This window comes from Lichenostomus cassidix, chromosome 1, assembly GCF_008360975.1.
Source record: "Lichenostomus cassidix isolate B80296 chromosome 1, HeHo_3.0, whole genome shotgun sequence".
Taxonomy (NCBI): domain Eukaryota; kingdom Metazoa; phylum Chordata; class Aves; order Passeriformes; family Meliphagidae; genus Lichenostomus; species Lichenostomus cassidix.
This window is the reverse complement of record NC_139479.1, coordinates 13018874-13090962: the sequence shown is the minus strand read 5'-3', so window position 1 is coordinate 13090962 and position 72089 is coordinate 13018874. Positions and strand designations below refer to the sequence as shown.

Sequence of the window (72089 nt, the reverse complement as noted above, 5' to 3'; positions counted from 1 at the left end):
GACTCACTTTCTTTAGCAAGAGCTCAGCTGCAGACCATGGGTTCCAATAGACCAGTACAATCCTGATCTATATTTTTCCACAGTGAGAAAAAATATGAGCTCACTGTTTCAGAGCCTGAAAGTTTTTGTGCAGCGATATGAAATTTTAAGTAGATCCATTATATATCCCTATGGATTTAGAAAGAATGCACTTCCTTGCCTCTGGAATAATTCTTGGATGAAAAAAAAAGTCTCTCCCTCTAATCTGTCTTTCTGGCAACAAGGCCAGCCCTTTATCATTGCCCTAATGTTGTCAATTACTTTCAGTTAATGCCAGATCCCTCTCATTAACATCAAGAAAACATAAGCTCCTCTTTTTCCCTGAATTCCCCTTACGGAGGCAAGTTTTGCCTGTAGTGGAATGTGTGCCCAAATGCAGTCAGTGGGAATTGCTATGTGAGGCTGTAAACATGCTGCCTGCCTAATGCTCATGCTGCTTAAGACCTGAGAGGATGAATAAAAGAAGTTTCATCACTATATGCCTCTTTTCTAACTCAAAGTAGGGATTAGGAATTGTGAACTTTTTTCCATTGTAAACTAACAGGCATAATAATCCTATCACCACTTGTATTTTTGCACTGGTAAGTGACTTCATTGAGCAGTCTGTGTCTACCTTAGACAATACACATAAAAAATAATTTTTAAAAAAAGCATTCAGCCAGTGCAGCATGTGTCTGTTCAGGGACCTGCCTGTGCCTCCACCCAGCTGTAGCAGTCCTTGCAGATCCACCCTGGCAGCCCATCACTTCACCCAAACCCCCTCCCTCACCTCACACCACCTCCAGCATCTCCCAGCTGCAAATCCTTCCCACTACTCATCAGCACCAGATTTGGCAGAAGCTTTTTTACATAAATCTGTAACAGAGGAACCCAAGGTGTTGGGGGGGGGGACGACACAGCATATTTATTGCCTTTGCAGGGCAGAGGGGAAACTCAGATTATTAAAGCTCAGTTTTCACCATTGGTGGAAAAAATAGGACTAAAAGAAATGGTTTTACAAAGCGTTTAAGCTTCCCACCCACAGCATGTACTCAGCATGTGTATTCAGGTCAGCATACTATTTCCTATGAGTCACGTTCAGCTGTGCCTTAGCTGCATATTTTAGTCAGAGTGATCTTAGCTGAAGCCTGTGCTGTGAGGAGGTTGGCAGTGTCCAAATTTGTTCTGGTATCCTGGAATTTGCTCCTTTGAGTGTTGTGACTCATTATAATCCTACAGAATTAAACTGTTTGTGTGTACCATTCCCACTGAGCTAATGAAACAGTTAAAAACCCCATCCGTGGCACAGAATGGCAACACAATTGTTATAGAATTAATAATACAATATGGAGGTGGGTTATACAGCTCAAATGCAGCTACACCAGCATTAACTAGCTGAGCATGTTGCTGAGGGAAAAAGCCAAGGCTTCCTTTCATAATGCAGCTGCCTGCTTCAAGTTCCTTATTATCCTTCTCTCAGCCTACAACTGTCATTTTTGGCTATATAGATGTGGGGAAATAGTCACAGAGCTGCTCACAGGAGACCACTCTGCCCACAGAGGGGTGGCTGCTGACCCATGCTTGCTCTGCTGTCACTGGCATCTCCCAGCCTCTGGTGGGTCACTGCAAGCCATGGCTTTTGTGCCATATGTGACCCCCCAGCCTCCCCAAGCTGAGTCACTGACAACCATGGCTGTTACATCTCCAAGAGAAACAGAAGCTCCAACTCCAAATCCACCCAGGGAAATATCCATGTTGCCATTTTCTCTAACCTAGCTTGTCCTGGTCCCATGAGCACTATGGAGTACACTTTGCTGGAAGTTAGATGCTTACATGACTTTTATGGCTCTTTAAGGCTTGCCCAGCCCTTTGAAAGCCCAAGCCCAAGGACTTCAGTGCTCGTGGTGTTGCAGCACAAAGCTGCATTGTTAAGAGATGCTTTTTGTCTCACAGCTCACAAGAACAACCTCTAATGCCTGTTAGGGTGACAGGTGCCACAGCCCCAAGGGATAAGGAAGCTCCAAAACTTCTTCCACAATAAGTGAAGGAGGAGAACAGCCAGGAACACCAGAGTGGAGCAGAGGGGAAGACCAAGCAGCTTACAAGATGGTTTTGTCACTGCAGGACTGAGTCCCTCACATAGCCTTGGCTGCAAACATGGAGAGGAGCAGCAGAATCACTCCCCACACCCAGCAGCCATTTCACCAGAGGCAGAACAATGTGCTGACTTTGTGTCAAATGGGTAGAGGCTCATCACTTGGGATTACAATTAACACTGGAAAGACATCCAAGAAGTTGTAAAAGTTTAAAGGGATGCCTGTCATGTAATATTCTCTTCAACTTAAATTATATCAAAAATCTGGAGCATATGCTTAATAAGTAAGAGCAGCATTAATCCCCTAGCTGTCAGCAACAGTGCTCTGAAATGGTGACTTACATCTAATTACATCTCTTTTTAAAGCCTGGTTGCAATCAGTTAGCTTCTGCCCTGGCTCACAAGGAGAGGAACCATGGCTGTGATGTGAAATTACCTATCACCAGTACAGGGGTATTTACACTTGTGCTAAAATAGTTAAAGCTGGATGGAGTCAATACCTCCAAACTCGAGGACAGCAGTGCAAAATGAGAGTTTGCAACCAACACCCACCAGCTCTTTATGCCTGAGAAAGGGCACAGGAGATCTTCTACCTTGAGAGCAGAGCTCAGATCCATTTGCTTTTGATCCTCACTCCAGCATCCCTGCTGCCACCACTAACTGGCCAGGCCATGCTACACCACTGCAATGAAAGCCAAGACTTCAGAGACTTGTTCTGGGGTTTTTCAGGGGACATATAATGCCTCCTAATGAGCAAGGTTAAGATAGGAGGAGCTACTAGAGAGCATAAGCTCATACATTTTTAGGGTTTTCTTACTCATGTTATATTTCCTAAGACATAAGAGTGAAGCAATCTAACCATCTTAGAAAAGGCTTTCTAATTTTTCTTGCCTTTTTCTCCTAGATTGAAGAAACTTATTTTTCTGGCTTAATGTCTGTTTCCATACCAAGGTTTATATCCAATGTGGGGTATAAGTGCATGAGTTTTATTAGCTCTACTTCCTCAAATGCAGGTCAGTAGCAAAAGACCATATCCCCCATGCTATTTGCTGGAGTTGATATTGCAGTAAAATAAGAGAATTTTAATCCAGGAAATGCTTCCTAGACCAAGCTGGTATAACATTTTGGGCATCTAATTTCAGACTAGTTTGTACTAACCCTCCAAATTAGGATTGGAAGTAATGAGCTACTGATGAATGAAAAGAATAGTGCACAATCAAATAGCAATTATAAGTTACAATCAGCCTTTGCACTAAGATGTGTCAACTCAGCTTTGTGTTCATTCCTAGTGTTGTAAAACCACATCTCATGGCTGACTTGGCCCACTCTGCTCCTCTGCACACTTCAACACCCCCAGCAAAATGCATTTTTTCCAATAGGGTCTGCTGATGCCCACAGTAAGTTTCACAGTGCATGAAGTAAAGCTGGTGAGAGCAGCCTCTCTCCCCAAGTCACACCAGACTACATTAAAGTTTACACTCATATTGAAAAATCTGTCTTATGATTTCCATCAAAAATGTTTTTTATTAAACCGCCTCTAGACACAACTGATTGGTACTTTTAATAATGTATTCAGGTTTTCTCCCATCAATCATCAACCAAATTGTTCTTTCTTTTTTTTCTCGTCCATTATTATTGAAAGATTAGCTCCACCATGCAGCACTAATTAGGAAGGAGGATTGATTGAAAAGGCAGCATTTCATTGAACAATTGTTATTCCATTTTTTTGCCAGGTTAAGGCAGCCTTCTGCCATTATTTTTACATAACCTAGCCCTTAGAGATAGAAGCAACATCCTGCAGAGAGCAGAAATGACTTGCTTAGGAATACATCTATAAACCTGACAAGAATCAGCATCCAGAGACTGCTCCAGCTCCTGTCCTCAGTCTCTAAAGTTTTCAGCTGAAGTATAGTGAAAATGAGTTTCTGCAGTGCTGGATCCTAACCAGAGAGAAGAGTGGGTACTGCGGGTTTTCAGTCAGGAATCTTCAACAAAAAGCAACAACAAAAAATCCTCCCTTGCTTTTATTTGATAAAAGAGTCTGTAGGAACTGTCTGTATGAGAAGGGTAAGAAACTTGTTATTTTCTCTGGCATTGGGAGTGCAAATAAAAGCTTCCAGCAGGCAGTTTTGCTAATAGGAATTGATTTAATGTTAGAAATAGTCTCTGCTCCATCCTGGGAATGTAACCTGAAGAGGGGTCGCCCACTGCTGCTGAACTCATATCTAATCCAAGTGAATGCAGAAAAGATAATCTGCAGACACCCAGCACCTTCCCTCTGCCTCAAAAGTGAGCAAACTGCAGTTGAAATCTAGCCCTGTGGCCAGAAATCATACAGCAGCAGTGTCTTTGTGGCAGATTGAAGTAACCCTGGAAGGGACATGCCCACTCCTTGGTATGTGCCATTATGCTTTTACAATATTCATTAGAAAGAGACCCAAATTACAAAATATGGCTATCAGTTTGGCCTCTCCAGTGGGTCAGGATCTAGACATATCACTAGCTTGAGAAGATGAAGTTAGACAACATAAATTCCTGGGAAGAATTTGCATTCACTTCAAGGCATCTGAACTTGGAGCTGGTTGGGAGGAGAGCTGAGGCATCAAGGAGTGATTTCCCTGTGAAATTGCTCCTGACAAACATAGGGATGGCCAGAGAAGATGCTCCAGCTATGGGAACATCCAGCAGCCCCTTCTGAAGTGGAGGGAAACTTGAGGAAGAAAAAACAGATCTTTCTGGAAAATGAGGTAAGCTCGTCAGGATATCTTTAATTATTTCATGAGGCCAGGGAGCTGAAGGGGTGGCCAGTTTAGACCAGTAACTCCCATAAACTGTACTCAGTTCTAACAGCCTCCTGAAAAATCCCTCACAGGTCTCTTCCCTTGAGCAGTGGGTCTTCACGAAGAAAGAGAAAAGCCTGAGAACTTCTAGTAGCTTTATTTCAGGGTTTAGCCCAGGCATGACTGCAGAGCAGCTTATTGTTTGTTCAACAGCACAGCAGCAATTTCTTTCTCTCTCCAACAGAAAGCAGGTAGCTGGAATCCAGGAGAAGACCAGAGATATTCTAGATACACAGGAAAATGGTAAATAGAAAGGCCAGAAATTTTGTCTGAAAGTAGGAGTTAAAAGGAGCAGATATGCTGTCCCCTGAAACCACAGCAGCACAACTTCCAGTAGGGTTTTCATAACACTACCACAATACTTAACTATTAATAGAAGCAACTTCTACTTGGATTGATGGGAAAATACCACAACACAGATTATTCCACTGATCTTGAGAAAAGGTGTGAAAATTAATTTCATCAGGGTCAAGGAAGAGCAGTTTTCAAGCCTTTCCTCATTTCTCCACTTCCTAAAAGCAGGTCCCCACCCTTGGCCTCACCTCCTGAATGAGTCTTCTTCCCATCTCAGACCAAACCAAATCAAACCAAACTAAACCAAATCAAACCACACTCAGCTCTTGCTGGCTCAGGCCACCAGAGGAGAGCAGAGGAACTGAGGCAATTTTTATGTCCCTTAGGATGAGCTGAGTCTGTCTGTAGGTGGTAAGTAGCAGGATGCTTCATTCAGTTTTCCATTTTTGGAAGAATTTAAAAACCTGCTGAGATCACAATTTGCCATAATTTGACATTGCTCCCACTGTCTTCAATGCATCCTGGCTCAGGGCTCCAGTGAATCACAGATTCTGTGCCATTTCTCTCCAAACCTCGACATCTCTCCCCAGAGGCAGGTAGTGCTTCCTAGAGCTGTTTCCTTCTCTTTCTCAAGGAATCCCAGCACATTAGCTCCACCCCTCTGCAAGGCTCCTCAAGAAAGTTCTTTTGTATAAAACATTGGCCCAGATAACTGCAAATGAAAGACAAATTCAGCAGATAAATGAGCTGGATATTATTTTATTGTAATTTAAACAATCATTTTTGAAGTGTGTGAGATTATATAGAACCTGTAATCAGAGCCAAGAGATGTCACTGAATAATACATGACATGATATAAATTAAGGAAAGAATGATTATATGTAATAAAAAGAATAAGAAATTTCTTCTTGCAGGAAGGATAGCAACCACATTATTGCTGAGCAGAGAGTGATAAAAATCATCTCCTTATGAATAAAGCAATGGGAAAAGGAAATGCCAGAGAGAATGGAAACTACCAAGGAAGGCTTGGCCAGGACTTAGTAAGCAAAACCAGGGGCTTATAATTCTTCCCAACAGAGCAGTGCAGTGATGCTCACAAATAATTTATTCCACCACCAACGTATAAACTATTGATGAGCATTTTTTGTTTTTCAAAGGGTTTTACTTCCTGCAACTTCTTGGCTAATAAAAAAACCTGGCATAATGATGAGCTGAGTCGTGTATAGAAAGGGAACTGTGAGCCAGCAGGAGAGCAGCTTCCCTGGGCTGGAGTTACCCTGCATGAGGGGTCCTGGCACACAGCACAAGAGCCTTGCCAGGCCTGGTGTTGTGCTCACCACTGTTCCACCCACAGATTTACCTCATTCTGAGTCAGCTCATGGGGTAAAGGTGCACTCATTCCGTGGAATTTCAGGCCTCCACTATCTCCTGTACAGAACAGCTATATAATGAAAGAAATTGCCTGTGTCCAACCACCCACAATAGGCTAATCACTCAAGACAGGATCATCAGCCACCGAGGTGTGATGATGCCTCTAAGAATGTGGCAGCCTGGCAGCACCAAGGCTTAGAAGCTTCTAGCTTGTAAGGATAGTATTTATTACTGCCTGTCCCTCAAAAACTTGTATTCCCAAAGAAAGCATGACAGACTATAACATGTACCCCTTAAGCCAGAATTAGTGATGGTTGAATAGAAGTTTATCTAGAGTTGAACCACTTTTCACCCTGCTAAGAGGAAAAAGATGAGAAACATAAAGATATGCCATGCTGAGGACAGAGCAAAAACATAACTGTGTCTCCTGTCCTGTGGTCTGAATCTCCACTGCCCTGCAGACTGGAAACTAAGGTGGTGCCCATACTCCAGTCAAAAATTCTGCCACAAAGGTGAATGTCACAGTCAGCTTTGGAAGCACAAGGGGCGTTTTCTGCAAAATTTAGTGACTACCCAGAGTGTGAGGTGGCAGAGAATCATACATTCATCTGCTGGGCTTGAGAACTTTCATTGGAAATCAGACAAAATTAAGCTTCTGTTAAGGAGCTTAAGACAAACCATGATGTTTCCAGGATAGAGCTATAGATAAAGATGTGCCTTCAGCTTAAGAATGAGCAAAGCACAAAAATCACTTTTGCATTGGTTTAATTATCTTGTTATATCTACACACTGTAATGACCCTCCTATCCCATAACAGGCCAGCCCTTCACAATTATTTCAGCATAGGTACAATGCCCTTTCAATTGCCTTCTTTCTTTGCAGCCAGCAGGAGAAAATAACCTTATTAGGTTGCAGCTTGGGCTGGGAGTAGGAGGCAGAAGGGCTGCAGTGCTCGCTGAAGAAAAGCTGGGTCAGCAGCCTGAGCTGGCACCGAGCAGGGCTCCAGCTCTTCTGCCTGGGTGGAGCAGCAAGTCCCCCAAAGCCTAGAATGCAGCATTTTGCAATAAGCAATGGTTCATGGGTTGGGGTTTTCTTCAGTGCTGTGACTTCTGGAGAGGGAGAAATGCCCCATTAATCAGGAAAGAAATTATGTTACCACAGCAATTTAGCATGCAGGATTGATTTCTAAATGGAAAAATATGCAGTCTTAACATCATGTCTAGTGTCATTTTATGTACAATACATACTTCTTCATACTTCCTTCATTGTGAAATATTAGTTCTTTCAACTTCTACAGCTACCATCCCTGATGGCTGCATATCCATTTTTCCTCCATTACCTGTTTACAGATACATGCCCAGCAGTCAGTCTCATAGTGCTGGGGTACTTTTTCAATCAATAAAAAAAAATTGGCATTAACATCTGCACCTTGCTTAATATATTCATCATGTCTCTACATTCTGCTGTGCTCTCTCTAGGCACTTGTGATTTTGGGGTTAGTTTTCCAGCTGCTCTCACTTTCTTAAGGCAGCCATTGCAAAACCCTCCCAGTTTGTGCTGGTGTAAGGAGAGTAATGGATAGTTCTCAGTGGATGAAAATTCAGACAGAGTTTATGGTTCATTATTTTGGACAGAATTTATAGTTTATTATTTGTTACAGAGTAGCCTAGACAAAACATTTTCTGACCGAAAATAATAATCTTCATTAGAAAACTCAATTCTATTTAGAAAATTCAATCCTACGAAGACTATGTTGTACATTCAAGAAAGAATTTTTAGCAAAAAAAAGCTTTTTTGCCTACTTCAAGTGACAGGTTGCAATGTTAAACCTTACAGTCACAGAAATGCATGAGCTCAGACAAGTACCTTGCAAATTCTACTTCTTCTGAGGTGAGTGAAACTTTCGTTTAAAAGATATGAAGAAAGCTTGGAAATTGTCTTTTCTGACTATCAGTATTTACAGATCTTTGTTTAAAATCTGTTTTTTCATGGTTGGCTTGCAAGTTAGAAACATTGAGAATACCTTGCTAAGTAATAAATATTAATGCAAATATTAATTTATTTAAGCTGTTTTGAAAGACTCAGTGTCATATCATGCCTAAAGAGACCCATTAACCAGTTCTTGACATTTTTAATCTTTTCAAATACCCATGATCTTGATAACCCTCTCCTGGTCTCCATCTCTATTACCCAAGTATTTTGGATCAAATTCTGTTAATAAAGCCCAAGTATATAATAGAGACAACAAACCCAGTTTAATAGCTGAATTATCCTTCAAAATTTTATCCTACACTTACCTGGTCTCTTTCAGCAAAGACTTCGAAATATTTTATGGGAGCATATTGAGTGATTGATAAATTACACCAACAACACCCCAGGAGGTAGTACAGTTAGATAAACAGAAACATAGAAAATTTAATTGTCCAAGGTCAACTAAAAAGTGATTTGTAAAACCAGGGCAAGCACCTAAGGAGTCCTAACTATGGTTCCTGCAATTTGCTCTATGAAATATGTCAAGCCTGATTTGCAATTGTCTTCATCTTTGCGTAATTATTTAGTGTGGTGCAAGACAAGTGTAAAACAGGAGTAAAATTGGTGCCAAATCACAATAGCACAGGTTTGAAGGGATGAACAAAGGAAAAGGCAATGCAGAATCTCTGAATTCTTGCCTATTATGACCAACTTGTCTCTGGTTCATTAACTCTCTTGTTTACCTACAACGTAAATGATGAATTTTATAGTGCTCTGTTGACAAAAGGGTTGGCTAGTTATCATTTTGCTGATGGATCACTCTGCAACAAATTAAGTCTTTATAGGTGTACTCTAGGTGTCATACCATTTTTTCCTTCTGATTTTTCAGCAACAGCATGGAGGTAGAATTAGATTTAATTTTTTTTTTAGTGTGTTGTATATCAGGTGGCTAAAATCTGGTCCTTAAATTTAGGAGAATTCTGTTAAACATGGGATTACATCACATACACAGATACCTGAACTCTCGCATCTTGTTGCATAGGTCTCACTTGAGACTTGTATCATGACAGACAATGTTATATGCAACTTAGGTTGAACAAATTATAGAAGGAGTAAGGTGACATTAAAATACCTCTCACTGAAATACAAAGTTACTAATTTAGCGAAATGCTTTGTGTAATATTATCTCTTGTCACCAGCCAACACTTCAGAACATACCCATTGTCAGTAGTGACTAGCAATTTATATTAAAGCATTTGAGAGGTTAAGAGATAGTCAATAGACACACTGTACCTTGGATTCATCCTACCTAGAAATGAACTATAAATTTTGCATTGGAAAGATATTTTAGTGGCTAGTGAATATCCTGCATAATAAAACACTGGTGGGGAGGAGGATATCTGATGATACTTTTTGTTTTCATTAACCACAAAATTTTTTAGCTCTGCTCCAGTTCAGATGTAAATATTTTATTTTGACACAAAATGCTTATGTGTTTTGAAGCAGTTTGGCTGGGTTTCATTCAATTTAGTGGTACATTCCCCTGCTGTGAGATTTTGGTCCATGCTCACCTTTGGCTGGGACAGTTTTCCTGAGCAGTCTCACCTCCTCTGTTACAGAAGAGCCTCCCACTACTTGAAGACCTATATTTGGCTCCAGCTGAGGTAAACAACAACAGTAACATTTGCAACAGCCTAAAAAAAATAGAAAAAACATAATTCAGAAACTGTGTTTATGCCCATTTCATTTTTTCCCTATGAGAATTTATGTATTAAAATGTTGATAATTTGTCTTTTTTTTTCTTGATGGGATAAAAGCCAATGTTAGGAAAAAACCTTAAATTTTCATCAAGGTCTAACCTTATGTCTCCCAGACATTAAATCAAAAAAGAACAACAATTATTCCTTTAAAAATTTTTTTTAATAAATTAAAAAAAAAACTAAAAAGCAACCAGCAGGCAAAACAAAGCAGGATTTTTTTTTAAATCACAAAACCAGAAAAGACACTGCAAGTCACTTTTAAATTAACAGCAACACTAGCTCGTTCTGCTGAATATTATACTAAAAAATCTGTTTCAGAACATAAATGGTAAGATACCAGGCTAAGTGTTTTTTACAGTGATTCTTTGACTAAAGTGCTTTTCGTGGTACTGTCCATCCAAAGACCTCACAGCAATTTTCCAGCTCTGATGCGCTAACTCCCCTGACATTGACAAATACACTGCTGTTCTCTTTAGCAGTTATGGGAGCTGAGTCACAGAATATAAAGTCTCTCACAGGAGGCTTTACAGGAAGCCAGAGTTTTCTAGGTGTGTTGGTTGTGCAACTCAACAAGCAGGCAGTTTCCTCTCCCCTGTGGGTGCCAGGTTCAGAACCCATAGCTGTACCTTCAGCAATGGGGGTCCCACACTCCCCTCTTTCCCCCTCTGTGACATGGACTTGTTCTGCAGCCCCTATCACTGCTGCCTTGTCAACACCTCCAACCTAAATATCCTTAATTTTTCCTCTATAAGGTATGCCTGGACACAATTCTAGAAAGGTCTAGATGGAGGATTTGATGTGCTCTACTTGAAAGCCACCCTGAGCTGCAGACCTGCCCTAGCACACCTGACTGCTGTGTCCATACACCTGGTGTCTCTTCCCAAGCTCTTGTGTTTTGCTCCACATGCTCCTCAATGTTCCCAAAGCATCTCCCTCACCTCACTGCAGTGCCCACTCAAGCTGTCTGGAGAGGGGGTGGGAGGGTAAAGAAAGGGAGGAAGAAATTCTGCAATTAAATGGACCCTGAGATACATTCATGCTACAGTGAGAAATGGTGTTATCCTTGCTTTCCCCACCTCCCTTCCTCTCCTCCCTCGCATCTACTTGCCTGTTTATGATCTTTATTTCTCTCACAAAGATTTGCTAATCCTTTCTCAGGGCAAGAAGAGGGACCATATCTGGCAGGAGCGACTGGTGCAGGGGCTCAGAGTCCTCTCCCCAGCCCCAGGCCATGGGTGATCCCCCTGAGACTCACCCAGGGTTCTCCCCAGGCAGGGGCTGCACCTCTACCCCTGTACATCAGATGCCATGTGTGTTTGGGAGCATGTGGGAAAAAAGCAAGCTAAAGAGGAAGCAAGTCACTCAGCTTGGCTCAAATGCAGTTTTCAATGTTTAACCTTTTAAAATGGCATCAGCAATGCACCACAATTAGTTTTTAATATATCACTGCCTAAATCCATGTATCTTTGTTCCAAGTATTAGATTTGCTGTAGAAAATATCTTATGATGACCTGCCACTACAGCATTACACATCTGAAATATGTTCCAGGATTAATTAATTTATTAATTACCATAAAATATCAATGTCAACAATTTTCATCATGCCATCAACTGTGGGTGTACACAAGCTGGGGAGTGCACATACCTTGTCTGAGGTAACACTGGTTTGCATAAATCACAATTAGGCAGTGAATAATAACCAGAATTCACAGTACAGGACATTCATCTTAGGGAAGATGAGAGTGACCAGGGTGAGAAAATACTCCAAGATCAAAAGATCTTGCTTGTGCTGGCAGCAGAGGCTGGCAGATGAGAAATACAATGAACCCAAAAGGTACAAGTGACTAAATTTACCATTGGTTCTTGTAAGCAATGTATGGTCAGCAAAACCCCATTGGAGACGTGTTTGAAGCATGTGGGGAAATGGGGGGAGGGAAAGCTTCACATTGGGTAATCTTCCTGGGCCATGCCTTGTTTTCTGCAAAGGCAGCGAGAAGTGTTGGAAGTGAGCTGTGGAACAGCCCTTCATACTAAAAAAACACAGAGCAAAACAATGTTTCTTCTCCCCTTATTGAAAAGAAACTACAAAACAGAGTTCCTCCTCAAGGTTTCCTAGCAGGGCAGTGGGAGCTCCTTTTCTCCTGCTCAGTTTAGCAAAACCATGCAGGAAAGGGAGGTGATAATCCCCTGGCGACATTTCACTTAACACTTCTCTGGGAGGCAATAATTCCTGTGTGCCACAGGAACCAGAGTAATGGAAGCAGGCTCTGTCTCAGAGAAGTGTGTTAATGTACTTGCAGCATCTGAAGGACATTATTATGAGCTTAATGCAAGTTTTGATGAAAGCACTGTAAAGCTCTTACAAGGCCTTTGTGACATTAGGTACTTTCACTTCAGAGCTGGTGCTGTTTGGCAACCCTAAACACTGAGAGGCTCCAAACAAAAGGAAACCCAGGTCTGACCCTGGGACCAGATATGCAGATGGATTTCCACACAGTGAGGGTAAGGGAGCCACATCCTCCATCTCTCACCTTCAAGGTGAGGACAACAGTTCTGGCTTCAGTAAATAAGCAAACATAAGCACATAGAAACAAACTAAAAAGTAACAAAGGGTCACATTGGAGCTTTTCTAAATTAGGGCTGTATGATGAGTTTCAATTGCTAATTCACAAGAGAAGGCTGGGAGCATAAAAACTGGGGAACTGATCCCTATTCCTTCCTTTTTTTGACGATTTATTTCCTCCCTAGAAATCCCTTAGTTCATCCACCTTGTAGGCACAGCTTCTCTTCAGCTTTTTTGTACACCTAACATCAAGCTGGTTTCTCTTCACCATCAGTAACAGCAGTGCTTACTGCAGCCCACATGCTAACATATTCTTACACATTTTTAAGAGCAGTTGTGGACTAAGACAAGTTTCATGAAGAGACGGAGAAAATAAGAGAGAGCAGGAAAATGGGGCTAACCAGGGCTGAAAGTGTTAGAATATCAATACAAAAATGTATCTGTTAATTATGGCCTTTGCTATTTTTAGCTATCATTTCAGAAACAGCAATAATGATGGATACCACCTTTGTACCTCAACTCCTCAATGGCAACTGCATCCCTTGTCCTTGTGACTTTGCCACTGCTGCATGAATAGATTCTCCCCAAGCAGACAAGGAGAGCAGAGCAGCTCTGCATGGGACTGTGCCCAGTGATTCAGCTGCAGAGCTGCCACTCATTTTGCCACGTTGCTGTAGCAAAGCTAATTAGCCCCACGGAGAGTCAAGCTTTATTAGCCTCAGTGCATGTTTGTTAACCTTGTCTCACCATCAGGGACAACACTTGGCCAGCACAGGACAAAGGTCTTTGCACCAGATGCCTGCACACAGACATGCCACATGTTCTGGGTCTGTCCCTGGGGCAGTGTGCTGCCCCAGTATCCCCAGTGCCGTGGCCAGGTCGGGAAAATGGAGGCATGATTCACCCTGCTCCCCATTTCTTCCTCACTACTTCTTTTCCCACATGCAAGCATGGGAGAGGGCCTGCACCAGTTCAGCAGAAACAACATTCTCTCCTGCCGCTGCTCCCACCACAGGAGAAACCACACAATTCTGTTACAACACCAGAGCAACTTCAGCTTTGGAACTAAGCTGATGTTGATTCTTACTCTCAGCAAACACTGCCACCAAGTATTTGGCAATGCTCCTGTTCCTCCAGCTGCACTTTAGACCCCAAGTGCCAGTGTTACTACAAGCAGGACTGAGGATACCTGGTGATGGAGCATGCCTTGAGGCAGCTTGGCTTGAACCTGCCTCTCCACACAGGAGGCAGGAGGCTACACACCCATGGCAAGGCACCAAAGGTGCTCAAGCTTGTGGAATTGCTCAGGGGCTGTAACTGCCATGTTCTGGAGCAAATGTGGAATGTGTATGTGCATGGAGATTAGGTCAGATGATGGGCTTAGGCTCTCACCTACCCTACAAAAGGATGAAAGAAAATAACCTTAATCTGGAAAGAAGAAAATAAGGGAGACAATTTGGTCAGGACCACACAGAATCACCAGGCCAGAGATGGGAATCAAGGCTGCCCTGAGCCCTTGCTTATTTCTTGTATTACAAGCCCAGCCTTCCTGCTCTATGCATCCTTTCAGTTACTACTGAGAACATGAATTAAGGTTGTGCATCATCTTTAACAGAAATGTCTCAGATGACCCAGGGCATTGGGAAAAAGTTCCCTAAGCCTTTTGGCTGCACCCCATGAGCTCATTTCAGTTGTGGAGCATTTCTGGAGCCTGTTGCCCTTCTGTACTGAAACAGCTACACAGATCAGGACCTGGGGCACAAAATGCTCTCCATGGCACCCTAAGCCTCCAGCTGTGCCCATGGCCTGCCTTCTCCAGCCACCCCTGGGCTCCAACGAGCACATCTCTGCAGTGACTCTAACAGGCACACACTGTCTCTATGGCAATGAGAGACAGGAAGAGCCTGGAAAGATGCTGCAGAAAGGACTGTCTGGCACCAGGAGGAGACAGCAGAATGTGCAGAAGACCAGAGGGAAACATTCCCTGCAGGCTTAGGAAAGTGATATGGCCATGGGATGACAATAAGGGACCCACAGGAAGATAGCAATAAGTGTCAGTTTGCTTCCAGTCAGGTTTTGCTTACCATTAATGTTTTCATTACCTTTTATTTATAACGGATTAAATTTTAACTATGCAGTACTGTAAAAAGTGCTTACTACACACCACCCTGCTTGATCTTCATCAGGCTCCTGTAAACTATGAAATGGAACCTTTCCACTTTCTAGTGCAGAACTGCACTGCATGCTATGTACTTTGTTGCAGCACAAGAAGGGGTATTATGAAATAACAAGTACTGCATAAGAGTTCTTTCAGGTGCTCTCTGTATTTGTGTCAGGCTTTTCCCTCTTTGGAAAAACTGCAGTTAAAAGGCATTATATTAGCATAAAAACTATATTTAACTAAAAACATACCTACTATTATAAGTGATGATTCAGAACAGGAAAGGAAAGAAAGTAAGACTTCTAATTCATTCTTCCCTGTTTATTGTTTGTCTCATTTTAATGCCTCATTCAGACAAGAACAATGAAATGGCCTTGCCTGGCTCAGCCTCCGTTTATAGCTATGTTTCAGTTCTCAGGTAGTGGTGCCTTCTTACCTCATATACAGGAACAAGGGAAGTATATTTAAAAATGCACATTTTAATTTTGTCAGGATTTGACATGTCACTAGAGAAAATGCAATAAAAGTCTACAAGTTTCTGCTTCTGCTGTAGACTAAACTGCTGATCATGATCAAGACAATATGACAGGGATTATTAGTCACATTAATTGTTACAATTCATATCACAAATTGGTTTTAATCCTGCACGCACCTATTTGCTTTCAAAATCCAATCAAAACAGAAAGGTCAATTTTCTACTTAAATCCCTAAAAAGAAGTTATCTACAAAAGATGCTGCATTTCATCTCTCTAATTTCAGGGGGCAGATTAAGGAACAGTGCAAATTTTTACTTGCACCAAGTAAAATAAGAAGGAATGCAGCATGTATTTGCAGACTTATTCACCTGTGCTGTATCCCTACTGCATGGTCTTTCACAGCCACCTATTCCCTACAAGTGGGTAGGAGTGAGGGAGAAAGTGGGAAGGATGAAATATTGGGACAAGACATATATAATCCTGAAGTCACTGGAGGAATCAATATATTGGTAATATATTCAAGTTCCATATGTGTGTGTAAGCAAAAGCTCAGGACTTACATATAAATCTGCATATGGTATATGGGACTTCTGAAACAACTCCCTGAGACATATATTGCTGCCCTACTGCTGTGCTTTTCAAAACCCACATCTTTTCTAAAAGAGAAAATGTCTGCACCTAGCAGATTCTAACTTTGTGTGGGTGTGTAACCGACTTGGTTACCAAAGAAACTAGTTCATGTTCTACACCACTGAAAACTAATATTACTATTAGAATAAATAATTGGAAGGAGAGGAAAGGAGGGGAGAAAAAAAAAAAAAAAGAGTGAGAGAATTACTGCACTGCAGATTTGTAACAACCAATTAATGGCCAGGGAGAGAAATGCCATAGCCTCTGTCACAAAATTTTCAGTCTCCCTACACCGACCAAACAAGCCTTTGCTTTCAATGCAAATACTTCAAACCCAAGCCTACACTGCTGTGTTCACGCACCACTGCACTGCCTACACGACGTGTTTTCTGCATAAGTGAAGGAAAGTTGCAGACATCTTGTCCTGTTGCCAAGACACTCTGACACTTGCTCAGAGACACTCTGCTGCTGCCGCTGCTGCTCAGGAATCCTCTGACTCCCTACACTCCAGTGCCGCACCTGGGCACTCCACGCCTGCTTCCACCTCCCGCCTTGCTTTCCCATGGCATCGGATTTGCCTTTCTTCTCTGCAGCAGCATCCACCTGTACATGTGGAAGGTGACCAAACCCCCAAAGAACAGAACCGGACCGTTTCTTTGGGGCAGAAACACCGTATCCCTTCGCGCTCGCTAAGCAGGCAGGGCAACACCCACATGCTTAACGCAGCCTAGCGCCAGCACCACCAGCTGCTTTTTCAGGGATTTTTGGCCGGTTTTCCCCAAGTGCCACGCCGGTGCTCCGGGTCGCTGCCCACGTCCGGCGGCAGCTCCGGCGCGGTGCTGTGTCCCGGCGGGGCGAGGCGGGCAGAGCTGCCCGACACCGCCGCCCCGCGGCCCCGCCGCCTCCGCGGGCTGCCCGAGCCCCGCAGCTAACCGGAGGGTGGGAGCTGCCCGGAGCCACGGGAGCTGCCCCGAGCCCCGGGAGCTAACCGGAGAGCCGGGAGCTGCCCCGAGCCCCGGAGCTGCCCGCGCCCCCCTTCCCGCAGCCCCCGGGCCGCCTTGCCCTCCCTGCGGAGCTCCGCGGAAGGCAGCGGAGGAGGCGGTGGGAGTCCCCAGCGGGTCTGAGGGGAGGGGAAAAGGGAAACTGAGGACAGAGCAAAGGAGAGCAAAGGAAGAGCGGAAAACTCGGGAGGTGATACGGGCGTAGGACACAAGTGCGCCCTGTGCAGCAGCCCGGCAGAGGCGGGGATGTGGCCCCGCCACACGGCCAGGGCTAGTCCCCAGAGAGCCAGCCAGCCCCTTGGTAGGCTCCTTCCAAGAACTGGAGCTAAGGGAACCCCACAACATCGCAGTCAGTGTAAATGGAAGGCGCTGTTTTCCTTACAAGAACTAATCGACTCGTTTTTTTCCCAGGTAATCCTCTGTTTACAGTCTGGCTGATGCATCAGCGGGCTGGTGGCATCCCCAAAGAACGCTGAAAGCAGCAGAGACTCAGCAACGGCAAATGCGAAGCAATTACAAAGATTTACCAAGAGACGCTGGAGCTTAGCAGTCACTCTCGACCCTGAACTCCACCTTACTGAAGATTTCCCTTTTTCATTACCTCTTTTCTCACACCTGTGAGTTTGATTGTGCCAAAGCCTGGCCACTCTTCATATCCTACTCCCTTTCCTCTATCAAGCTGCAGCGAGTTTCACCTTTGTCTGGGCCATTCCATGCCACCTGGACCTCTGGCTACAGATCAGTGATCCAGGGATTAGTGTCACTTATCTTGATTTTCTCTTTCACTCAGAGGATCTCCCAGCCCTGACAAGAAGACAGATAACAAATTTCAGAAGCCAAAGCTGAGTTCACCCACCTTACTGCAGCTGTTCTCCACCTCAAGCCCTTTCCTCCCATACTTTTACCCAGACGAAGTGTGACTCCCAGCTGTCAAATATCAGAGTCCTCAGGCAGTCAGACATAGCAGAGAGAGGCAAGGACAAAGTCTGATGTGCAAGAGGGTGTACAGCTACGTAACTCACGAGTCTTTTCTTTAAATCATCTTTCCTCTTCTTCCCAGTCATAGCTACATTCCAGCACCTACAGCAAATGACTCAGGGTCTGGCCTCCAGGGAACAGACTCATTCCATATGCAACTCTTAACTCCTTCCTTAATTGATCCTGGACACCTAAAAAGGAATGGCTTAATCCTAAAAAAAGCTAATGTGTCAGCATGTAAGTAAAATGTATGTTCACACTGAGGCCAAATTAATGTCATTTTGGCACCTGAAATTAGGTGTTTCTGAACATTTCAATGCCAGGCTCTGCAACATGAATGCTCTTTAATACATATCTGTATATAAATTCTGGAATGGGGCTGGGGGGGGGCAGATGTCTTTAGAGCAAATGGTTTCCCATCCCCCACATGAGTTCCTGAATGCATTATCTCATAGAACCTACTGACAGATCTGAAGCCTTAATATACAGACTTTGACCTCACAAGCCAAAGGAAACTTTTCAAGGGAGAATAAAACACTCCCTTTACTGTGATTGTCGCTACTCTTCTCTGGCAACAGAAGAGACACAGAAATACAAAGAGGGGTGATGTATGGTGATGGTGAAAGACACTTCTCCCTGACCATTTTCCACTCCTGTAAGTAATGTGTTCCTCAAGACCAGGATTCATCCTCTTGCTGTTATATCCCACCCGCTGGTCCCAGTTCCCCTCTGCACTGTTATTCTCCATCAGCTGCCTAAGATCTAAGATTTCTGTATCTTCATGCACCTCTCTTCCTCTCCATTTCAGTCAGGCAAATTCACCTTCCATCATATCAGAGAAGGATGCATTAAAAAAAAAAAAAACAGGAAAACAATCTCCCTGAACTTAGCAGAATTGCCAGGGACCAGAGCAGCCCCTGGCTTCCAAAAAAAGCAATTGCAAAGCCCCAAACTGAGCATGCTAAATACAGTGTGGTTTAAGCAGCCATCTCTTAGGAGCCATCTGCTAAGCATGTGCAAATAGTGACTTTGGAGATTATTATGATTTAATGAATTTTGGAAGAATTTTACAGGAACAGAAAGAAGAGGCTCTAAGTACTACTGTGACATAAGTATCACAGAATAATGAAATACTGATTTTAGTTTTAGGAATAGAATTCATCTCCCATGAACCAAAATGTGAGCTTGCAGCAGTCTTGAGGGAAAAAAATTATTCTTAATAATTTTCTCAAATGTACAGTAAATTTCATTGAAATATAGAACCATCTTTCCTCATGTGATATTCCCATGCAGTCAAAATAAAGTGTGTGCTTTCAGGTGCAAAGACAAACTCAATTAGTATTATACACAAACCACAATATACCCTGAATTCTGATCAGAGGCAGGCTGATGATTCATACTGCCATGGTCTGCACATTTGGATTTGCAAGGAAAGCCAGTGTACAGCCTGATAAGGGGTTTTGATCCAAAAATAGGCACAGATGCGATTTTAAACATTTGCCTTAGAAAATTAGGTTTAGACACTCTGCTTTAATTGTGTGTCATCTAATGCCGATGGGCACTTACCCAGGTAGAACACCAGCTCCTCGATTAAAATGTAAAGCAACATGTAACAATTACAGTAATGTAATTCTATATTCATGAGCAGAAAGCACTGTTTGGAATGCAGCTTTCATAGAAAGCAAACCCAAAAACCCTATAAAGATCAAATGTACATCATGCAGTAGGATAATTCCCTGCTTCTCTTTTTATCTCAGAAACATCAGCAACAATTGGAAAATCAAGCCAGTCCTATGAAAAACATGCAAGAGAAAACAGAATCTGATGTTTTCTTATTTTGAATACAAACCTGCTTAATTATCTGATGGTTCGGAATGGAAATGTATGCCTTAAGTTTAACTGACCTCTCTCAAATGCTGTATGCATTTCACCTGCTCATAAAAGGTACACCTGTGACTTACCACAGTGGGTTTCTTCCTCTCTCTTTGTCATGAGAGACTTTTAGTGCTTAAAAATAAAAACAGGCAGACTGTTGTCTTACCCTAAATACAGTACTCAGAGAAACCTTCTCCTACTGTCCTGCATACTCTTTACACAGCAGTGTGGAGTAAGCAAGCAATGGGACACTTTTAGGAGCTGTTTAAATATGGTTGTGGTATGTTTTTAGTGAACATGTGTTAACATGAGGGATATATGAAAGGCACATCCCTTGCTTTGTAATAATGTGGTTGTTTTGTTTTGTTTGTTGTTTTGCTTCTTAAAGGTCCTAAGAAGCTCCTCTTCTATTTTCCCCTGATTGTAGCCCTAGCTTCATTCATGGATATTTACAGCAATGCAGGGGAAAGATGTGTTTGTGACAGACTGAAAGGACAGCAGCAGCTCAAGGTACAGCAGCACAGAGGTACATCCAAGCTGCTGACAAACACATCCCTGGTGCAATTTTCTGCTGTTTGTTGAGAAAGCACTGGTGCAGGGCTGTAACAATGGCCATGTGGGATCCCTGTCTGTGGGAAGCTGAAAATGGGCTGGTTTAGGAATAGGTAGAACTCACTTCCCCTTTACGATTCATTATATTACTTGGCTCATGTCAACATTTAAAAACAGTTGATAAAACAAAGTATAATATTAGGAATGACCTTACAGTAAGGATTCTCTGGTTGGAATACAACTCTGCACTGGTTTATCACACTATATTTCCTAAAAGCTGTTGAATTGCTGATTATGGTCATTCCACTCCCTGTGAGAGGCAGACAACCTTTATCATCCCAGTTTCAAAGATGGGGAAACTGAGGCAAGAAAAGACTAAAAGTTAATTGCCTACAGCAACACAGCAGTTGTAGAACCTGATTCCTGCAGCTTTCAGTCCTTGATCTGTCATCTGTGCTGCATCCTATAAATGATGCAAAACCCCTGTGATATTGTCTAAAATCTACTCAATCTCATCCCAGTCCATGGACACATTCTGAAAGACTGGAGAAAAATTACAGGGTTCTTTAAAATGTCCTTTACTGAAGGTCTCTTACTTTATAGCCAACAACACTGTCAATATGACTCAATATGCAATCTAGATGCAGGTGGAAGAACGTGACAGAGCAGTATGAAGACGATTCTGAGTCAGTGTGCTGTCCCAAAGCTGTACATCTGTAATATATATTTAGATAATTGTTTTTAGTAACAGCTTTAGAGACACAAAGCCTAGCCAGAGGCTGTAAAAAGGATGTAAGTCAGAATATGAAGAAGCAAAGCAGGGGAGAAATAGGTTGATCAGCCCTGTCTCCACAGCTTGGCTGCTCTGCCAGGGTCTTCCATCAAACCCACATTTTCTCTTGTAGGTGAGCTAGGTAGGAGATGTTCACTGTGCTCAGTAATCTCTCTTTGCATCTGCAAATCACAGGCTATTCTTTTGTATTTCATCAGATGTGAGAGTGAGCCACCCAACATTCTTTGGCTGTATCTTGGAATCACAGAAGACAGTGTTGGCTGACAGAGTCCTCAAAGATACCCAGTCCATCCTTCTACAGCAAAGCAGGATTAGCAATACTTACGTCACACATTATACATTTATCCAGCTTGCTTTTAAAATCTGCCAGTACTGGAAAACCTGCACCCTTCCCAGGTGACCCTGCTGCTCCACATTACTATTAGAAAGCTGTCACCATTAAAAAGATTTTTTAGTATCCAATTTAAACAACTCCTGCTTTTATTTAAGCTTATGTAAATATATATAAAATATATATAAATAAGCATGTACATATGTACCATATATATTTATATATATAGTGTACATGTGTTATATATATAGTGTACATGTGCATGTATGTGTGCATATGTATGTATTCATTCCTAAATCTGAAATCAGATACTAACCTATTTTAATAGCTGCCTGTGTTTTCTTCTGCTTTTATTTGCAACCTACTTCTTTTGCCCATTTTTGTATGAAGGCATATAAACAAAAGAGAAGCAGTCACACTATTCCAGGAGTTAAAAATCTGCCAAAATCCCAGTATCTCCAGACATATTTACTAAACTCCCAGTTAATCTTTTGTTTTATACTAAAGCTTGTCTCTTAAAGCAGTGCTTTACCTTTAAAGTAGAGAAGTCATACATTTTATACAGTTAATTGTGATAGTTAAATTAAAAACACATATTTTCTTAAAATAATTTATCCAAAAATTTAACCTTTTTTTCTATTTTGGTCCCTTGAACCCTGAATTCTATAATCCTTTCCCAGTGCTATTCCAATATCAGAATATTCAGGGTTACTTTGACAAGAATTTTGTATTGTGAATCCAGGGTAACACATACACAGCTAGGCTTCTTCACTGGCTCACAGACATTTTTCCCAGAGGATATATTGTTTAAGTCTGTCCTCTTCTTTGGACAAATTCATGTTCTTGATAAAACTTGTGCATTTCTTATTTTTCTGGAAAGCTGCATCATCCAGTTATCTAATACAACTGCATTCAATTAACATCAACCAGACTGGGACACCAAGCAGATTTATTGTGTTGTCTTGACTGCTTGTTTTGTTTCTTAAAATGTAGTATGAAAGCTGTAAATTGACTCGTCTGCTTATATTAGCTGTAACATTTCAGTACATCAGGACCATTCACACTGCATTTCAAAATAAGAACTTAATCCATCTTTCTGCAAGGAAGGACTTTTTTATCAGGCCATTATTATTTATGGTGAAGGAAAGACCTTCTTTCCCTACGTCTGGCAGAAGTGTCAGCAGTCACTCTTTTAAAATAAAAAAGTGAGAGGCCACGATTAATAGTCTGGTCAATCACAAATATCAGATAGTAGTGCCAAAAATATAGCCAGAGAGAGACCCAAAGGTTTCAGCTTGAGAAGCAAATCTAGATCTAACAAAATACAGGGGAACCCAGATAAAAGCAGAGCTGTGTTTTCATGCAGCCTATGCCAATATGCAAGGAAACAAATCCATCCTTCCCCTCTACTGAGCTTTCATATAAGCAGAGGGGGGACAAAAGCCAAAAAAAAAAAGTACAGGCTCCCTGGCTCTCTGTTACATTCCAGGGTTTTTTTCAGTCTGTTCATGTTAATGGTACAGTTGGGGATTTCCAGTTTTTGTATCATCACTGCCAGGAGCAGGCTAATGGAGCATCTCAGAGACAGACCACAGAACTGCAGTTCCAGCCACACAGGGCACTTTCTTCTTTTTATTACACTCTGTAAAAGATGTCACACATGCTTTCCCTTAGCAGTCCTCATGAATCAGCAAAGAACTGCCGAAGAGTGACCACCAGGGCACTTGGGAAAGAATCAGGTGCCAGCTGTCAAAGTATTTCTTGGTGATTTACACTGTTTTCGTATATCTCTCTATCTGCTTGGAGGAACAGGCCAGAGAGGAGCATTTACATATTTGCATTTTACAGGACAGACTGCAAAGGAGATGTTGTCATGCAGGAGCAGAAGAGAGGATTTCTTTCCTTTTAGCAGATGCAAAAAGATATTTCAGTTCCTGTGATTTCTCCCAAGATCTGCATTAGCAAGTCCAATGTGTGGAGCATGTGTCTCCTGTCACGGGTGGCAGCTCGTCAGGGCACTGGGGAGTGCAACGTCAAAGGGTATGCACAGCCATGGCTTTCCCTCATCTTTGTCTCTCTCTTCCCTTCCATTTGGTGAACACTAGGGGCTTTCACACACTGAAGAAAACAATTCCAACATGACTGATTTTGTCAGTAGCTTGTTTCAGGGAGGTAAGGAATCAGCCATCTTGAATTCTGGCAATGAAATCTGGATGCAGATTGCAAAGTGTGTGGCCATCCCTTAGCAGGGTACTGCTTTCTGGTTTGTATGTTGGGTTAAGAAGGCAGCTGTTCTTCAGATAGCTCCATCCTGCACAACCCAAAGGACTAGTGTAGAGAGGGAATACACAGGCTTTGTGATGCTGCTTTGTTCCTGTATTGCATTTCTGCTTTCTCTGGTTGCAGAGTTTAAAAAGTCACATTAGTTTTGGGGTCCTTAAACTCTGACCACACTGTTTGTCCCCATGATGCCTGACTCCTTGGTGCCAGCCAAAAGAAGGTGAGACTGAGGGGAGGAAAAGAGGAAAGTGAACAGTTTCATTGATTAAATATAAACCACTAACTGCACTGTAACCAGCTTTCAATTTCGCAAGGTTGCTTCTAGAAAGCCCTTTTAGCATAAGCAAATTGTCATCCTTCTGGGAGAAGTACAGCCCATATGAGTGAAAAGAGTGATACTTTTGTATAATATTCCTCCTGTGATGGAACCTGGGCTGGAAATAAGGAAGATGCCTCCTTCTGCTTCACTTTTCTGTTAACTGCAAATGGACAAAAGTTGCAAGTTGTGAGTATTCCTCACCAATCAGCAATGGGAGATTAACTTTATCATTAACCTTGTCTGTGCCCTCACCAATTTAATTGGCATTGGCCCAGGTCCCAGACCTGAGGCCAAAAAATATAGAGCAGAGCTTGGTCGGGTGATGCAATGAGAGCTACTTCTCTCCCTAGCCATCCTGGACTGGCTACACATCATCTTGATCCCTTGGCACAAAGCACAGGGTCTTTCCTTGTCACCAATGAGATTTTCAGCCAGTATAAATGAGCATAACATAACCAATGTCAATAAAATAGGTTTTGCAACCCTTAATAGTCTAACCATAATTATTAAACTCTCCTTGGAAATTTTCCTTTTGGTTCCCTTTAAAAAAACAACATAAAGGCTTTGTTACACATCTCCTCACTGTGGGTAACCTCATTCTCTCCAAGCTCCAGCTGGAACCTGCATCACACATTGCTCTGTGCCCTGTTGCAAAAAACATTCCCCATTCCCAGCACTAAATCCCCTGCACATGCTCCTAAAATATCTTCTGTGGTTCCTCATGCCTAACTAAACAATGCTAAATCCTGATTCTCTGCATACCTCCCACAGCCATCCCAGCTGCTCCTGACACCTTTCCTTTCCCCTAGGCCCTCTTCACTCATCTAAAGTTACTCATCAGGAATCCCCTCCTCCACCACTTCTCTCAGTTTTTTCTTTCATTGGACCCCTTCTGGGGAGGTAGGAGAAAGAAGTTATTTCAAATAAAACCTTGTCAACTTCTTCCTCTCACGTTAGTTTTAAAACTTCCCAGCATAACAAGATTTGAGCAGGTGCACAAAGATATGCTCATTTCTGCATGTTCAAGTCATCCTAAAGCCCTCTGGCCTGGGCTGGGGGTGCTTCACCCACTAAGGCCTTGCAGACCCTGGGGATGACATGCACGGCCTCGTGCTAATCCACACGACCTGTTTGGCCTTGAAAGCTCCTGAGTATAGGTCAAGGCAGTCTCTTTGCAGGGATCTGAGAGTCAACAAATACTTCCCAGCTGACAAATCTGGTCTTGAGAGCAGACTTAAACCCTGTGCAGATGCTGCCTTTGAGTCACATCTTCCCCATCTCCCTTTTACACTCTGTCCCCAAAAGTAGCTACCCTGAGGCATTTGCTTTGAAAGGACATAATCATATTGTTCCCCCCTCATTATCCCTATTCCCAGCATCTGCACCTCATTGTACGGTCATCTCTTCCCATCATTCTCTTCTTAATTTAGTTTGGAAACTCTCTGGAGCAATGAGACATCATTTTCTATTTTGTAAAGCGCCATTCAGAGCCGTAGCAGAGTGGCACATATACGTGATAGAAATCCCACCCTTCAATTTTCCTCCAAAAGAAATGCAGAGCAGGTGAATGCCCTGCTCTGTGTGGCACGTGGTGCTGGCTTTCCCCTACAACAGAGGCGAGAGCTCACCATGCTCTGGTTTTCACAGAGTGCTGTGGGAGGCCTCCAGCTGTTCCACTCCTGACAACCACATCCCCACAGAACATATTCTGATGGCGATTTTTGGAGTGCCAGAGCAATGATGATCAGTAACAAGATGATTTCACTACCTGCAGAGTCAGAAGCATGCAGGTTTCCCCTCTGGTTTGGTTACACCCAGTGCTTGGGGCATTGTCATGTACTCAGTGCAGTTCCAGTAGCACGTGTCAAGCTGCCTCACATTCCCCTGGATGTCCCTCGATGGGCAACCCCACAGTCAAAGGCAGGGCAATTCCTTGGGCCAAAGGGAGGCAGAATTTTTTGGGGTTATGACTATCTTTGGAAAGACATCATTTCCACTGCAGCTAACAGTGCAGGCTGCTGCTGGTTACAACAAGCAGTAAAACTGACACTGCTCTTGGAAGACAGAGGAACATCCAGCGGAACTGCTGATATATCAGTTTTTTCCTCTATGCCCCTGCAGAAATGCATATATATTGTTAATGGTTAGATTCAATGATCTTACATGATTCTATGAGTCTTCCTGGGGTCACCTATAGCTTACTCAATGTTAATGTGCTAAGCACTGGCCTAGATGTCAGATCCTCAAACTAGTTTTCCTGAGACACCCTGGAGAACTGTGAATTGGCCACTGGATGGTTACTGAAACAATTAATAATCTCCCTTCATTTTTAATAATGATAAATTATCTTTCATGGAGACCCAAAAAAACCAGCACAGATGATACTGCCTGCAGCAATGACAAAAGCTCTTTACTTGTTGCTAATGATGTAGAGCACTAGGCACATCCTGACATTCCCCCGATATACAATGAGGGCAGTAAGCCTATGCTCAGATCTGTGTACAGTCATGGGCAGTGAGCGGAAAGTGCTGGACTGGGAGACAAGAGACCTGGGCTCTGAGGCCTGACCTAATACTGAACATCACCCAAACTTGGGCCCAATCCCCTCCCATGTCCGTGCTTCTGTTTCTATTTCCACCTTTAACACGTTCTTTAAAATACATTCAAATTAAATTTCCTTTCTTAAGCCTCTGCAGGACTGATACAAGCAGTGGGGACCCGCCTCTGTGGGAGTGGAACCAAGGAGTGACACAATCGTGTTACAAACCCCAGCATCCCTGGACTGGCCACTCTAGATTAAGCTGCACTGACCTCATGGGCACATCACTCTCAGAGCAATTCCTGGTCTTGGGCATGAAACACAGAAGAACCAGGAGATGCTGGGACCTTAACAGCCATAACTTGGCCATGCTCAATCAAGACACTCACTTGCTCACCACATTACAAGTGAAACATAGAAAGAGTTTAGCATTCAAGCTGTGTGACCAAGCTGTGAGGAGACAGGAATGATGTCAACGTTTTGTGCATGAAGCATCCATGACAAAACATTAGCTTAGGTCAGACACTACGGAAATGTAAAAGGGAGATGACAGTGAGCCTACCAACAACCTAAGCAGGGAGCCAGTGCCGCTTCATGCAGCAACACATGTAACAGCTGTCAAACAGAAACTTCCTTTTCTCAGATTTGTAAAACCACCGGCCTGGGTAGTAACTGGACTCCCACTACCAACACCTTTGGTTTGGGAAGTAGCAGCTTGAGCCAGCTAACAGCGCCAGGAATCAGCGTGCCCAAATATGCCAACAACCAGACCATTTATGCTCGTTTCTGCTATTTAAAAGCAATTTGTGTTTAAAAACGAGCCTGTACCCCTGGATCGCATCCGGCGGGGACGGGCTGTACCTACACACAGGTGTGCACCGCGCTCAGCCACACGCCGCCGAGGCTGCCGGTTCGCGCGGAGGGGAGCGGCAGCGCTCCCTGGGCACGGCGCGGTCCCGGCAGCAACGGCGGCGCGGTGCCGGCAGGTGCCGGGACTCCCCGCGCGGGGCACCGCCGGGACAGCCCGGGGCGTCTCCGGAGACTACGCCGGGCGGCCGGGGACGGCCAGACGGGCAGGGACAGCCTCGCCGCCGGCACCCGCTTTCCCTAATGGGCATGTGCGGCGCTCGCACATGCCCACTCGGGCCGCGCGGGGCCGGCGAGCTGTGCCGCGCCGCGCTGCCGGCGCCGCCGCGGTAGCCGTGCGGCGGGACCGCGGGGCGCGCCGTCGGGCACCCCGGGACGCGGCCCGCCCCCGTCGCCGGGGGAAGCGCCCGGACGTTTCTGTTGGCGGGTCCCCGCGCCAAAGCCCCCCCACGACACACACCCAACTCCCCCTCCACGGGGGACGGCCGTTCCGCACCCCGCCGCCGGCCCGTCGGGGCCGCGGGCAGCCCGCGCTGCCGTCCCGGGGGCGGCGGTGCCGGCGGCGGCGGGCGGGGCCGGGCGGGGCGGGGCGCGCCGCGGCGTCCCGAGCGCGGCCGGCGGGCGGGCGGCCCCGGCGGGAGGCGCGGCGCTGCGCCCGCCGCCCCGTGCTCGGCGCCGCCCGGCGTGGCCCCGCGCCCCTGGGCGGAGGGCGGCGGCGGCGGGGGCGCCGCGGAAGGCTTTCCGCGCCCGCCCCGCCTCGCCTCGCCTGCCGCGGCCGGGGGATTAGTCAGCAGTCTGCGGGCAGCCCCGCTCCCGCGCAAACTCCGCGGCGGGGGCGGGGAGCGGCGCTTGCCCCTTCCCCTTCCCGCGGCGGGTCGGCGGCGGGGCTGCCCCCCCCCCCCCCGGCGGTCCGCGCCGCCGCTCCGCGGCGAGGGGCGGCGGGTTGGCAAGTCAGGCACCGAGGGGCTGGGAAACTCCTCTCGGGCACGGCGGCGTTGCGGGAGGACGAGCGCCCGAGCCGCCCCGCGCACGCACACGGGCGGGCGGGCGCGCACACACACCGCACACACACGCACACGCGCGGCGGCGGCCCCCGGCCCCCCGCAGCCGCGGCCGGCGGGGAGGCGGCGCCCGGCGGGGCTGCCCCATGGTCTTGCGGGGGCCGTGGGGGAGCTGCGGGGGCCCCGGCGCGGCGCTCGCCCTCCTGCGCGCCCTCCGCACTAGGATGTTGCGGCAGGTCTTGCACAGGGGGCTGGGGACGTCCTTCTCCCGGCTCGGCCACTTCGTCGCCAGCCACCCGGTGTTCTTCGCCTCGGCGCCCGTGCTCATCTCCATCCTGCTGGGCGCCAGCTTCAGCCGCTACCAGGTGGAGGAGAGCGTGGAGCACCTCCTGGCCCCCACGCACAGCCTGGCCAAGATCGAGAGGAACCTGGTGGACAGCCTCTTCCCGGTGAACCGCTCCAAGCACCGGCTCTACTCCGACCTGCAGACGCCTGGGAGGTACGGCCGGGTGATCATCACCTCCTTCCGCAAGGCCAACATGCTGGACCAGCACCACACCGATCTCATCCTCAAGGTAACCCCGGCGGGTCCCCCGGCCCCGAGCATCCCGCCCCGCTCCCCGCACCTGCCCGCCGGCACGGAGCCACCCGCGCATGCCGTGCTCTGCCCGCCCGGCACGGGCGCTGCCACCGCAGCTCCCCGGTCACCTCCCTGCAACAGTTGGGACGCCAGCCCGCCGCGGGGAGCCGGCACCGCGCTCCCCGCCAGCGCCGCGGGCTCTGCTCTCTTCCTCCTTCTTTTTTTGTTTTCCCCCTTTTTTTTTTTTCTCCCGTTTTGCTTTTATGTGCTTTGGGTGAGCGAGAAGGGCAGTGTGGCTTGCTTGAATAATTTTTCGGTTTCTCTCCACTCGCGTGGCAGCTGTGCTCCCGAGTTTAGGCGTCTCGGGCTTTGATAAACTCAAACTTCAAAAGCAGTTAGGTACCAGTCTGTCAGGCTGCCGACAATGGTTTTGGGGGCTGCTGCTGTGTGTGGACTGCACTTCTGCATGGAAAAGGGTAGCACAAAACCTTTTTCTCACTGCTCATCAAGGCAAATGACATAACTCAGCAGATTATTTTTAGTGGGTAGTGGCTTTTTCCCCTCCACTCCCAGCCCACCACCACTGGTTTCATAGATGAAGAGGAAATCCAGCCCAGCTGTAGATTGCAGGCATGGTGCAGCCTGTGCTGCCGGTTCAAGTTAGAGCGGGCAGCATCTTCCCACTTGAGCAGCACAGAGTGTGCAAGTCACAATCTGACAGGACATCTCACCATACTATTTATCATAACATGTCGGAAACCTGCCTTTGGTGAAGCTGGTACTCTAGTTTATACCCCGGTAGTTGTGTGCAATCTTGGAAAGAAAAACAGGGAGGATAGATGCAAAAACTGAATGTTAAGAGGGTCAAGTTCACCCACGAAAAAGGAAAGGAACGTTTGGAAATAACCAGAGGTGTGGCTAGCTCAATCCTGCACATTTTTGCTCTTGCCTTGTGGAAGCCCAAAAGACTTCAGCATTGCTTTCCCCCCCACCCCCCGAATGTCAAACTGTCAGCCCATATAAAAGCCAATGTTATTTTTTCTTAATCGCTTCAAGGAGTGCCTCTTCTGAAATGAAAAACAGATGCAAACACCTATTGTAAGAGACTTCAGGGAGACCTCCCCCTGTACTAAACAATGAAATAACTGTTCCAGTGAATTTATTTATATTTTATTTCCACTGTAGGCACATACAGAACTGTAGTACAGAGCCTCTCAGTATTTTCTGTTTACCTTTTGACATATTAGCCAACAGTAATGAGCAAACATTTAATGAGTGTCGACTCACTAAGTACAGTAACAGAAATGTTACTGGCAAATGAGAAAACTCCAGAGAAATTATTTTCATTCCTTCATTTTCTTGTACTGTGAATTGCATTTGCATCCAGTATGTGCACATTTACTCAGTCATAGGATAATAACGCTAATGGATTTTTTCTCTGTACTGCTTTCTCTGGAGATCTGTAGTGTTATCAATAGCATAGTGACACACAAATAAATGGTACTCAGAATCTTTCCGCAAGCAAACTTCTGCATAAGATTTATCACGTCAGCAAAGGAGGTATAACTTGGAAAGTTCTGTCAGTATTTAACACAGCCTCATTTTTAACAGACAGAATTCACTAACAAAATCATTATTTTTTTTCTGTGAGATAATGAAAACCGTTGCCATTTGATTGTTTAGACACTGTCAGGCATAGCTGATGCATTATTTCCAACTTTTTACTTATCTAGTTCCAATTCCAATACGCTTTGTAGAATAGATTAAGTTCCTTGTCCTGATGATTTTCCTGTTTGTGGGCAGAGGCAGGCTCAGGCAGCTGCCTGTCAAACCTTGTGGATGGCCCCATGGGTCAAAGAACAGCAAAACAGGAGGGAGAGCTCCTAGCTTCTAATATTATGTCTGTGGTGATGCAGGGCTACATCATGTTGTGTTAACAGGGCCCACCAAGGGAAGGAGAAAGAAAAAGCTGGCCATCGAGGTTTTCCTGTACACATTCAGTTGCATGGAAGGAAGAAGGGAGCAAAGGCAGCCCCAGCTGCAGTCCAGAGCCAACCAACTCAAGGGACTGTGCTTGTAAATAAGTCTCCTGGGTGAAACCACAGAGTAAATCCCACTCACATTTCTGAAGCTGCCGTGTAGGCACAGTCAGGGCAGAGAACCCTACATGACAGCTTTTGCTTATCTTTCCTCTTCTGGAGAGCAACGTCCCCAAAGGAGAGGTTTTGCTTTAGAGTAAGTGTCAGGTTGGATGCTGGCTCCTCCCACGTGGCTGTTGCTGCATCTCCACCCACAAGAAGGAGGATGGGAGACACAGGAGGATGGTTGCCCCACGCAAATGCTGGCTGCACTTGGAGCACATCTTCTTGGTTTCCCTACCTGCCATATCCCACTTCATCTGCCAGAGAGGGAAAGGAATGAGCCTTGAGCAGCTACAGTTTCCCTAGTCATGTGCCGAGGGAAGGAGATTTCCCCTGCCTTAGGCAGAGGAAGAAGTCAGCTTCTGTTATTGTCCCTTAGTAAAGAGATACCAAGTTTTGGGCTCTGAGTGGTCGAAACTTAAACATAGATGGTACTGTCAAAAGTTAATCCGTCTAACATCCAAATCAATTCATTATTCAATGAAATAACTCTTGTGGTGATATCTCTAGAACACTCTGGTTAGCTTAGTGCTGTTCCTCGTGGGCACATTATCAGCCTGAGAAAGTCACCATTGCCAGTACGGCGTGATACCTTGCTGCTGGCTAGGAGGGGATTCTGGGCAGGGCTCAGGATTGTCTCAGGCCCAGGGCTCAGGCAGTGTTCCCAGGGCAGGAGCTGCCGAGGGCTCCTGCTGTCAGCACACATCTGCCAGGTGACGCTGGCTGCTCCCAGGACAGCCCCAGGTCTTGCTGGACACACCAGCTGCTCCACACAGGGTCTCTCCTCATTAGCAGAGAGGTGTGTGGCTGCCTTATAGAATAGTTTTGATTTAGAGATGATGCCGAGGACTCTTTTATTTCTTTTTTTTGTGTAAATCTTAATCCATAGTTCTCATAGCTCCCTATAAGTGCTTACACCATTCTAGGCCCGCCATTCCAGCATTGCATTTCCAGCTGCCATAGTCATTTGCAGAAGAAAGGGAGAAATCTACACATATCCTCAATCTCTGGCATTGAATAGATGTTCCAATAAAAAGCCTTGGTAGAATCTCAGATATGGAAGAGATGCATCCTGAGACTGAGATATGGTGGGAGGACAATAATGAAATTTTACTTGCTGCAGTACCTGCTCTAAAGCTGAGCATAGGGAACTGGCATCCTGTGCTGTTGGTGTGCAGGACATTTCTTCCTCAAGATTTGTCTTTCAAGAGAGAGAGAGAGGTAGGAGATAAAAATACCTAATTGAAGGAAGTGTGGTATTACCCCTGTATTTCCAATAAGTGCTTAGAAAAGCAAAAATAATGGGGATATTTGGTGTGGACCATCATGCAGAGGGCCAGATGATTATGTAAAGTCTGTATAAATTGTCTTAAGAAAACCTAGAATCCCACCTAAAAACAGTGTTAGAGAAGCCCCCCTACCATTTCATGGTTATATTTTCACTTGCAGCAAGAGACTTGCTAGGTTAAAGTCATACAGACTCACTGGAAATAGAGACCTAGACAGATTTTTGAACCTCAGAAAATATGTTCTAACTTAGAATTTGAGACACTGAACCTTTTGAGTCTGTTTATTCCTGTATGCTTACAGTGCGTTAACTGCATTATACTGAGGATTTCTTCTATTTTTTTAATAAAAGATTTTCCTTTTTTTTGCAGAAAAATATTCTCTCTCCTATTTCCATTACTGTGTTTATAGCAATAACACAGTACTAATATTTTTTTTTGCAAAAACTCCACTTAAGATATCAAGACAAAGATGAAAAGGGATTGAAATCTAACATGCCTTACTGAAGAGGATTGTATTTGCAGTTGGCTTCTATAAAAATCTGTAGATGACAGGATTTTTTTCTTAAAGAAACCTGTACTAACTACAATTTTTTAGAAGTGCTTATACATTGCTTCTCTCATATAAACTGGCCATTAATTGATCTAGATAACTGACTAAGTATGTGTTTGCATATGTACTTTAGACAAACAAAGTAAAATCAGGTATTTCTGTTTAAGGACACATTTATTCAAGAACTTCCTAACTTCTGATTACTGCAGAACAGAACAGTTTACCATCAAAATCTTGCAGACCTCATACTTGTTGGGGTTTTATTTCCTGCCTCTGCTCCTTAATTATTCTGTTCCTGTTAACGTGTGTGTTGGCACACTCTGTCTACGGTCCTCACGGATTTCCTCACTTACTTTGTACATGTGAGGAAATTCGTGGAGGAAGCAACCGTGTTTAGAAATAACCATATTCCCTTGTCTGTGGTATTCCCAATTGCTTTGCTGTACAAACATGGCACGCTTAAGCCGCTGTTCCAAAGTCAGTGGAAGTGCCTTGTGGTTGTTCCGTGGAGCCAGAAGCTAGGTCTGTTGCAATCCTGAGTAACGCAAGGTACCCTTTTTTTAGAAACTTTTGACTACTTCTGAATGCCTGGACACAGGCAGGCAGCTGTGGATCTAGCAATGGATGTAGTAGGACTCCACCTTCCCTGGGCAGCTCGGGCACTAAAAACACTTCTCGGGAAACAGCCAATGGAACATACAGTGCATTCTGCTGAAAACAAAATAAAGGATGAAGTCATGTCTTTAGAGCAAGGCTGTAAGATGAGGGGAAGAGTCCTAGTACAAGAAAAACAAGGGTGTGAAAGCAGCAGAAGTGCAAGCCTGTTGTCATAGCAGCACAATGCTGCAGGGCTAAAATGTATCTTATGCGAAAACAGATGAGAATTAAGATACGCAGGTAAGATCCGGGCACAGCCGAGGAAGAAGGAAGGTAAATAGCACCTTGCAAGGACAGTGTGGAAGCGTGTGCAGAAACCCCCCTGAGCTCCTGGTGTCAGCAGCCGCAGCTCCTCAGCAGGATTCCTGCAGGCAGGAGGGTTTGGTCTCTTCCGCAGGCACTGGTCAGCGCCTGAAGCAGAAGTCCTAAAGTTGCCTGTGCCTGGGAGGATGACCCCATCCCACTGGTGCCCACCACCCCCTTGCCCTGCTCCAGCAGCACTGGCCAGACAGAGCCCCTCTGCTCTCAGTCGTGCTTCACCCCGTGGTGTGATGCTCCCTGCAACCCTGCGCTGCTGCCAGCCGAGCAGCCCGTGCTCGGAATGCCCAGCATCCCGTGATGCCCTGCCTCTCCTGCCTTGGAAGGTCAGACATTGCTTCCCCTCTATCAAACAGAACACATGCAGGACAGGTTTTTTCAATATGTAGCTGGACTTGTGGTATGTGCTGGAGGCATTGCCCCTCAGGGGGAGCACACAAGTGGGTAGAGCAGGCTTCAGAGGCCAGGGACATCTGTGTGTCACAGCCACCGAGACCAGGCCACCCCCAGGCAGTGCCACGGGGCTCAGAGAGAGCTGCTGGGGCTCCCCATGGACCACATTTGTACTTCCCAAAAGATGTGACAACGCTCTGCCTTTAAGTTGGGGTTTACAGCCAGAGAAGCTCCTCTCTCCTCTTGGAAGATAGAAGGAGGAGCTGAGCTGTTAATTAACACCGTGGGCTGTGAACTTGCAGCTATTGAGGTTTCTCTGCAGCACGAAGGGATTGTTTCTCAGGCTTCTGCTCGAGGAGCCCTTGGCAAGAACGCCCTGAGAAGCAGAATAAGGATGGAAGGGTGTTTATGGAGGCATCTGAGGTGCTTGGAGAAAGCCACTGGTGGTGGAACTGATGCAAGATCAGACACAGGAGTGAAGTTTTATTCTTTTTTCCCCATCATGAGAAATTGATCTCATCGCTGTGTGCCAGGCTGTGCAGAGAAGTTTCTGCTACCCAGGTGTCCTGTCCTCCAGCAGCATTCAGCCCAAAAAACAGAGTGGGCTTCTCTCGGTGGAACAAATTCAGGCACGTTTACAAGGTGACTGTCAGAATTAAGATGATATTGATTAGAAAAGCTTCTCCACTTCAGATTAGAAAAGAGAAATCATATCTAGTGATTTTCTGTAGCTACCAAGAAGACAGATGGAAATGTAAATGCACGCACATCTGCCGCTTCAAGCACTAATAGTTGTCCCTCAGTTGATGACTTGTTGTTTGAACAATTTCTGGATTTTATTTTTATGAAAACTGTTTGGAGAAAATATAAATCACTGTGTTTTGGGCAGCTGAAAAAATTAGTTGCGAAAATAAATCCCATGCATAATTAGTATCTTAGCCTCTCTTCAGGAAACCTGATTGTAGGACTGAGAAAAGAGCCAAGCTACTCATAGCGATCTTCACTGCTTGCGCTCCAGCTGTGACTTCTGATGTTTATCCCAAGCCATTAGGATGTGTTGGCTTCCTCCCTCAGCTGAGTGCATGCTCTTCATCCCTTACTAGGCTGGCACAGTTAGGAGGCCACTGCCCACCACCCCTTTGAACCTCTGCCCTGGACCCACGGTGTCAGACTGACAGCAGGGCACAGCCCTGCTCAGGGGCTCCCTTGCCCTTCCTCTCCACATCTTCTGATGAAAATGCACTCTTGAAAGTTTAATTCTGCCCATCTCTGCAGAGCCCACAGTGGGTTTTTTTTTTGTAAATTAAGCTGGAAGCTGTGCAAGTCTTTTCTCTGTCATAACCTTTTTACGTTTTGACTGAGGCCACCTCTTGACGTGAATAAAAAAGTACACTGCAAAGGTATGAAATGCCAGAGATTACTGAGATCACAGAGAAAGTGGAGAAATTTATAGCTCTCCATTAAATGCATTTTCTCCTCTTCATTTTCCTTGGCACAAGTTACCTGTAAAAATTACTAAAAGAGTAAACCAGCTTCTCATAAAAATGAAGTGTATATTTAAAATTATTGCCATCATCCTGCTTTCTAGTTTTTCAGTCTTGAACCCAAAACAGTGATAAAATTTTAAGCAGTAATAGATGAGTTCAGAGCCTTGTCAGTCTTTCCTCCATAACCACGAGATCAGACATTTCTTTACTTATTTTATAGTTTTGGTTTTTGGGTTTTTGTTTTTCTTAATGAAAGCTGAGAATAAAAAAAAAAAAATCACAATACTTCAGGCACCAGGACTCACAGAAAAAACAGACTTGCTGAAAATGACAGCAAAAAAATTCTAAGAGTGGCACTACTAAAGAGCAAAGCTGATGTTGGATTTGAACGATGAGATCGAGACTACAAGACTAAATAAGTCAAATAATACAAGCAACAACAAAGTAATATGGCTCCTGAGACCAAAACATGTCTGTGTGCCGGATCATTTGCAGTGCAGGAGCACATCCATATATCTGGCTAGTTTTGTCTCATTGGCCATCCATCCACTGTATGTCAAGTACAAAGTATAGTCGAGTCCTTACGATGAGTGATGTCCCCTATAAACACCACATGTCGCTGCTCAGCAGCAAAACCAAACATATTTTTGAGGTATATATGATAAGCAGCAGGTAGTTGTACAGATCCTTGTGATTAAAAATGGTGTCTGCGACTGATCCAGCTTCCAAGAGAGGCAGGATGTGTTTTCAGAGCTGGGCAGGGGAGCTTGTCAGAGACTGAAGGGTCCCATTGCATGTCACTGTCACTGTGGAGTTTCTCTGGGAGCAAAGCTGTGCCACCAGCGAGGTGAGACCCAAATGGGACACTGCTGGCTATGGCTGGGTCCTCATCCCCTTTGCCCATAGCTTTGATTGGGGTAGGAGGTTATGTAATGTGAGCTTAAAGGATTTCTGGGATTGGACCATTTTGCAGATGAATCAGCAGTTTCTAACCCATCCCTGCTGGGATGGGATCTGTTTCCTTCACAGGGAGGCTGCAGACTTCTTTGTTACCTGATTAAATTAACAAAATTCTTGTAATACCTGCTCACTTTTGAATTAAAGAAAAGATTTCTCAACAAAGCAAAGGGGTACAGGTTTTTCTCACCCCTTCTTGTAGCTTCCTGCATCTTTTGCAGGGACTTAAGAATAAAAACAAGCTTTCCTTTTTGTCCTGACCATACATCTCCAAGTGCAACCGTTTTGCCTTCAGGCTCAGCTTTGATGCCACTGCTGAAAGCTGTGCCAAGCTCTGTAAAGTGCGGAGCTGTCTCATAGGGCCCAGAGTGGGGCTTGGCCATCCCAGGGCACCCAAACTGGCCCTACTGGGGGGCTCTGGTTCCTGGCAGAGGTAGGAGGAGCTGCAAAAATAAAACATCTTGAGGAATTTGCAGCCATGGCTCTCTGAGGCCCTGAGGCAAATGGCTTAGCCCAGGATAAGTGAAAGGATTTTTGCTTCCTGGCATCCCCTCCTGGGCCTGCGGACAGAACCAGCTGGCAGGGCTGTGTGATTTTCGTCTGTCAGCTGTGCCACAGGCTAATCATGGCTTGGTGTGGAGGTGTGAGACCAGTACAGCCCTCACCTAGAGGTATTTGCCTAAAGGGATTTGTGTCCTGGTTGAAGCCGTATTTCCTCTCTGTCTAAAATAAATAACCAAATGAGCATGGGACTTTAAATAAGCAAAAACCAAGACCAAGATGTTACCAAATGCAAATGACGAAAGACTAAAGGAAAACACTGCTCTAGAAATCTCTGGTGTGGTGCAGGACACACATAATCATTTTTGGAAGGGAGAGGGGAAGTCCAAGGAATGGTCACTGTTTAAACAACAGCGAAGGGAAGAGGTGGAAGTTATTATTTCATGTCTGAACACTTTCAGGGGCTGTGTGCCACCATGGTGAGGGAGCTTGGGTGGTGCTGTGCAGTTCTCACGCTGCAGTGTTCTGGCATCTCAGCAGTAAACTGCTTTTTGGTTCCTTGCACTGTTAGCTAGCTGAAAAAGCTGGGAGTGATGAGCAAGCAGCGCATGTCTCCCTTCAAGAAAAACCATTCATTCATCTTTTGTTATTCCTATAAATTTTCCTTTCTCCTAATAGGATCAGTAAGGATAAAAACAGCTGGATAAATGAGGATCTGGTATTCAGTCATTTGTCCCAGAACTAGGTGGTAGGTTTATTCAGAGTATGGTTACTTGCTATTACAATCCTCTGCACTGAGGAGTGCAATATGCATTATGCATTAGAATATTGCTAATGTTGTCCCCATCACACGACAGCCTTTACCATCAAACTGAAGTTTCCTGGGGGACCTCCTGGTGTACCACAGGCAAGCCAAATTGCAGACTGTGCAATCCTTTGAACTCGCAGGATGTGCCCTTGTAAGCTCTTGGAGCTTCTGTTTTCTGTGGAAACCAGTCACCCAGGGTTATGAGTGTGGGCTGTGGCTGCGGGTGGAAAAATCTGTGCGGCCGCGGCTGAATTCCCAGCATGGCAGCAGAAGGGAGAGAGCCATGGGACTGCAGCTGTCATCAGGGAAGAGGCAGCATCCTGTGCTTCATGGACTGCCACAGGCAAGCAAAGGGAGAAAGGAGAGAGAGCCTGCAGCCATGCTGCAGCACACCCCTGCCCTGCACTGAGGCAGCAGAGGGCTTTCCTAGCATCTGGTCTGAACAAAGTGCAGATAAAGTGATGTGTTTGTCTTGAGAAGCAAAGTCTGTGTCAGTATTCCCAGTGATTAATCCTTGGGCGTGCTGGTGCAGTTCTCAGCATACGTTGTTGGGATGGAGGGAATGGCAATTTTCCTCTTCTTTGGCTGTTTGCCGCCAGTTTGAGACCAAACGTCGTGGCCACTGGCAAAGCTCGGGATGTATCTCATAGCTGCTCTAAACTGCACAAGCTTGCAGCCAGCTCCAGTGGCTGCTCAGCTGCCAGGATGTGCCAGGACACAGAGCTGTCTGCCTGCTTCCCTCTCCTCCCAAAGCCCCATTGCTGAGAGGTGGGATGGGCAGATCGTCCTCACACAGCTCCCGGTCCAGCTCAGCATGGTCTCAAAAGAAGCACCAGGACACTGCTGCAGAACAGGCTCCTCATTCTGAAATGATCATTTCCTAGAGGAAAGGAGTATTTTAGGTATGACATTTAGCTTCTAGCCTTTCAGTAAAGATGAAGTAATAGCTGTGATAGATGAGGTTATTTTATAACCTAAATATTAAAAGAAAGTGCTTCAGATGTGGAAGGAAGCAAATGCTGCAGTGAGGCAGGGTGGGTAAACAGCAACACACTGTTTGATAAAAGTTGCATGTCAGTTTAGTTTCTTCTGCATTGTGTCACTCCACAGATCCTCTCTGAAGGGGTTGTATTGTGAATCTAATAAAGGCAGGAAATTCCTTCTATTCCTCCCGATTGCCCTCAGCTGCACTTCTTTATGTGATGTCTTGTTTTATAACTGTTGTCAATGAAAACCATTCAGTAGCTCCCATTGCAAAAAAATTAAAATCAGATATCTGTCTTTGATCCAGTAAATCAGGGCATTTTCCCCAAACTGTAGTGACATGCATTTGAATTTGTACCCCAAAACAGCAGAGCTTTGCAATCCCAGACTGAAAAGACGGGACATATTTATCATAGAGGTTCATTTCTTTGTCATGTTCCTGCTAATCTGTTAATTTGTTTTGTTTTAGAAGAAAATTGTGCAAAAAACCCTTATCTGTTGCACAGTTATATTTGTTCTCCCACCACAATGGAAAATTTTGCTTCTCACCATGGTCGAGTATTGTGTTCTCAGAGTAATGTGAAAAGATTTGTCAGTTCAGTTCATTTCTTAAACTTATTTTCCTAATGGCAGTATAGAACTGCTATTTCTGTAAAAAAAATTAAAACTACTCAAATGTGAAAAAGTACACCCCCAAGCTGCTAGAGAAACAGGATGAGAATATAGGAATGTTGTAATCTTTGTCTATATGATGTCGCATTATCCTAAGGAATGGAGGCAACATCACTAAATTTATACCTATCATAGATTGTGCAAGGTAATCACAAACCAATCAGATTGATAGTACATATAAATGATTGGGGGGGGTGATTCTGCAAATAAGTATCAAATACCACACAAAAGTCACTATGACTGTTTGGTCTCAAGAGATGCAGGAGGTTAGCCAGGACTATTAGATGTTTTGTTCATAGTCCCCAGATAAGTGTATAAATTCTACTGCCCTTCTGAACACTGTTGTCTTTTTTTTAAACAATGTTTATAATCGGAAATAATGATACACATTAGCAAACTCAATATTTTATTTTTGAAAAACAGTGTAACCTCATCCTATTAGGGCTATTCTCTTGCCATATTTTAAATTTCTTATTTCTTCTCTGTTGACTAAAATGTACTCAGAAAATGCTGTAAGAGTTTTCTGTATTTTTTCAAGAAGAGATGGTAATTTTTTCTGCCTTTCTGATGCTCAAAAATAACTGAATGTTTTTGGGGTCAAAACTCAGGCATGGCAAATTTCAGAAGGATGCAAAACAACTTGAAAAAGAAGGGTGCACTAAGAGCTGCTAGACCTAACAATAACCTACAAACCCTAAAGTTAGGGGACCCTCACTAATTAACAGAACCTCTCAGAGAGAGCAAGAGAGTAACAGTGTCTGTCTCTGCCATTGCTTCCTGCTCTCAGACTACTGAGGATTTGATGGGGGAAAGAGGGAGGAGAAAAGAGGACGAGTTTGTTATTGCCAGCAGTCTTTTCCCTGCTGTGTCAACAGTCTCTGTACATAGGACATGCAGCTGTGGCCTGTCCTTTACCCTGAGTTAGTGCTGGTCCCCTGCACTGCCAGGCTGCCAGCACATCCTATGCAGGTGGCACACCTGGTCATGGTGCTCTTCTGCCTTCTGTACCTCAAGCAGATCTCTTGAGAGAGTAATTGGGCAATCCTGAGCATGGTAGTGTCCCTGGATATGGTTGGGCTGTAGCTGGACCTGTTGAGTTTGCGTAGAAAGGCCAAACAGCAGATGCACGTGGCACATACACAAGTCACATTATGCCAGAGTTACCAGCAAAGGACATAGAGGAATAATACCACTGGTTTGATGCATGTTTCCTTTTTTTTTTTTTTTTTTTTGCAATGGGTGTGCTATTAATACCGCAGTCACTGGAACTTTTGTTCTTGTTGCTTAGATCAAATAGAAAAGGGACGGCGGTGAGGAGCTGCTGTCATTCTGGCTGCTACTGTGCGAGATGAACTGATGAATAACGTGTGTGATTTCTCTTTCCCTTGTAGTTGCACTCCGCAGTGACCAGGATCCAAGTTCAAAGACCTGGTTTCAATTACACGTTTGCCCATATATGTATCCTGAACAATGACAAGACATGCATAGTGGACGACATAGTGCATGTACTGGAGGAATTAAAGGCTGCTCGTTCTTCTAATCGAACTAATTTTGCAATCACTTACCCGATTACTCACTTAAAGGATGGCAGGGAAGTGTATAATGGGCATCAGCTCGGTGGGGTTACTGTGCACAGCAAGGACCGGGTGAAGTCTGCAGAAGCCATTCAGCTCACCTACTACTTGCAGGCAATCAACTCCTTGAATGACATGGTGGCAGAGAAGTGGGAATCCATTTTTTGTGACACTGTTGAACTTTTCCAGAAATCCAACAGGAAAGTCAAAATGTATCCTTTCACTTCTTCTTCGCTGAAGGAGGATTTCCAGAAGACGAGCAGGGTGTCAGAACGCTACCTGATCACGAGCTTGGTCCTTGTGGTCACCTTGGCCATTCTCTGCTGCTCCATGCAGGATTGTGTCCGCAGCAAACCCTGGCTTGGCCTGCTGGGATTGCTGACTGTGACCCTTGCCACCCTGACTGCAGCTGGGATCATCAATCTCACTGGTGGGAAATACAATTCCACCTTCCTGGGAATCCCCTTCGTCATGTTAGGTAACTATCTCCTCCCTCTCTTTTGTGTGTTTGTGCCTCCCTGATGCATTTCCCAGCAAGCAGAGAAGCATCACTGCATGGTTCCTGTTGTCTCATCCTTGCAGCACTGCCCCATGCCAAATCCACACTGCCTCCTTTCCTAAATTGTTTTTAAGGTGCCTGGATGTTAAACTCATGCCTGGGGCTCAGGTATGGTGTAGCACAATGCCGTGGGATGTGGAGCCTGTGCAGTAGCAAGGAACAACGATGTGCAAATGCCGTGCCTTTTGCAGGGAGGGAGCCCAGCTGCTGCTTCCCTGTGGATGTTTGATTCTGGTTTTGAAGGGAGACCTTTGCAGTGGTCCCTGTGCAACACTGACAGTGTCAGCTGTGCTGGCAAATCAAAGGGCTGCCCACACTGGGCATTTAGGGAGTGCTGGTTCCTTTGGAGACCAGAGCAGTGCTGTCCTGGCTCGGCAGGCACCTGCCAATGGGATAAGAGCGGTGGTTGGTCCTGGGTTGCATTTGTCCAGAAGTCGCTGTGTTGGCTGAGCAAGCATAGGGAGGGTTTCACAGCCCTGAGGAAGAGAGCTTTGACACCCCTGGTCGGGGATGGACCTGCAAGGTCAGCACCAGCACATCCCACGGCAGAGGGTTACGGAGGGAAGCGGCGCTGCTGTTCCCTGGTTCCTGTGCCAGCAGAGGCATCTTCATCTCCCTGGGTTTTGTGCTGCCTTCACCCACTGTGGGGCATGGAATGGTTTCAGTTTGTTTTGTTTTGTTTTGTTTTGTTTTGTTTTGTTTTCCTCGAGGGTAGGAAAGGGGAGGAAGGAAGTGTGGTCATCTTGCTCCCAACCCAAAGTCAGAGCCCTCTCCTGCTGGCACCAGGGCGTTTGTGGGAATGTTGCATGTTGTACCCAAAGAGGCAGGAGGACTTCATGGGAGACAAAATGAGAGCTCTGGAGAGTTCACAGCCTCTTTGTTTGTGTTTGGTTCATAACCAGTGTGAAAAGCTTTGTGCACTGTAGGTGTTTAATATGTCCTCTTTCACACCATTATTCATTTCTGGAGCATAATACATGCATTGATTTGATCACAGCTTCCCCAGCTGAAAATCAGTGCTCAGTAATACTCCAGGTTTCAAGTGTAAGAGCGTCTCCACTGACTTAGTCACATCATGTAGTGGTATAACACGTTTTGAGCACAGCTATTTTTATATCCAGCACCAGGTTCCTGTGCCGTGCTGCTACTGTAGTGCTGCTGCACTGTGGTATTGTTGCACTTTAATTAAAGACTATGCTTCAGTGCATCACACTACCAGTTAACACACAGAATATATTCAGTGACAAACAGAATTCAGCTACATTACATCGGCTGTCATTTTCAGATGACATCCATGAAAATTAAACTACATTGTAATCTAGAGGAAATGCAGCACAAGAAAGGCAGAGTCAAAAGAAGGGTATCTTTCTGACCTGAGTCTCTGGTTTCTTTGTTGGCTTTTTTATGCCTGTTCATGTATTATAAAATTCAATTCCTCAAACTAAGTTGTGTATATTAAGTGTAACTTAACACGGGAGGGGATTTCCAGATGTGTTACAAGAGTAGCAGAAAAGCAGTCTAAAGTCCATGCATATGAAGTGAAAGTGCATGGCAAAAGTGACTCCAAAATATGAAATATTAGCTTTGTTTAGGGATCAAAGCATCTGCTCACTGGGACAACCTTTCAGATCTTTGATTTAGTAATAGTGGCAATGCTGAGACTTGAAATCCTCAAAGACTTACAGATAACTATGAAAAGTTTCACGTGTCTATTTTAGTGCTCCTTTAAGTGCCAAGCTGTATAGTCAACTCTGCTTTTCTTTTTTTTTTTCTTCTGGGTTTTTTTGGTCTTGCTTGGTTGGAGTATTCCACTCTTAAAAGGGCAGCTCAGCTCCCACTGTGAACTAGTCAAGATAGAGCAGCCAAGTTCATGTGAATCTTGCCTGCTTTCCCAGCTATGTAAAATCTCCCAAGGGGTAGGAATATCAACAGGTGAACAGAAGGCACTGAAGGCATTTTGGAGTTTTTAATGAAAACCATTCTAAACTGGCAGAGAGCTAGAAGGGCAGGTTTGCCTTTTTTTTTTTTCCTGAAGAACAATGGAGAGATTCATCATGTGTTTCAAAACGTATTTCATACCTAGATGTTGTTTTGCTTATAAAGGATGTTTTAACTCAAGGCAGCTGAAGGCTAGAGACACAAAGATCCCTCCATTATAGCCTGCTGAACTGCTTCCACTTAATTTCAGTGACCGTCAGATTAGATCATAGATTAACTGACCTTTAGAAAGCTAAAGGATTTCTGGCTAACGATGTAGCCCTGTATCTATTACTCATAATCTCATGGCTAAAAGCAAAAGTGAGATAGAAAAAATGATTACACTGGACACGTTTCAGGCAAGGCCCCTTTACTGGTATACATCATTAATGAAGTTTCCCTGGTTTATAGCAGCTGAGGATTTTTAACTTTTCATCAGTGTTGCGGAGGCGGGGGACACTCTCCAGACATCATCTGACACAGGATGAGATTACATCTTTCATAACAGATAGTTTTCATCATGCACTTTGTCTCCTCCTTGGACCTCTTTGTCCTGTGTTTCACTGCACAGCCACTACAGCATTTGCATCATGTCTAACCTGAGTTCCCCTTTTGCAGCTCAGCTGTCCTCCTTATTTATCCACTGCATCTGGAAAATAATTTATTTTCTTTTCCTTTGCATATTTGGGACCACTCTGACTTGCCTAGTCCTCTTCCTTTTCATCCCGGCTTTCCTCAGACTGTGTTTACCAGACTTGCAGCTGTCTTCTTGCTTTTGACCATTCCACATCTTCATGCAGTGTGGTGCCTAAATCCAGGCACAGGATTCAGACTGAGGCTTTCAGCAGCAAGTAGAGTAGGAGGATGATTTTTCACATCTTGCATATGGCACTGCTGTTCATACATCGCCATATGTCATTCATTTTTTTCTCAGCAGCACGAAATGGTTGGCATTTGGTTGGTGGTACATGGTAATTCACAGATCCTTCATGTCATTTTCTATCCTGTTTTCACAGTCATTTATTCCAAACAACCTGCAGAAGTTTGCCCTTGTCCTTGCTGAATTATAGCTTGTTTATCTCACACCATTTCTCCTCCTCAATAAGTTTATCTGGAGACAATCACTGCCCTTCCAAGATGTATTAGCTGGTCAGCAGTGTTTTGCAATTATTAACCTTTTCATATTTTCAAGAATTACTTTCCAAATAGGTTGTCCAGTCACAAGCCCATTCTAAAAATATAGGCAGTACATCTGGAAAATAGTCTGATCAAAGTGCTTTGTAATACTTCTTTCATTCATCCTGTTTTCTTTGACATCCCCTATTCATCAGCCATTTCCAAGAACAAACAAGCTACAGTGAAGGGTACAGCCTCTGTAGATGTTGAATCCTCAGCTTTTGCATCAACAGGGAATTTGAAGTTACTAAATGACCATGATTTACCAAATTACAGTCTTAAGCTCAGGCTGTGTAAGTTTAGGCAGGAATATCTTTTGCCTACTCCACCTGTTAAATATGACATACCAGTTTAAACACTTCTTACTTTGATTTTAATCATGGTAGTTTGTTCTAATTTATTTTACTTTTTAATTAAGGCAGATTTCCATAACCCATCTTACAAAAGATGACTCTACATAGTCTGAGTATGTCACTACCGTGATGAATATTATGTTGTGGCAGGTTTCTTTTTCACCCTCCCTGGTTTCTAACTCAATGGCAGAAATTGAAGCCAGGAGAGATGTTGCCAGAGACCCCCTTCCCCAGCAGGTCCTGAAGGAGTGAAGGTTCCCTTTGGTGGCTGGAGGTCCAGCTGTGAGAGGCTGTGCTGGGGCTGGCCTGAGCCCTGCCGAGGGGCTGTGCTGGGGTGAGGTAGCAGAGAACAGCAGGCTGGCTGCAGCCACTCTTTCCTCTGGGAAATCTTGTCAAGTCAGATTGGGAACTGTTCTTCCCCAGCAATAGGTTTATACAGGTACTTCTAACGTGAACCTGAAGCCTAAAACCTGGGAAAATTGGCAGGCTCCCACCATTCATCTGGACGTAGTTTGAATCAGCATATGTCTCTGTGGCTTTTTAAAACTGCCATCTACGTCTATCAGTGTGCAAAGAAGTAATTTAAGGACAAGTTTACTCACATGTCTAGTTCATATGGAATACTTTGCTAGGGCTAGGGCTAGGGCTATTCATTTTTGACCACAGGAACAAAAAAAAAAAGTTCTCCAACTTGGTTGGATTTAAAATAGCTGATTTATAGTCAGCTGAAAAATAGAATTAAAATTCTGATTTCCTATTCCCTTCTTCATTAAAAACTACAGATGTTTGGTCTGGCACAGATGCTAGCATATCCATCATAAGTTTCCTTTACACATTAAATGCTGTTTAAAAACTGCCAAACCTTTAAAAATATTGTTTCCCTCAGAAAAACACGGTGTTACCAAACAAATCATTGGACAACAAGCAGCACCGTCTGAACAAGTTTTTGGCGTGACTTTTTTTTCTTCCCAGAGGCAGAGCAGAACCTAGGTACTCAAAAGAAAATTGCAACATAGCCCTTTGCACTGAAAACTAGCAATGTGTTTGCTGTTCCTTCAGAAATGAATGCCGCTTACTCGGGGAGAAGCGGCTGTCTTCAGCTGCCAAGTTCGTGAAAAGCATCGGCTGTGTGAAGCCGCGGTGGAACGCCAGGCGCTGCCAGATATGGGCAGGGACACGGGGCCAGCTCCCAGAGCTTATATTTAGCCTCCAGTGCTGGCAGGGGAAAACCAGGTAGAAGTTATGAGAGTGGCTTGAGCTCATAGCACACTGTAAAAGGAAACGATAGCCAGTCGTGTGTGAAACTTGGCAAAACAGGGACAAATTAAAAACCCCCTCTTACCACCTCCCTCCATCCTGCCATCGCATCCTGCCCTGCAGCATGCCCCTTCTGGGAAGAGAGCAAGGGAAAGCAGTCAACAGAGGGAGGGAAGGAGAAGGTGGAAATGTCAGGCAGGACCCAGGCAGTGTCCTCCTGAGCTTCAGAACCAAGTGGAAGAAAGTGAGTGGGAGAAAGACACTCCTACAGGGCTGCGTCTGGCAGGAGGAGGCACAGGAGCAGGCGAGGTGCAGAACACTTTGGAAGATACCTGGAGGGCTCACAGTGGCACCTCACAGATGCAGAGAAGTTCCAGTCGCTTCTTAGAAACACAAATTTGGACACACCTTCCACATGGCTTGCCTAGGGGAGAGCTGTGCTGATGGAAGAGTGAGCTGAGATACCTGTGCAGGGGCTTTACAGATGCAGAAAGCTGGAGCACCAAGGATGGGATCTGGGCTCAGAGACTGCTGGGAAAGAAGGTCAGAAGGAAGAAGTTAGGAAACAGAAGAAGGGAGGTCAGTGTGTGTGATGATAGGCACGAAAAGCACAGGAGGGCAAGTGAGAGGATTAGTGAAGGTTAGAGACCATGAGGGCAACAGACAACTAAACCAAGCAGGGCAGCTGACAGCCAGCACAAAAACTGACTCAGGGTGCTGGGGCCAGCACACACCAGGACATGGTGCTCTCTGGAGCTGCATCTCAGTGCCAGTAAGGCCCTGGCCCTGCTGCTTCTTAGTTCTTTGGAAGAACGTGCTGGTAGGGAGTTGCAACATATGCCAAATTTGTACACCCAAAAAGCATTCATTATCCTCCCTATCAAGCATCTAAGTGTTTGCCTTATTCAATAACGCTGAAGAGTCAACACTGGTTATATATAGAGAGTTTCAAAGAGAGAGAAGCAGCCCCTCCACAGGTTTCCCTGGTGCCCTTCAGTTAACACACAGAGGTAACACAGACCCCCAAATGTTTGATTTTGTGTAGTATTTTTCCACTGTCAGTTAATAAAAATGTGAAGCTTACTGAGTCTGGCTTTTTTATTCCCCAGCTAAGCTTTCTCACTCTCCCTGTCCAGCTGTCCCTCTGCTGTCTTTTCATGCTGGGCAGAAGCATGTCCTCCCTCAGCTGGCTGCCCCCACTTCCCTTTCTCCCATCTCATCTATCTCTTTTGCAATATCTGGCAGCTTCCTCCAGCAGGTCTCACCCATCTTCCTGCTCCAGGCCATGGCATCTCCTTCCTAAAGCCTGCACAGCTCTCAGCATCTTTTGGCCTCCCTAAGCTTCTTTCATCTTTTCTGCTGTTTTCCCTGTTCCTGTCAATGTGTCCCCTCTGCCATTTTGGTTGGGTTTTCTTTATACTTCTCCTCTCTCATCCTCCCCTCTCCTCAGCCATAGCTGGGCCCAATGCTCCTGCCATTTTCCCTATATTCTTCAATAAGTTCCTTGGCTCTCACATAGATCCCTGCTCTACCCTGCAGTCGTATCTCAGCTGCTTCAGATTTCCCAGTGATTTCCACCATTCATCCTTTCCTTTTTTCACACTGCCAAAGCACTCCAAGAGTGCCCTGGAAGTACACTTGGTTTTTTGTCACTCCATCTGCTCAGCTTTCCCAGTTCAACCCTGCACAGCTCAGTTACAGTCCTAAAGCATTTTGTGGTTTGTTCCTTTCATCCCTCTTCTAAGAAATGAATAAAATTATCTGGTTTTATCTACCCTGAGCAGACAGAATCCCGGGCATGTCAGTTTCCTCATCATCCCTTTTTCCTCTCCCTTTTCTGTCCTCAGTCCCTCAGTCTCTTCTGACATCTCTGAGCAGCCATGCATCCTCTGCAGTCCTTCAAGCATCACCTGGCATTTCTGTTCCTCACAGGAAAGTAAGTTCCTCAGCCACCCCTCCTCACTCAACATACCTATTAGTCCTCTCACAAAAATCAGCATTTTCCCCCGAAGTGGAGCTGATTAATCACCTCCTTCACCTGTTGGCCTTCCTCTCTCAAGCTCTCCTCTTGAAGGATGATGTCCCAAACCCCTTGAGGAACCCAAACACTGAAGCCACAACTGTATGGGAAGGAAATAGACTTGAAATACAAATGGTGGCAGGCAGTTTTAGACACCAGCCCTTTCCTGAGCAGTGCAAAAGCATCAAGTAAAGCTTGCACACATGACACACAGTTGACACTGTGTCCAAGTTCCCCCCTCATCCCCACAAGGCCCAGTGAAATCCCTGCACACGTACATGCTTCTTGGCTTCAGAAGACTGCTGATGACTCAGATAATTTACAATGTTTTTTTGGAAGAGAGGAGCTCTATCCATAGGAAATCAGTCCAGAGAACATCTTAATATTGAAACCAAGTGCTGTACAGTCATTGAATAAGATCAGCCATTTCCTCTTGACTGGTGTTGCTCCAATGTACACTTGTGAAAAGTGTGTTAGAAGTGATGCAGCATGTTCAATGAGCATTCATTTATGCAAAGAGTAACAGAAAATAACATGTACCAGAGGTTAAAGAAAGGCATCTCAGTACATATGTGTAGGAAGTGTGTGTGTGTGTGTGTGTATATATGTATGTATTCATATATTTGTGTGGTATACTTTGCATACTGGGCCTTAGTGGTCAATGAAGATCTGGGGAATGTCAGGAGAAACTGATGTGACTTCATTTTAGGTCTGTCTGTGGGAGAGATGGTGTATATTGTGGCTTTCAAATAAATTACATCCCCCAAATAGGCAATAGGCTAGAGATTTGTGTGATAGAGAGGGAGCCAGTCATTTTCAGGTCATGAAACCTCTGGTGGAGAAGGATTTAATCCAGAGGTGTATTAAATTAAATTGCAATAAGTCTGGATGCTTAGTGAAAAGCCCAAGCTGAGTTCCAAACTTGTAATTATTCTTTTCTTCTTTTTTTTAATAGAAAAAATAGTAGGTTGGATGTGCTCTAACTGATTTTTTGCAACTTTCTGAACATTGTGTTTCACATATGGTTGATCTATATGAGTAAGAGTAGTGACAAACATCGCTTAAACAGGAGAATTTTAAGTGTATGCCTGAGATGTTGTGGTTGTAGCTTTTTTGCCAGAAAAGGGGCAACTTGAAGTGTGATAAACAAATCCATACTCCACTGGCCCAAATTCCACTAGGACCTAGGAACAAATTATGTTTTAGCTTGTGGCATTAGAAATTTAAAGCAGATTTAAAACATTATTTCCCCAAATGTACCCACAATGTCTTACTCCATCTTCAGGAGGTGTCGCTGTATGACACTTGGCTGTTCTGTAACATGGTAAACACTAACCTTGCACAGGTGATTGCAGGAGGCCCTCACTTTTAAGTGCTTCTTTTACACAGCATGCATAAAATCTGTCAAAAACTCACTTAATGAAGAAAATCAGTTTTCAGTTTTGTCTGCTGATAAGAGTCACAGCATGTCATACCTGAGATGAGCCCGGGTTTCTGAACATACTAACTCCACATCTGACCACCTCCTTGGCTGGTGAGGCTTGGGGTACTTGCACCATGGGGGAATTCATCTTGCCAGCCACATCTGTCATTCCTTTACTGTCCTGGCATGCACTCTGCCATCATGCTCTGTCTCCCCACACAGCCTGGGGTCTGCACCCCATGTGAGCAGTGGTGGAGAGCAAACCCCTGCCCTCCTCCTCTTGTCATCCTCCATGCTTTCCCCTGTCTCTTCAAACAGCTTACACAGGGCACTCTGCTTCCTGGGGGATTTTCTGATGTTTCTGAGCTAAAGAGGATGAAGAGGCGTTCCTGGGAGGACTTTGGGGCAGGGAGACCCTTTGGAGGCCAAGCAGAGTCAGAGGCTCCCCTGGTGTTTGCTCCAGAAGCACAGACTTGCATGTAGGGCACAGGTTTTGTTCCAGTGCTCTCAGTTCAGATCTGCACAAGGTCTGGGGAGTCAGTAGATGAGCAAGCCATGCAGACATAAATATTCCAGCAGCTAACACCAAATTTTGCTAGCATGCAGCTCCTTCTGTTGCACTGAAAGAAATATGACTTTTAACTTTTGCCAGGTCTTTTGTGAAAACAGAGGAAAGCAAGTGACACGTTTAAACAGAGCTGACAGTATGCTATTTAAATGCCAAAACAAGCCTTTATTGATTTTTAAGTGGAATTAAATGTTCTTCTTATATATAAAAGTAGATTTCGAACTATAACTTAGTTTGCTTATCCGTCTTTCTCAAAATACAAGAGCCACTCAAGTTTTCTCTGAAATGTATCTCTGTTTTTAAAATGTGTTTATCTGACATTTTTGCTATCACTGTAACAACAAATTCTCAAATATTACATTGTTTCAAAAGTAAAAAGGACAATACAAGAAAAAAATCCAGCATTCTCCCAAAACCTAAATCAGTAATTTTATCCTATTAAAAACAATAGGACTATTCAGGATTAACCACATAAGTGCTGAATTGCATGTATAATCATTATAATAGGAGGCTGTTAATTTAAATAGAATTTGGGATGCTTTAAAAATAATTTGAAAATGCAATATTGAATAGTAAGATTTTTTTTCTTAGTGAATAGCTTTAAAGTACACATACTCCAAAAATAAGAAGTGGTGAACCATGTTATCACCATTGCTGATTAAGGATTGGGGTGAAGTCTAGGACTATGAATATCAAGGCATTGTTTAATTAAAATACTTCTCATTCTCTTCATTACTTTTCCCTTTACATAGGTAGAAAAATTACAGAATGTTTATGTGTGTCTTGTATGTGTATGTATTTCTTCAAAACTAGGGATTTATATGTAGAATTATTTTCATTTCAACAGTAATATGCAGATCATGGTTTTAAAATTAGCTTGTGACTTGTAGCATTTGCTAAAACATTGGCTCACTGTTGCTTGTTTGCCACAATAAAAAATAGTACTGGGGAGTTTATAGTTGTGGTGCACCATGTACCCCAAGCATTGCTGACTGTCTCCACACAGTTTAGGGTGATACCAAGGGGGTGATTCCTTTTGTCAGTGCCTGCTTGGTGCAAATGTGTACTTTTTAGCATAGGAATGAAGGGCTACACCTGACCAAAGCAGATTGTTTCACATGAGAACAGAGAGTTGATTGGGTGCTCCGTTTCCAAAAGTTAAGTTTAAAAATGTAGGATATGATGGCAGAGGTTCATTGCCAGAAGACTTGGATCTAAATTACTCCGGTGCAGCAGGTCCATACAAGTCTTTTATGGAGCCTAAGTCCCGTTTTGTGCTTGGGAGTGCTGCACAAGACCTAAATGAGGCATCAGCCTGTGCTGGATTTCCAGCCACACCCCATTTCCTGACTGTGCATTAAGCAATTTGAGTGCAGGCTTAATGGCCCAGAGAGTCTTTGGGCAGAATCTATGACTGAAAATATCATAGTGGTGTCCCAGTGTGAAGCACTGAGCAGCAGTTGAAGATGTCTTCTCTGCATGCACCAAGCAAGCCCGTGTGTGCTGCACGGGGACACTTTCTCTTCACGGTGCATTTCTGTGGGCACAGCCACCCACAGCTGTGAAACACAGCAGATTCTGAGAGCATATTATTAAACATTTTGGTTTCTCTTACTTTGTTGCCAAGTAGATACAGCACAAAACACAACTCTCTCTCCAGAGACTGAGGCAGATTTTTATCTGGTGTGAATGCACCAAGATGCTGTGGTTTTGATGCTGGTAGGAACTTGAGGAATACTTGGGCATGCCTGGGGCTTTCTGACTGGGATGGCCAGTGCTACTGAAAACAGGGTTAGAGAGATCAGCCTGACACCTGAGAGTGAATATCTAATAATCAAATGTAAAGCAAAACCAGAGATTGTTCTAATGGTTTCATGCCTAGATACCCAACAGGCTCACCTACCTAATTTCAGTATGTTTCTCTCTTGGGAAGATCCCAAATCAGATGTTAGTATCTGCAGACATAGTACAGTACACCTTAGGTGATATATGTGTAAAATTTAGTAGCCTTGAAAGCAATAATTGCAAATACTGAATCTACCCAACAGTACTGTCATCCTGGTTTTGAGGTATGTTGTCATACTTGTAATGCAGTTACAATACAGACACGTAGAGTCTGTGTGACAGGAGGTAAATAAAGTACTGCAATATGTACAGCCTGTGCTTATGCCAGTACATCCCATCTCATGTTGCTCTTCATGTGTCCTGAATCCATGTACCATGCCTGCACATTGCAGTCAGGCTTACTTGGCCTTTGAACCTGTGCTTGGAGGCATGAAATGAGGTCAGGCTGTGCTTGTGTGGCTGGAACTTCAATCACTTTGCCAAAGAAGATGCATTTCAGGCTACCCAACTGTCCACAGCCCACAGTCCCCTGGTCACCATTCCCCTGAGATGAACACTGCTGCCTGGAAACACAGTTGTTTAGCTGAGTACCTTACAGGATGTTAGTATCCTCTAGGATTTTACTCTACACTGAACTGGGCTCCCACAAACAGGCAAGTGTAGGAAAAGCAAGTAGGATGCACAGTGCATTTTCTCAGCTCAGCACAAATGTTTGGGACAGACAAGTCTGCACTGTGGGATGTTCAGCATTACACACCCTCCTCCAGGTCTGACATTCACACAGCAAAACTGGAGTATTGCAGCACCATTTATGGACCACAAAGTTGGACATTGCTTAGGGTAACCCACAGTTTGTTACAACAGCATGCTAATGATGGTATAGCTGGTCAGCTCAACCCATACCAGTAAATTATCCACTCAGCAAAAAGTGTTTTATAAATTAGGCTTGGTGCTGATTCTGTCTGCATACTGAAGGATCTCATTTAGCTGTAGTATTTTATTATTTTAGTGAGAACAGGGTGTGGAGCCAGATGTTTGCTACAGCTGGATGCAAATATTCTTGCTCTGCATGTCATATTGAGTAGCACTTTGAGCCTGCTATATGTTCTGAGCTGAAATCATGCCTGCTGGGAGAGGCCACATGAGGCAGGCCACGTATTTAGTCAACAACTGGTTGATTGCAACTCCTGTGACAAAGGGAGTCTGGATTAGCAGTTTCACTTGGCTTGTCAGAAGATGGGAGCTGATGAGATCACTGATCTAGCTGGAAAAAAATAAGTCAGCAGGGGGAAATTATCTCAGCCTCTTTGTTGACATTACTGTGGAAAGCAGTCGTAGAGTTGAGCGGTGTACATTGTTATTTTTAATACTGTCAGCTAGGAAAGCTCATTGCACCTTCATTATATCATATGTTATTGCAGGTACCGTTTTGGAAAGGGCAATTCCTGCGACATGATTCTGATCTCCTGTGTACTATTTTTGCACAAGAGCAGTTCTTGAGACCTTGCAGCAAGCTGGGATATGAATTTACAGCATCCTAGCTATTTCATGTTAATTCATCTGGTGTTTGTCTCTGTGGATGATATTTCACTCCACTTTGAATGTGAATCAAGCTGTGCTTCACAGATATCCACAAAGAAAGCTGGTGCAACATAGTTTGCCCTCTGTACATTCATAGCACACTAAATTCCTCTTGCAGACAAGAGCTCCTATTCAGTGGGGTGATTTCAGGCTTAAATCAACCTGAGTGGGACAACACTGGTCCAAGCTGAACTGATAGTGTTACAAGGATGCAGCCATTACAGTGCAAGCAAAAACCTTAAATCAAAATTCATACTTAACCTCAGAAATTCCATCAGAGCATGCTTCCACTTCAAAATTTTGCCCACTCAGTTTACAAGGCTCCCATTTATCCAACCATGACTCATTACTCATTTTAGACAGTCTTTTGTGCCATCAGCCTCAGGGAAAAAAATCGGTTTAAAAAGTAACCTTAAAAAAAAGGCAACTTTCTAATCCCCACCATTCCTTTAGTCCAATGTAGACTAAAACAGGTGAATTAGTAGCCATGTGGGAGGAGAAAACTTCAGTAGGAGAGGGGAAGTAATGCCTGAGAAGGGAGAAACACCCATAGCCCAGCTTTGCTACTGGTGAAGTCTGTCCCCTCTGGAGGACAGTTTGATGCTTTATTGGTGTTAATTGTGGCAGTTAATGGGCACCATACATCCTGGTGTGGCACTCAGCCTCACCCAGGGGCAGATCTGTTGTTAGTAGTGTTTTGTGTGCCTCTGCATTAAAATGGGATTCATAAAATCCCTTACCCCTGAAATGTAACCTTCCACACAGAAGGCTGGAACTTCACAACCTGTAAGTGGTGTTTTATTCAGAGATTTTATCAAGTATCAAACACGTACAGAGACATACAACCTTCAAAACAATAAGGACAAAAAATATGAGACCCACAGTGTCCTACTGTTCTCTACTTTCTTAGATGGGTAAAATTGCAAAAAGAACCAAAAATCTTATCCTCAATCATTCCCCTTAATTTCTCTGAAAGAAATCTATTTGGATATCCAAGCCTCAACTTACCACGATAAGATCAAAACTTCACATTATTTTAGTGCAAAATTGAATATATCCCTCCAGTCTTTTTGCAACAAAAGCAGCCCTTGTTTCAGGTAAGCAATTAAGCCAAGCAAATAGAGAACTGGTCTGTGACTCCAGTGACCAGAAGGTCACTTCCCTGCCCTCTCACATGCTCTGGGGCTGCTTAAATCCCTCCACCTCTCTCTGCTTCGGTCTTGCTGTTTGCCACCAGGAGCAGAGCCAGCACTAAGCCTGGGCTGCCAGTGCCAATTCGTAAAGGCTCCTTGCTTGAACAACCACTTTACAGGGGAAAGGATGCATTTCTTTTTTGAGGTTTGAAAATTATATTAAAAAGAACAGATTCAGTGCCTGCACATAAGTAGTATTTAAAAATGAGGTAAGTAATTCAATAATTTTAAGGAACAAAATTTTGCTTTAGTTTTCACAACTTCCTACATGTGCTTTTTTCCTCATGTATGCTCTGCATTGGTTTTGCAGAGCATGTAAAATTGCAGGACTTTTTTCTGAAGGAGGCAAATGCAACTTTTTATAGCATTTTCAGGCTACTCAAAAAAGTGCTGTATTTAAGCTAGGCCTAATTGATTTGATTTATTGGTAGTATTATTATTATCAAGTTCTAAAATTAAAGGTAGCCCACCTCAGCCTGAAGAACCTGTGAGCTCCTCAGCATTAACAATAATTATCTTTTCATTTTCTTTGGCTACAAAAGTCAGAACATCTGTTCTCAGTCGTCCAACACATGGTAGAAGTATCTCCTAAATGCAAAATAGCAGACAAAGAGAATAAGAAAAAAAATATTTGATCCCCATTTTGTCCAATACTTTTTGTCTATCCCTTTAACATTTTCCTCTGACCCTGAACCTCTTTTTCTTTAAAAAAATCCCATCTTTCTGTGTACTTCTTGTTAGCTCATGATTGTGCAGCCTGACTGTAGGGCATGACCAGTGAATCATAACAGCAAATGTCAGCAGGAAAAGATCTCCAGTAGCCCATTAGCTGTTTGAGTTCATATTTATTGTTTACTGAATGACCGTGAATAATGAACAAGTTGCTGTAAATGATTTGTGGCTAAATCTCTATTAAAAAGGGAAAATCAGTTGAAGCAATTACAGAATTTATTTACAGGGAAAAAATTGCCTTCGTCTCATTAATATTATATAAAGTAGATACAGCACCAGTGAGAGAAATAGACGTAATTGGTGCAAATTGATTAGGAATGCAAAAAATGAAAACTCTGAAATGACAGAGAAGTGAAAGAAGTTCTCTCAAAATGCTTCCATGGAGATATCTGCCCTAATCTCTGTGGGTTAGACTTAGACAAACCCACAGAGCTCCAACAGAAGTGTTGGAGAGTGTTACCCAAGTTGTGTTTACAGTCAGTATTTAGAGAGGTAAATTAGGTTAGGTAAATCCCATCCTAGCTAAATGCAGCTAATCTTCTGACTGCCAAACCTAATTTGTGCTTGACTTTGGGCCTAATTTTTTTCTCAGAGGAAACTGGATTAGGTCAGTAGTGCCACTGGTGCAAAAAGTGTGCAACTTTGTCATTTAGGCATGTCCTCCTAGAGGTAAATGATAATTCTGTAGCTATCGCACAAATGGACAAAGAAGTCACAAACTGTACAATTGAAGGAAAATACCAGTTCCTAGTAGACAGATTGTGTAGCAAACAACAAAAGGAACCTATCCTAAAATAGAAGAGTATCAAAATATTTTTCTCTTGGCTTTGTGGAGCACATGTGGTGACGCCTCTTCATGCATTTACTTGAGCAGTTCTCTAAATCAGATTCCATTTTAGGGTAGTCTTGAAGATTATGTAAGAGCAAATTTTGGTTGTCTTTCCTGCTTAAAGAAAGAATGTGAATATCAGAAGTCCTGTTATCAGGCATTATCCAAAATCTTATACCTGTTAAAATGTCATGTTCAGCATCATCTTTAACTGGCCCTAATTTCCTTCTCTCATTGCAGAGGCAAAGGCTTTCCAAATTAATATGGCTATTTGAGTATTTTTAGGAAAGAGCCTATGAACGCTGATTTTTTTTTTTTTTTTTTTACAAAAACATGCTATAGCTAAAGCTCATGATGGAAGTAATTTGTAATACTCAATGACCTCATTTTATTCTGTTTTGCTCACTCAAAGCTAATGCGTATGATGCCATGTGAAATTCGCAGACGAGCCTGTCTGCAGGACTCATGGGAGCCATAAATGGATTAAACCTCTCACTCCCTGCTTTGGCAAGTGATCAGTTACATTTAAATAAAGGTCACTCTGTCTTTACAAAGAACACACTGAAAGCAAGCTTAATAGCTTTCCCTACTGAGCCTAGAACATAACTATTTGAAGCATAATTAGCAATGGGGTGCCAGTCACTGATTGTGCTTTTTACTTGATTTTATGTCTGGGGACTTCCAGTATTCCCCATTAGCTTTAAGAGGGGGCACAGTGCTAGTTATCAAATTGACAGTCTTGACCTGGCCTCTGAAAGCAGCTGTAAAACATTGTTGGGGAAAATTAAGATGAATGCCAAAGTCAGGTCTGTAATACTGCTGCAAATTGGACATTTGAGGTCCATGCCACGACTCCAAATAACAAAATAGGTAAAATACCTGATATACATGAGAGCATGGACTTTGGTACACTAAATACCAGGTGATAAGGATATACACCAGCTGTCCTAGTGTCTCGTTTTATGGGCTCTGTATTGTGACTTCTTTATAAAATACTCCAAACCTCTTCTTTTCAGCATAACAGAATGGCCAGCTCTGCCATCTGTCAAAACGCAGATTTCAGGAAGGATGGAGTGAATCAGCTACAACTGCCCCTACAGTAAAAGGTGCTGGCCACAAAAGGGTTATTTTGTCAAGTTAATTACTTAGCCTGTGTGAGGCATTTAAGAATAAACATTATTATTGACTCATAGAATCATAGAATGGTTTGGGCTGGAAGGGACCTTCAAGATCATCTAGTTCCAACGTCTCTAATGTATCTTGTGATGTTCCAGTTCTTCAAAACACCTCATTTGCTTGGGGTTTCTTGACTGGTATTTATAGTCCTTGTAGCAAAAGTGATAATTATCTACAGGTGGAGAGAACAGAGCTGATACAGCAATTTTGGTACTCTGCAGACAGCCTGAAATTCTAAGAGAGATCTGTGAATTACCTTGACCTTCCTGACTGGAACGTCAGCTTCAAAAGTCCAGTGATTACACTTCAGTGTTATCAGCAACTAATTTAGCACTGATCATTTTATCTAATACTGTCAGGGAAGATGGGTAAGAGCAAAACACAGTGGAATGGCTTTTGGTAATTTCTGGAGATAATCCAAGAGCAGACCAGAGGAGTAGAAAAGTGACAGCAAAATTAGCAAAAGAATAAGGAGGAGGAGGAATTAAAAGGCAGCAAAGAGGCTGGGATTAGATGGATCTGTTAAGTAAAGTTGAACATTGTATGAATTATTGTGAGAAATTACTGTTTTACATTTTAGGTGTGATACAAAGACTACATTCTGTTCATCTCTGTGTAAATCATCAACCTACTTTCACTTCAGCCCCTCTCACCTGGTGGGTGGTCAATGGCTGCCTTCTTCCCAGCTCAGGTTCTACTACAAGAGAGCTGAGGTCTGTGTCCTCCAAATGCATCTTCACAACATAGAAACTGTAAGAGGAAGATGACCAATCAGGGATTAAAATAAGAGCATGCACTTCTCCTGATTTACCTGCACTTGGGAGTTAAACACAGGATTTTAGGTCATCAGGTTCTCTTCTCCATTTGTGAGTGGTATATCCATTTTAAGAGTCAGTTAAATACACTACAAAATGTAGGCACTGCCAAGAAAAACAGGGCTGTATTTGGTTTTATAAGCTCTTAGATATATAAAGAAGACCAATGCCTTAAGCATCTCCATATCAGTTTTCCCACTCTACTTCTCTAAAATTTATTTGTGCTTTTATTAGTTTGTTTCATTTCTAGGATTTCTTTTTCCTGATGGAAAATTTGTATAGGAAGTGGAGAAATCAGTAACTGATTTAATTGACAATTTTCAGCTTATATGGAATTTTCTTTTTTTACAGATTTTCCACAAGCAGCCAACTAATGCTCTGCTTCCAGCATAGGCACTTCAAGGTTGTATTTCTTGTTTTCACCACAGGTCAGATACCATCACCAGGAAAGACTAATTTGAAAGCATCTTCCATCACAGGCACATGGAGCTAATGAAATGAAACGGCAAAGCGGAGAGAAAAAATCCTTTTTCTTTAACCCATGAACCCTTCTCAAGCAGAAGTCTCCTCAAGCTCTGGCAGTAAGGTTTGCTAGGCAGGTAGCGAACACATTCGTGTGGTTTAAACCTCCATAATCATTTCTCTCTTCTGCAGGATGTTTCCTTCAAGTACTTGTGGCATCTAGCTGTGTCTCCTTTGAGCCTTTTAGCATGTCCACATTACGTTCTTCTGCATGTTGATTTGAGTACTTAAAACACTCACTTTGTTCTCTATTGTAGGTCATGGGTTGTATGGGACATTTGAAATGTTGTCCTCCTGGAGGAAAACCAGAGAAGACCAACACGTTAAAGAGAGGACTGCAGCTGTATTTGCAGACTCCATGCTCTCGTTTTCTCTCACCACTGCCATGTACCTGGTCACTTTTGGAATAGGTGCCAGTCCCTTCACTAACATTGAAGCAGCCAGGATTTTCTGCTGCAATTCCTGTATTGCAATTTTCTTCAACTACCTCTATGTACTCTCCTTTTATGGTTCCAGCCTGGTGTTTACTGGCTACATAGAAAACAACTACCAGCATAGTATCTTCTGCAGAAAGGTACCAAAGCCAGAGGTATTGCAAGAGAAGCCTGCATGGTATAGGTTTCTTCTGACAGCCAAATTCAGTGAGGACACGGATGATTCAGAGGAAACGAACACTTATGAGAGTCATCTTTTGGTGTGGTTCCTGAAACGCTATTATTGTGACTGGATAACAAACACTTACGTCAAGCCTTTTGTAGTTCTCTTTTACCTTGTTTATATTTCCTTTGCCTTAATGGGCTACCTGCAGGTCAGTGAGGGGTCAGACCTGAGCAACATCGTAGCGACGGCGACTCGGACCATCGAGTACACGACTGCCCAGCAGAAGTATTTCAGTAACTACAGCCCTGTCATCGGGTTCTACATCTACGAGTCGATCGAGTACTGGAACACCAGTGTCCAGGAGGACGTGTTGGAGTATACCAAGGGCTTTGTGAGGATATCTTGGTTTGAAAGCTACTTAAATTACCTTAGGAAACTCAACATATCTACTGGGTTGCCCAAGAAGAATTTCACTGATATGTTGAGGAACTCCTTCCTGAAGACCCCTCAGTTTGCCCATTTTTCAGAGGATATAATCTTTTCCAAGAAGTACAACAATGAAGTTGATGTTGTGGCCTCCAGGATGTTCTTGGTGGCCAAGACAATGGAAACAAAGAGGGAAGAACTTTATGACCTCCTGGAGACCCTGAGGAAGCTCTCTCTCACCTCCAAGGTGAAATTCATCGTTTTCAATCCATCATTTGTGTACATGGATCGTTATGCCTCTTCAGTGGGAGCCCCCTTACAAAACTCCTGCATTAGTGCTTTATTTCTGCTCTTCTTCTCTGCATTCCTCGTGGCAGACTCTCTGATCAATGTCTGGCTCACTCTAACTGTGGCCTCGGTTGAATTTGGAGTTATAGGTTTTATGACCTTGTGGAAAGTGGAACTAGATTGTATCTCTGTGTTGTGCTTAATTTACGGAATTAATTATACAATTGATAACTGTGCTCCACTGTTATCAACCTTTGTCCTGGGCAAAGAGTTCACAAGAACTAAATGGGTGAAAAATGCCCTGGAAGTGCATGGGGTAGCTATTTTGCAGAGCTACCTCTGCTATATTGTTGGTCTGATTCCTCTTGCAGCTGTGCCTTCAAATCTGACCCGTACACTGTTCAGGTGCTTGTTTTTAATAGCATTAGTCACCTTCTTTCACTGCTTTGCCATTTTACCTGTGATACTGACTTTCCTGCCACCCTCCAAGAAGAAGAGGAAAGAGAAGAAGAATCCTGAAAACCGTGAGGAAATAGAGTGTGTTGAAATGGTGGATATGGATAGCACCCGAGTGGTTGACCAAATTACAACAGTCTAACTTGATTTGTTGGTTGCTTTTTTACACCAGGTCTTACAGAGAAAAAAAAAAAGAAACCAATACTGACTAAATGTGTGGGGAGAGGAAGGAAATTGGAGGTTTTCCCCTCCCTCCTCTAAGCTAAGTCCAGGAATTATGGGAGAAATTAAAAATAAATTTAAAAAAAAAAAAAAAAAAGAGCCAGGGTATTGTACCTTGCTAAGTTCCTATAATATGAGAGAATTTGCACACCCATGCAAAGAGAGGTTAAATTGTAAATGCATGAAGTAAGATCTAATGGAAGAAGTTGGGTTCCTAAGCAGTCATCTGCATCACCTGTACTGCAGATGCTGCAATTATTGTGGCTAAACCAAATCATGTTGAAAGGTCAACTGTCAAGGCTGAAGTAGCACTAAATGTTCGCTGGATGTAAAGGCTTTACAAACTTTCTGCACAGCAATAACTCAAGTCAGTGAGTCAGCTCTTATAAGTCTTTGCCATCACATTTAATTTTTCTTTTCTCCCCTAATCTAAACATTTATGCAAGACTATATAAAAGATAGCAAACTGTACTGGGAAAGAAGGCAGTACACAGCAACCAAGTGCTTTCCAAACACTTTTATGTTATGAATCACTTTTTTTTTTCTAAAAGTATCATCATTTTAAAATGGAAATCATCCCTTGTAACATTTTTTATCATGGTTTTATAGCTGTTTCTTTTTCTTATAAAAACAAAAAAGAACAAAAAAAAAGAACAAAAAAATCCATGTGACTCCGTCACTCTAGAAAATGTATAATTCTATTTTATACATGTCTCGCTACTAGTTAAACATGTAATCTGCTTTACCAACTGTAATTTTGTTAGCACTCTACTAAGACATGTGAGGATCTAGCAGCAGACAGAAGATGGTGTACTGAATATTTCAGCACCAAAATCCATGATACAAACCTCAAATACTAAAATGTCATCAAGAAAGTGAATGTTAGGGCTCTTTTAGTGAGAGCCTATTTCAGGCCATTCACTGGTAATGCACACTAAGAGGATTAGTGGGTAGTTTTACATAATGTATAACTTAATCCCTCGATCTTCCTGGAGTACCTGTAAAGCAATAGACCTTGCAGCTATGGGCTCTTCCAAGAGACAGCAGGCAGTGAGAGTTGTGTGGAGCAAACCCAAGGCTGGGGCTGCGGTTTAGCAGCAGCAAGTTTAACAACATCCCCAAAGAGCCCATATCTAAGGGGCCTATTGAAAACATCACATCTGAGAGGGAAAAAAAAAACCAACCCAACTTAAAAAGATTACATTACTGAGTCTTTTTGGAGCCGTGAGTTCTAAATCAATAATTCTGTCAGCATCTGTGATGTGGAGTAATACAGATAAAGCAGCATCTCTTCCCTCCTCCGCCCCCTCCACCCTTAAGAGCGACAGGCTCATTACTGCAAGGTTTTATCATTGAACCCTAGTGGGGATATGTAAGCCAATTCTGTAGGTTTTGCTGAGAGTATTCTGACCGTGCATTTCCTGTGAAAACCTGGTAGCAGGAAGCTGGCTGGCGTGTCGGGTGGTTTCATGTGGACTGTTGCTCTGTGGTGCAAGATGAATGTATTCCAACCGGACTCCCTTTTCACAGCTCATCCAGAAACCAAGAGTACTTGAAAAGTTTTCAGCACTTGGCACAAAGTTTGCTTCAATGGCAGTGTCTGGGGGGAAGGGATGTTGCAAGAGCCATGGGGCTTGGAGCACTGGGAGCACTGTGGCTCAGGAGGCTGCCTGTGGTGCCTGTATGGTCCCTAGGACATCCATGGTCACAAACCCAGGGGGCACTTCATTGCAGGAAACATCTCTTTAGCATCCAAATCCCAGTGACCCCCAAATGCCCTCTGCCAAACCTGCAAATGCCACCTACTGAATATTAATTTTCAAGCAAAGAGATACTTCTGAAGCATCCTTCCTAGCAGAAAATAAGATAACCAGATATTTTGCCCTGAAGCAAAATGTTACATGCTCACTAGCAAAACAAGTCAGCAGTGCAGCTGGCAACATTTACTTTCCCCTGGATAAGTCCCCTCTCTGACCAGACGAAAGGAAGCTGTGTCCAGGAATGCACAGGCTCTTTGCTTAAGTAAACAACAGTTGCTTCGGTAGCAGCTGGGAAGCTGTAACAACAACTTCAGCCTTGGCAGAACACAGGCAGACACCTTGAAGACAGCCAAATGAATGTAAGGCTAGGAAAAAGATCTGTTTTCCCTGTTTTCTTTAGACTCAGGCTTGGGGCTATGTTTTCCAGCCAAAAATTATTCCCTAAATATACTTCACTGTAGGTTTTCTGTGATCGTCAGTATGTTGTTTAAATAACAGTCCCCCTGTCCCCTGGCTGTTCAACAGGCAGCTGCAGTGGCTTTTAAACTTCTGAGGGCATTAGCAAATTAGCTGAGAGTTACAGAGGAATTGCAATTCCTCCACAGTAATCTACTGACTTGTGGGACACTTGGAAATGGGACATGTGTCAAAGAGGTTGTTTGTACACTGCAGAGAGGAATGCTGATTTTACACCTCTGCTATCCCTCATGCTATCACTTGCAAACACCAGACGCCGAGATAGTTACCATAAACCTCCTTGCATCTAATTGCAGTGCATAGACAGGAGCATCTTTAAAGAGATGTCCAAAGACAAGCTTGCAGCTTCACAGATCTCTTATTAAATCTCACCATGTGAGGCCTTCAGAGATCTTCAAGAAAGGTGATAAAACCAGGGATAAAATTACTTCTCTATCTCCAAACCTGTCAGAAAAAGGACATGGAGGCACTCCTGTGACAAAGTGCTGCAGAAGAGGCTTGGGTATCCACAGAAGGCAGGGTGAGAAGTCATGCAGTCCATGCCCATGCCCCCAGGGCAGAGTCAACAACATTTAAATAATTTCTGAAGGATGTTTGTCCAGCCCATTCCTAAAAGTCTTTTTGAGGGCAGATTCCTCTCCTAGCAGTTCTCCCCCAGTGTCATGTTACCCTCTCCATAGTCAGTAACTCCTGCCAGCCACCAGGGACTGGGATGGAGAAGAGGAGCCGTGACTCTCTCCACACAGGGGTAGGACAGGCAGCAGACAGGAGCATCCTAAAAGAGAGAAAACCCAAAACAGAGACAAAACCTACTTAACATACATTTCTCACTGTGTTTCACCTCAAGCTGCCATTCCATTCCCCACCTCCAGGGCTGGCAAAGTACAGCCATGGAAGTGTCCAAGGTGCACTCAGCCGAGGTCCGTGAGACTTCTGCCTGAATCCTGACGTGTCTGAGGGATGCACCAAATGCTCCTTCTCTACAGGTAGCTTGAATACCTCAACATGAACCATGTTCTCAAGGTTTCACACTATGCTAAGCCACTTTGGCCTTCCTCCCCTTCGACTCTTTCCTCTGGAGCAATTATCTTCACCAAAGTCAATGGACCTCCCTGCACCAGTTGATTAGTAGGTGCAGATGCAGCACTCTATTCTCAGTCCAAAGCACTCCCAGTGGCTAACTGTGCTTAAGATTTTACCCTTAGTGGTGAACCTCCATTTTGGAAGACTACCTAGGCTTAAGCAGATTTTTATCTTCACTGGCTTTTTAGCCCAGGTATCACTGTGGTTTTGTTTGCGATATAGATGATCCAGTTTTTTATAAATTCAGTGAGTAGAACAGAGTATTATACACTGTCAGGCACTGACTAAAATCTATCAGTGAGAGTTTTAGCTAAGGCTAACAAGACTGTGTAGGACTATGGCTCACTGAGCACATATATCTTCTACAAACATTAAAATTCCCATACAGTAAGGTATGGTGTACAGTATATTTTTACTACAGGGTAAGCATGGGGGAAAAGAGCCAACCTATGTGCATATGGCCCTCAAAATCAATCCAGTTTTCTTGTAATATAACTTCTGATGTGTTAGCACAAGTCCACTTTCAATTTACAATTACTCCAACTGGAGAAAAAAAATTAAGAAAGAAAATTTGGTATAGCTGGAATAACTATGCTATAAAAATTAATTGATGAAGACAGAATTTTCTGCGCAAAGCAGAAATGTGAAAATGTTCTAGTTAGATTAAAATTAGAGCTGGAAAGGCTGAGAAAAACCTGTCTGTCAAAGAAAAAAGAGCTGCTTTTCCAAAGACAAGCAAATACACTTACCATGGTCAACTGCATGAACCTGGAGGGAAAACAGTACCAAAGTGGCCTGAGGTTATGTTGAGTCACGAGAGGATTCGCATCTGCTCTCAGAAGCCTTCTGAGCCAGCGCTGAATTCAGGTAAATCATGTACTGTAAATTGAAAGGTGTACTTTTAAATGCTTTTCTCTAGGCTGACTGTCCTCCTGTGAGCCATGAAATCCCACCTCAGCCAACACCTTTATTTTTATTCAAAGGGAAAACAAAACAAAGTGGTGGCACGACTGGGCAGAGATCAGGGGAGTCAAGAAGGAAGACTGGCTTCTCTGAAAAACAGGGACAGCAAAGCAAGTGGGTTGTGGGAGAAGACCTGGTGACTTCAGAACTTACCAGAGTGGTGTTTTTTCCTGTTTGTTAACTTTGGAATCAGACAGCATGTTCAGGGAGATGCAGGGAAAGGAAGACAATTTAAATGGAGTCAGCTCTGGCTTTGCTGTGGGCTCTAGTTACAGTAGCTCCTCCGGCATGGTTGGGAACTGTCAGCAGGATGGGAGTGTGGCAGAGGCAGGGACAGCACTGCTGTGTGGGCACTGGGGATGCCAGACCAGGGGCTGTGGTGGTGCTGTTCCCCTTGTCCCCATCCCACAGCCCTGCCAGGGTTCCCGGGGTGCACAGCCTGAAGAGAGCAGCAGTTCCATGTGGGAACAGCTCCTCATGAGTGTCACACTGGGGCAGCACTGCTGCTGGGCTTTGCTGAACCATTGCTTGCGTGGTAAGGCACAAGCCCTGTAGGAAACCACCTTCTGGAAGCTCTTGGTTAGAAAGAATTATCCCAGAGCCTTTTCCTCCCCTGCCTTTGCACATGTTAAAACCCTGATCCGTTCAAATCAGATTGTACAATTAGCTATGTAGGGATGAAGTATTTCTTCCATGGCTTTATCCCTACATTTGTCACTAAAAGTACTTGTCATTTATTTTCTTATAAATCTTGTGAAGTAAGTAAGCCTTTCTGTGGTACACACAGATCTGATGAGAAGGAGGAAGGGAGGGGAGAGAGCCCCTTCCCCTTCCCAAAGGTAGGAAGCATCTTCCACCCATGGCCAGGCGCTACACCATCGCTGCAGGGCACCCCTGTGACCCCAGCTCAGTGCAGGGGGGGTGCAAACTCATCCCCCCTCCCCAATCTAATTAGAGAACAGGGAGAAGCTTTAGCTCCAAACTGTGGTGGGGGTGAGCCCCCAGGAAGCCCCTGTGAAACCCATGCACTGCCAGGAAATCCCAGTGGCAAGCTTCTTGTTTGGTTGGGTTTTTTCGAGAAAGATGTGGCAAAAGTATCCCAGGAGGGGATTTGAGCAGAAATTCCTGTCCATGGTGTGTGGGTTGGAGCGGGGTGGCCCTGCCATGCCACCTCTTGTCCTGTTGTCCTGGCACAGCTTCCTGCCCTGGAGAGAGGGCACCTCAGCATCACGTGCGCCTGCCTGGGGCAGCCGCTTCTCAGGCACAAATTGTTCTGATGTCGTTGGCATTCTGCAAGTCATTACCTTTTTTTAATTTTGGGGGAAAACAAAAAAAAAAAAAAAAATCTGCATAAACAATTCTAGGTTATTTAAGATCCAAGAAGTCTTAATCTGTGCATCAAATAAATGGCTTGCAAGATGTCAGGGTTTTCATTTAGGCTTTTTTTAACCTATTTTTACTATTTTTGTATTAATTTAGGGGAAAAATTGTATAATGAATCTCAATGTATAGCATAAGCCTAAAATAAAATGGCTGTCTCTCTCTTTGCTTCCTGTGCTCCCAAAGTACTGCAGAAATCCCATGCCATCACCAATGCAACAAGCTGATTTTCCTGGTCTAACCCAAATAATCAGGATGTGCATCCTCTCCAACTCCCCAAAGAGAAGAGTGGTGGAGCTCAGCACGGAGCCAGCAGTGTCCCAAAAATGATGGACACGCTGCTTCTCCAGGAGCCCCTCTTGTTCCAGGCTGCACACTGCTCAGCAGCAAGCATGGGGAAAACCCCTTCACATGTATTTGTTTCCATGTTAATGGGATCTAAGTCTTTTTGGGGGAGTTTCTAGATAATCCAGCAGTAGAACCCCAGCCTCAGCAGGCAAACCAACAGCTAAGGCAAAAATCTGAAACTGATTTGATCAAAAACTACAGGTTATTTCCTCAAAGAAGAACCAGACCACCTGAGATCTGGTAGGTAGGTAGACCTCAAGTGTTTCTATTGAACACAAGTATTGCTATTCAACAGAATTATTATTATTATTAAAATTTTTTTACCAAGACCTTATCATCCACAAACTTAGAAGCCCCTTCATCACTGAGAGACCCACCTCACCCACCAGCAGAACCACAGCTGCTGCCCCAGGATCTTCTGATGACTGTGCTCAATCATCTTCTTCCCATACCCAGGCAGATCATCCATTTACACTTTTTCCCTAATGTTTTGGAGAAGGAGAGCAGCATCCCTACAGGCCCTTGGCACTTGGACCACCTGCTTCAAAGCAGAAGCAAACCACCCTGCCAGTGGGTGAGGGTGACAGCTACAGATGCTCTGTCACACCTATTTTTCACTTTACTGTAAAAAACAGGTGAGCCAGATCTGATCCCAAGTCACTGCAGCAAATAGCAGAGGGTTGAGGTTTTTTGCTACCGAGGGCTTTTGGCCACTTTCGTTCAATGGGAAGTTTGGGTCTGCAATTTAAAGGTGACTCCTGGCCTTTTCCCTTTCAGTCATTCTTTCTCTCATTGCCTTAAAGTCAGTTCACAAGCACTGTTGCCAAAAATTCTGTCTGAAACTGAAACTCAAAGGATATCAATTTTTCTAATTGTTAGTGTAATGTAAGGGAGGCTACATCTAGGCATCACACAGGAACTCAAGGAGCAAAACCCCTTTGGTGTTCCTCATTTGTGTTAGCAAGAGCTTCTTCGTGCAAATCTCCACAGATCTAATTTACAAAGTTCAAGCTTTCCAAATGTGTAATCAGCACATTTTATTCTGAAAATTCAAAATAGAGGCATGTTAAATCTGATTTTTGGCTTATCAAGGAATACAGTTCAGCCCAACAAACGTTCATGAGCAGCATGTCTGAATTCCACAGGCAATTCTTACACTGCTGCATACAAGTTAGAATATTTTCATTCCAAATACCACATTTCCTTATTTATACAACTAATTTGCACATAGAAACTAGGCAGGACTGTGGACCCAAAACAGTGAAGTGTGCTCATGTTTACATTCATCCTGTGAATATCACTTAGACTTGTAAAGGTTAATGGCAATCTAGAATTCATTGAGAACAACAGGATTTTTTTTTTGCTGACTTCAGCTTACTGGCAGAGAATAACTAAAATATATGCCAAGTTAGAAAGAACCAGGGAATGAGACATCCAACAGTCCATCAGCAGAGAAAAAAACTTGAAAAACTTTCCACTTGAAAATTTATACATATGAAAAATGTAACAATCATGTTAAAGATCTTAGCTGGGTATCCAGACTGTATACAATAGTATGGGTTATATATAAATGCAGAATATTCAATTCTGATTCTTTTTGGCCATATTCAATCCTCTGAAATATGCTCTGTTCTGTGAGGAGGCATGCTTTTGAGCAAAACTGACATTTATCTTCTTAGAAATTACCAATTTGCACAGGTGAAGTTTGCTGGAAACAAAACTTTAAATGTATACAAACAAACTGATGCCAGAAAAAACAATTTGTAAAAAATATGCCTTCACATACTGATTGTATTTCATAATAAGCAATCTGTTCCCTGATGCTACAAGTATAAAATGATTTTTTATTTGTCAGCTATATTCAGAAAAATGAGATGCCCCACTAATGTATATTTAGTTCATACACCCCCATACCAATTATGTATTTCTTATACGCCCAACACAAGTTGGCTCTGTATAAAGAGGAGGAAAAGCCAGCCTAGAAATGTAGTTGAAAGCTGGTAGGAAGAATAGTTTATCTGTACTGAAATTAGTAATGAATCAGCAGGGGAGGAGCAACAGAGAAGTTTGGTAAGGAGTTTAGGAACAAAGAAACTAGCTGCAGAAATGCAGAGCTGTCAAGAAAGGAAAATAGGTTTTATTGCGTCAGGAGAATGGGAAAGAAATTGTACAAAGACTTCTGAGTTGCAAAGGGAATGGAGGTCTAAGGTAGTATGAAGTGTGAGAAAAATCATGTGAACAAATACAAGACCAGCAGCTGTAATGTATACTAAGTGGTCTAATAAAGACAGGATCTGTCCATACAAGGAAAATAAAAAATCCCAGCTGCCTAATTTTATGATTTCAAATATAGATTCAGTACCTCATTGTTTTGAAATAAAAGGAGGATATCATTCATAATCTAATCTGGAGCCCAGACCTGGAGACTTTAACATGATAGATAAACAATATCATACAGAAAAAGAGATTGGTCAGATGGATTCTGGCTCATAACTTACTGAAAAATGACAAATTGACCCTCACTATTTTACTGCAGCTCTTACTTAGCAAAGAGCATCTGACTTTAATGGTTCTGAAATAGCCATACCTTCCTGACAAAATACTCTTGTGTTGGAAGGATTTCTGTTCTTTTCTTTTGAAGATGCGATCAATTTTCTCTCTGGACCAAGTGAGCCCTCAGGCACATAACCTACAGCGAGAAGTGGGAAATTCCAGCTCTCTTAAGGTGATTCCTGATTCAAGGACATCCATCTGCAACTGAATTTCTCTTTTCTTTCCTCTCTGCATGCTACTGCAAGCTGTTCCAAACTTGTCTATTGACAGTTTTACCAGTCAGGACATCGTACTCCTCTTTGCAGATGTGGGGTTCTGCCAAGCCTCTCCTGGTGGTGTCTCCAGAGACAGTGGCCACATTATCATGTCAGGGTTATTCCCTCTCATGGGAGCCATTCATGCCAATATTTTGGACCTTACTGGAAGGGCAGCTACAGCAGCTGCCACAAGACAACCAACAACATTTTGCTGATCTGACATGCCTCTGACACAAATATACAAGTGACATAACATTATTAGATGGAGCAAGGAGAAGTATTCAAAGCTCAGTGTCAGGACATCATATGATATTTAATATCACTGCCTGTGAGGAGGTTTATACAGCAGATTTATTACATGGAATTTGCAGAAATGGGGAGAGGAGAGATAGAGAATATCAATTAAACTGCTCATTCAGCACTTTCCAAAACTCTCCATCAAAGACAGAGTTCTTGCCTCACAGTCAGTGGTGATACCAAGCCTGAAGAATGTAATTTACAGAAAAAAAGTTGAAAGAATTTGGCTTAGAAAGAGAAAACATGGAGCTGAGATATGTGGCTTCAGAATTATGGATAAGATTGCTAACATGAGTGAGTTCCTTTTTTTTTTTCCCCAGCATATGCTTCAAAAGCCAGAATCTCAGAATATAAAATATTTGAAGTGAGAAGCAAATAATAAATTCATGGAGAACATTTCACAGGTATAAATGACAAATACATATTGGAAACTGTAAAGTGAAGGGAGAAAAAAATTCAACTCAGATGAGAAATGCCTAAATTTGTTGTAGAGAGCTCCATAAAAAGCTAGACAGAAAATCTCCTAAATGTACTCACAGCCCTGGAGAGCTCTTCAGGTGGTCTGTTCCAGCACCAGACCAAAAATAAGGTAAGAATTTTAAATTATTGAAAACTACAACCAACAGAGCTTTAAACTGTGGAACCTGGGTAAGAGAGAAATGGAAAAATTATGGGAAAAATACTTTAATGAAGTACTTACTCTTTGTGTGCATCAGCACCTCTCCACAGACTTCTTGGGAGTTACAGCTAATAACATTTGTTTAAAGCATTGCCCAGCATATTCCAGACAACTGTTCTTCCCCTGGAAGCCAAAGTCTGAATTTCATTTTCTCAGTCTGCTTTCAAGGCAGGTGATCCCTCTGACACTGCCTGAGTGATGAAGGACCTGAGACTCAGAGGCAACCACAGACCAGCACAGGAAACAACCCATACCTGAGCCATGGCAGAGCAAAGCCTATTCCTCCTTCATCAGAGAGCTGTGCAAAATGGAGCATTCCCATTTTTAACGTCCTTTAAAAGCTTATAAGAAAAATTGGCTTTTGTGGTACGCTGTGGTTTCCCTAAGCAGTAGATGTGCTATGGATGTTGTCCAGACTTACTTATTTTGTGCTTTTCCAAAGCTTGGTAGTCCTCAGCCTTTGGCTTCATGCCACACAGCCCCTCTGACATTCCTGCTGCAGGTTTTATTGAGATACCTTCTTGGTGAAAAGGACTTTGTTCAGAATATACAAATCTTTTTAAATATGAGCTCTTCTATTTGCCCCCAAAGGTTTCCACACCTGCCATCTCTATTCTCTGCTAGCACATTTGGAAATGAAGGTGGCCA

At 43.7% G+C, this 72089-nt stretch overlaps 1 protein-coding gene across 1 annotated transcript; it reads left to right on the top strand.

Annotated features, from left to right (window-relative positions):
* Nucleotides 1-28401: 28401 nt before the first annotated feature.
* On the top strand, nucleotides 28402-67475 carry PTCHD1 (patched domain containing 1). Its single transcript, XM_085050569.1, has 3 exons — nucleotides 28402-29290; nucleotides 41444-42104; nucleotides 59910-67475. The coding sequence occupies exons 1-3, from the start codon at nucleotides 28862-28864 to the stop codon at nucleotides 61562-61564; spliced, it is 2745 nt and encodes a 914-aa protein (XP_084906695.1). The 5' UTR covers nucleotides 28402-28861; the 3' UTR covers nucleotides 61565-67475.
* The last annotated feature ends 4614 nt before the right edge of the window (nucleotides 67476-72089 follow it).

Bases quoted from the DNA above. Each gene is read 5' to 3' on its own strand.
- PTCHD1 (XM_085050569.1), top strand. From the start codon at position 28,862: ATGGTCTTGCGGGGGCCGTGGGGGAGCTGCGGGGGCCCCGGCGCGGCG. The intron at 29,291-41,443 runs GTAACCCCGGCG...TTTCCCTTGTAG, and splicing joins ACACCGATCTCATCCTCAAG to TTGCACTCCGCAGTGACCAG. The intron at 42,105-59,909 runs GTAACTATCTCC...TCTCTATTGTAG, and splicing joins AATCCCCTTCGTCATGTTAG to GTCATGGGTTGTATGGGACA.